The sequence below is a fragment of the Tetrao urogallus genome (assembly GCF_951394365.1).
Source record: "Tetrao urogallus genome assembly, chromosome: 16".
Taxonomy (NCBI): Eukaryota; Metazoa; Chordata; class Aves; order Galliformes; family Phasianidae; genus Tetrao; species Tetrao urogallus.
Window position 1 is genome coordinate 14,297,200 of NC_136829.1, and position 70,711 is coordinate 14,367,910.

Sequence of the window (70,711 nt, forward strand, 5' to 3'; positions counted from 1 at the left end):
AACACAGCCCTTGCAGAGGACTTCATCGTGAGGAAAAACCTTCTGTACTCACTGGGTCAGAAAAATGACTTTCTAATGGCACCTGCCTGTTTTACATACACAATAAGCTAAACTCTGTGTGGCCGTGCTTCTGCCTGGAAAGTGTTCAGAGTGAGGGACAGCTGTGCTTCTAGTCATTGCCACCAGAAGACTGATCTAAAGAGAATGCGCTACAAAATAACAGAGCTTTCCCTGCTGAATTTGTTTTTATTTTTAGCATTTGATACAGACTTTAAGTAGTTAATGTATGGTTTTGTGAATGTCTCATCTCGTATTTCACACTTTTTAAACAACTGATACCTGAGACACCCTCCTCTGGTCTCCCATGCCCTGGAAATACCTTTCTGCAGACAGCAGAACTGAAGCATTCAAAGGTGAAGCATCTTGTCCGAGAAACAAGTTTTCATCAATGCCAGAGACGAGACTTTAATTTCCCTTCTCCAGACTCACTTGGTTATCATTCCTACCTACTTATATGGTGCAGAGTCTTTGTAGCAGTGGCTGAAATGCAGCTATCTGGAATACCAAGCACAGAATCAGTGCAGTTTGCTGTACCACACCGAAGCCCATCAGCTTGTTAGGCTGTGTAGTCTGATCAGAGCCTTCCTGTGGTTCTTGGCTAATGTTTAATCCCTGCAGGGAGGCTGCAGGAGAGCACAAATTAGCTCAGAGAGTGAGTGCTGTGAAATGCCTATTAGGTGGTCACATTTACCTCCCTCCTCCCCTCTACAGTGGTGTTGCATTGCCTCCTACTACACAGTGGCAGCTACAGGAGGGAAGAACGTAGAACCACATTTATAAAGAAGGTTATATTAAGTGGGCTTTTCTGTCCTAAATTTGTGCCGAAGTCATTTGGTAATACACTGTGGAGGTTTATAAGCTGTGGATGCAGGAGGTTGAGTCAGAGTTCCCAGGACATCAAAGAGTAAAAGGCAGCATTCCTCACGGGCCAGCTTTATGCAATATTAAATGTTTCTGACATGGATAATTTTCCCATTTGTGCTCTTCACTTCCTACCCAAGTGCCAATGAGAAACCATTCTCAGCATAAAGCCTGTTCTGGAGCAAGTGAGGGATGCAAAGGTCTGAAACATTTGGTGTAGACCAGCAAAGCCCGTATGCCAAAGTGGTGAGAAAGGTCCTTAAGAAAGGAGTATGGGACTGCTGGGAGATGGCACCCACCTTCTTCTTTAATGCAGATAGTGATGAAACCAGGTTCTGCCTGCTGTATTTTCATAGGCAGAAGTACTTGCTCCAAAGATCACTGAGGATGAAAACCAATCCTATAATTTCTGGACTTTGTAGTAACGATAACCCTAAAAATGGGAGCAGCATGCAAGGAACAGAGCAATGTCTGCCTTAGGTCTCCAGAAGCCAGGAAGCAATAGAGGCAACAGGCCCTCTTCATTATAGGCATCTGCTGATCAGGAGATACACAAGATACTGCCTTGAGAGCACAGGTACTTCTTAGATTAGCAGTTTTGCAGTCTTGTAACAGGCATTGTGTTTTTCTCTCCCAGGTAGATGGAACTTTGTTGACAGGTAGAGCATATGCTATTTCTTTTGCACATCTAATCTTGAACTAAATGCTGAAGTAGAATTATTGCAGAGAAGGGGGTGCTGTGGAGGAGTGCAGACTACATCCTCCAGCCCTGCTCTGTGAGCTCCTTAACAGTCACAACTGGCAGAGGGTACACAAATGTGCCAGGAGAGATTTTGCCTGAGCTACACAGAGCTGAAGAGTGCTGCCCTGCTCTTTCTTGCAGAATTTTACAGCAGAATTTTACCTCTTTTTTGTTTTTTTAAGAGAAACATAGTTTCACTTGTATAGTAAACTGACTCCAATGCCAGTAAAGAAAGCCTAATTGGCAGGATTAAAATCTGATCATTTCAATTTATGCCCAGAACAGGTAGGGCAGCAAAGAAAGCCTCTTCCACCCAACCCCACCTCTTCTCACCCATGTGCCTCAACCCTGCCCTGAAGGGACCACCTGGAGGGCTGAGAAGGGAGTTCCCTCCCTGCGTGCAATAAAAAGGCACAGTCCTACAGTAAATACCGGATTAAGCTTATGGCTGTTTAATAGTTAGTGTACTCTGGTAATAAAGCTCTTGCAGGGATCATGCAGAAGAGCACCTGCTAGTGAATTAATGCAAAAGCAGGAGCCATTTGCCAAGGTTTTACCTTAAACAACTTGGCAAAAAAAACTAGAGTAGGATTTTCACTTTATCTGGCCATGAGGTCAGTAGGAAAACAGCTCAGTGCCCCTATCCTGTCTGTCGGAAACAGTTCCCATCACTGCCATGACTTGCAATAGCCTTCCTAGAACCATGTACTGTTGGTATCACTTCCTTCTTTTAAAACATCTTTGCTCCATGGAAATCTGCCCTGTACTCTTTTTTTTTTTCTTCCAATTTGCCAACCTTGTGAATTGTATCCCCACCAACCAGACATAGGATTGTATTACAACAGATCTGACTGCATCACTGCCACTCTGAGTGCCTTTTCTTTTACAGCCAAGTGCACAGGAGATAATTCTGGAGTTGACCCATATTTGTTACTGACAGAGGAAGAAAAGTACCAAGAAGTACTGGCTTTCTCCTGTGAAGTGAGAGTGTCTGCTCATCTAAATAAATGCTGTTAAAAAAAACAACAATACCAACGACAAAACACCCTGTGCAAACACTGTGTGAGTCTTCAGTGAATCTGCCTTATGCAACTGCAGAACTAAAATAAAAGTAACATTTTCCAGTAGCCATTAGTGGAGCTCAGCTTGCCCAATGCTTGCACCACTGCTTTTTGCAGCATGTGCTTTATCAGTTGCCTTCCCAGCCCAGAGATGTCCATGGTTCTTGGCAGCAGCTCCTACTGATGTGGAGTGGGATGTTGCTCAAGAACCCTTTGATCACCAGCCAGGTGCTAACACCATTTGCTGTAGCAGTGGCTTGCCAGTCCTGTCCAGGACACATAGCAAATGGGCCCCTTCTGTACACTGGAAGGAGATTAGGATTTCTTTTGGCCTGTTTGAGTGCATCACATCACCGTCTTTTGAACATCCAGGTTTTCTGCCATGTTTTCTTTCCCAGGACTTAACACCTGTGACACAGCTGCATCACAGCCATAATCCAGAGGCTAGGTGGCTATGTCTGGAACTCTGGAAGTTGTATTTCAGGAGAGTACTTGGCATATCCAAAATTTGAAAGCTTGTGCTCTGCATTGCTTCGTTTCTACTCAGGCAGAAATTGCACAGCACTCTAGTGCTTTGTTGTGTTGGGGCCCAATGGCTGAAAGAGCCGGTACCTCCCTACTAGGATTTGCTTTTTTTATTCCTGGGAAGTGAGAAATGCGGAAGCCTCTATCACTGCCTTTTGTTTGGGAATGGACAGCTGAGTCAGCCCACGTGACAGGAGAGCTCTGGAGAAATTGAATATACATCATGAAAATACTCAAAATTTGCTAGGCTTGTGCTGTAAAATGCATTAAAAACATCCCAGAAACACTGATCTCAGATCGATGTATATACAGATCCATGCAAACAGATTCATGTGAATATGGATCTGTGAATTTATCATTATTCATGAGAGTGATAATAGTTCCACTGAAAACTACAGCTACCTGTATACAACAAAGCACACATGTAAGGTCTAAAAAATATAATAGGCAAATAGAGCTATGGCAACTGCACTTATAACTAGAGATGCACATATGTGTGTACAGCTTCTATTGCGTCTGGGAGCTAACTAGCAATCTAAAGAAATATGATAAACTGGTGAAAGAGTCAGGACCAGAAATTTCTATTTCTATTCTTCCTTTTCTTGAGCTTTTCTATTTTGCCTTCCTATTCTTGAGCTTTTGCTAAAGCTCATTTGTTCCTTGATGCTTAATTTCTGACAGTGTTCTGCATTCATTAACTCTGCAGCTATAAAAGTTCCTTTCGAAGTGTGTGAGGATACTGTGAACCCAATGGCTGAAGTCATATCTGAAGGCCTTCTGCGTCCTCCCCCAGTCTCTCAGGTCTGGGGATCCATCCCAGTGGTCAGCACTAATTCTTAACTCAAAGGACAGGAATATTTTCTGCCACCAGGAATTGTCATCAGGAGCACATCACTACAGAGCAATGTGAGGAGCTGGGCTTTGTGTGGAAGTGAAGCGCAGTGGCTGCAGTCCAGCTTGTATTCCTTTAGAAACCGAACTCCTTGATAATTACAGCTTTTTTTGTTAATTTATTCATCTCATTGTGCCAAGTTAATCCCACTTTTTTGTTGTGCTTCCTGTACATTTAAACGTCAGACACACGTATCTTGGAGAACGGCATTCTGCGTTTGCTTTCTGTACTCTCATCTTCAGAGAACAGCAGAGACAGACTCAGTAAGACACCTATGTTCATGGAAGGTGGCACATCACAGCCAGAAGCACCACCCCCGAGTCGCTGTCGGATGCAGAGGCTGAGGAATGAGCAGAACAATGTTCCTGCTGCTGGCCACCACTGCTCTCCTCCTGCTTCTCCAACAGGCTCCAGGCACTTTCTCTTGTCCTTCTGATTCCCTTCCTGAATTACTCCAGCCAAGTAATTGTTTCATCATGTTGCACAGAGACATTGTGCTGTAGTGTCACTGTGACATTCATTTCTAAATCCAACGCTTCTCATCTACACAAAAACAACTCGGGCTCGCGCAGCTCTGCGGGCCCAGATTGCAGGTGGGCTGTGGGAGGAAAGCAGCCCAGGGCTGAGGTCTGAGAGGGATTTTTGCATTCTTTGAAGGAGACTGTGATTCCTGTTACTGTAATTTTTAGACATCAATGAGCTACCTACCACAGGCTTAATGAAATGCTGTTGCAATACGCTAGCAAACACGAGGTATTTATAGAAAACAAAACAACTGCTGCGCTTGTTTTATGTGGCGATGGGGACCATAAACTTTCATTGCTTCTCTGTCAAAAATGCAGTTCTTTGTCTGGGATGATGTTCAAGACAATTAAAACAAGGTCTGATGACAAAGCCAGCACCCCTATAGGTGCTATAGAGGGAATGTGTGAGTTTGTGGAGGATTTGTTATTCTGCAAAATGGATGAAATTCTGAGACCCAAATTAAACCTCTGTTTAAGTACCCTGAACTCTGAGGAAATACTGTAATAGCTACGTAATGTGTGAGTTCCAGAGGCATGAGCAGATGGGACAAGGCAAAAAAGTGATGCTGACTGTAATTGGCTAGAAAATATCATTAGAACAGAATACTCCAGATTTGTGAAGGTTTTAAAGCAAATGAGGGTTAAATTTGGCTCTGCTCTGTAGAACTGTGACAATCAGTCAGAAGGTGTGTCCTATTGTAAGTGCAAATCAATTAGCTTCAGCAACTATTAACCCATTTATCCAGCGTTGAATTTCTACCCTTATTGTTGTTTTTCACATAAATCCAGTTCCAGCCACCTACATTTTCAGGAGTGGAAGGGAGAGCTTTATTACATTCAAACAGGAGGGAAAATGGTCACGGAGGGGTTTTAGTTCCCAGTAGATAAAACCATCCAAATCAGAGTTAGAGCTGTGCTGACCCTGAGAGCTCTTTACTGAGGCTCAGCAATGAAATGCTGCAGTGGTTGTTTCAGAGTCACAGGGTCCATCCAGTATCACTGCAAAGAGAAGCTCCCTCGGAATTTCATGTAGTTCTGGATCAGAAATCTCACATGGTCCTGACGTCAGTCAAAAGCCATACCTGATCTTTCTAGGCTCTTACACACTGCCCATGGAGTGGGCTGGGCCAACACTGCCCTCAGTCCCTATGGAAGAATCAGAACCTCAGAGAATCTCAGGGTGTTATCCGAGTTCAGAATTTGTACCACCGTTTAGCTATGTGTTGAAAAGATTAAGCTCTCAGAGTATGTTTTCAGTCCCAGCAAACAGTTACACAGAAATCCATTCTTTTAATCACTCATCAGCTCAGGAAGTCTCTCTCAAAAGAAGAACCAATTCCCTCCCACAGTTAACGTATATTTTTGGCCTCATGCTTCTATTCTGACTTTCATGAGCAATTTAAAAATGTATTCAGAAATGGAACAGAATTGTATCTTTGGGAGGAGTTAACTAAATTCCTACTTTTGTTTCGATTCTTTGATTGTGCTAGGACCTTTTCAATGTTCATGCATAGGTTTAATTTTTTCTCCATACTTCACATTAGTACATAAGTTTTGCCCTAAAGTTCTGACTGCTAGGCATATGCATGGTTAAACACAAAAGATGTTAATCATGACCCCGTCCCCAGATAAGCACCTGTGACCCAAACAGACTGAGTGCAGCTGGTGGTTTAGACTCCCTTGTGTTGCTGCGAATGCCAGAAAATGCAAGCTAATACTTATTATTGCTTCAGTGGTATTATAAATAGCCAGAGAAGATGTGTAATTTGGCCTCATATACATTTTTTCTTTATTAAAGCAGATACTAAGTTGCACTGACTTTTATTCTTGTCACAGCTAATGAAACAGTGCTTGAAAACTACGTAGCATGAGAATAACTTTATGTTTTCATGCATCCACATCAATAACAGCTGTTCTAGCAATGAAATTGTAAAGGTAAACACTTCACACAGCTATTTTTCAGATTGTAATTTTGATATATGAAGGCTGTTGCAGGAGTAAATTAAAAAACATAATGTAACCAATTGCAATTGAGTCCCCCATTCCAATCACCTTTGGACTGCGTGTGCAATTTGAACCCTTTTATTTGATAGAAAAGAAAAAAATTGTATAGAAACTGAGGCAGTTGTCCTGCACCTTCTGAGAGCCAGCAGTAGTACGAGGGTCAGAGCACTGCCACGCAGCATCTCCTGTATGTGCTTGGGCAGATAGGCAGTGACCAGCAGTCTGTTAACAGATTGAAGAACTGCTGCCAAAATTGTAATGGTGTTTCTTGTTCTTTCAGTTTCAAGTGGTACATACGATTTCTTCAGCGGATATAAGCAAAGCAAAGCATCAGATGCTTTGCAAATGGGAAGTCAGTGCTGCAGGTTTGATCTGGCAGCACAGTTTCTGCATAGAAAAGAACGCTGATTTCAGCAGTAATGAGGAAGACCTGCAGTAATCAGTTGGTGTCATAAATAATTTGAAAGGCAATAAAAAGCCCAAACCAAATGATTTTTGTAAGCCTCCATAAATTAAAAACAAACTCCCGGAGTAAGTGCCTTAACTTCCCTGCAGGGTTTCCCTGCGTCTAAGCTGTGAAGTCTTACCACACATTGTGCAGAGTCACCTTAGGAAAATAAGCAAAAGAGACCTGGTGAGGAGACAACTGGGTGCACCTGGTACTGCTTTCAGTTAACAGGATCTTATTTGCAATGGGAGGCTTCCTCGTTTGGAGCAGAGCCACTGTTCGGACAGGGATTTTCCAATTCCACCACTGTGATTAGAAAAGGTATTTGAAATCTTTTGTCTGCTTTAGTACTAGAATTAGTGCTCAGATTCATTTCCAAATTATTTTCTTCTTCTTTTTTTTTCTTTTTTTTCTTTTTTCCCTAGGAAGTGTTTTAACTCTGGGGGATTTTTCATATCTTTGTTCATTAAGTAGGGTATCTCATGGCCTCCATGCATTGAGCTAGAAAGCTCTGAAAATGTAAGCTCCGTAGGCAATATAAGATTAAGAACGAAGTATTCAGAAATTCTCTGACTCTTTCCAATTCCTTCTGAGATTGGTGTAACACCAGTGCTCATCAGTTATCCTGTCTAACTGCATCTGTCTGACAAAAACTTGCTGCTGCATGAGTTTCCCCCTCAATGAAGAATCTTTCATCCAAATAAAGAGATACACTGGTATACAGCAGTAATTTTAATGTTCTTTAAATCACAGCAGCAACACTGCCCCAACTCCTCAAGCAGTTTAAGGACAGGAATTAGCTCATTCGTGCCTGACAGAGCTCTAGCTCCGAAACTGGATTATTACTCAAACAAATATAAATACCTCTAGTACATCTTATCTTTCAATCTACTCTGCCTCCCAGCCCTCATAAACCGAACTTTTGTTGGAAGCTCTGTCATTTAAAGAAAGAAAGAAATACAGAAATATGTCTGAGGACATCTCCAGTCCTCCAGCAATTCTACCCTCGGCAGCACTCAGCTCTGACTGGGAATGCTGCTCATAAGTGTGGGTAACATTACATGGCCTACAGCACAACACGAAAATGGGATCTAACGATGTGGATAAGTTTCGTAACTAGAAGAATAGTAGAATAAACAGCCACAGGAGGCTGGAGAAATCAGCGTCACAAGGGACAGCCAAGACAAGATCTAACGTCTATCTTGCCTGCGAGAATTTGAGTCATGCAGGAGCTTGCTCACCCAAGAAATCTATTCATAGGGTCTCATAAAACCAACTTAACTGCAGTGCACAAATTAAAAAGCAAACAGTGGAAATCTGTATCGCATCTAACGCTTCCCTGCTCACTGCTGCACGGCTCCATTGGAGAACTATGGGAGCAGAGCACGGCAGATCTCCCTGAGAGCTCTCGGAGTTGTACCTGCCAGGGAAAGATAGGATCTCAAGTGTCAAAAATGCACAGCAGCTCTTTCAGTAAGAAACATGCTTTGCTGAAAGGAACGCTGGGAATAAGTGACAGACTCAGGGTTTGTCCTGGAACCCTGCCCTGCCTGCAGCAAATTCAAGTACTCTCTTGGTACAGAAAAGCTCCTCTGGATTCAGTTCAGCACAGACGATTAAGGAGTTCCTATTCGGGGCACTGGGAATCTGGATTTTAAAACATGGTGCTTAAAGTTGGCCTAAGAGGAAAATGGAACACGCTGAGTAAGACCCAGTCCTTCTCTCAGCCCTCCGCACATAACCAGCCTGGGACTGTGAGCCGCTCGCAGAGCTCTGGCAGCAGCACGCGGGACATGGGAGCAGCACAGCTTTCCATCAGCGGGCAGAACAAAGCTCCAGCCCGATCTATAGCCCAACAGGGCCTGCTCCCATCCCCACTCATCTGCTGCTTTCCCCCAGCTAACAGACACACGGAAACAAATGCCTCTCAACAGAGAAACTCTAGCTACAGGTTTGAGAAGAACATCTCAAGAGCAAAGGCAAGGGGTTGTTGGGGTGCCTCTCACCTGGTGGCTTTCGCGAGAGCTTCCGAGCAGGGACCACATTACCGACATCCAACAGAAGCACTACTTTCCCATGTTTATTCCTGTAAACTACAAACATAAGACATGCTGAATCATAATTCAGAGAGCAGAATCTCCTTGAAGAAAAAAAAAAAATTAAGTGAAAGCTTCCTCCCTCACTTTTTCTTCCCACTTCAGCCTTGCAGTTACTTCACCAGATCAGTCATGGTTTGGACAGCACACCTCGCTCTGCACACTGGGAACAGCAAGAAATGCAAAAAACACCACCCCAAACAAACACCTCTTCCCAGACAATACCCAAGAGGCAGCTCAAGCAAGTGATTAGAGGAACCAAAATGAGACAATGAAGACTGGCTGAAGCCTCCAGCTCTGCTCTTTGCTAGGTTTCTCCTGGGGTTTTTGTTTCTGTTTTTCTCAGTCACAGAGAAAGCCAAAAGACCAACGCGAGTCCTATCCCTGCTGGCAGCACCGAGCCAGATCCAGCTGGAATGTCAGCCCTGCATTTCATCTGACTTGAAACGTACCCTCAAAATAAAACAAGCTACTTTTTTTAACCTGGTCATAAAGTTTATTAAAATCGTTCATTAATGCTTCAAATGTAGCAAGAATGCATAGATCCCAAAATATACATATGTATTTTCTTATAGAAATAGATTATTCTTTATAATAAAAAAAAACTGTAGGAACATCTTTAACAGATTACTCAATCCATGACTGACAGTTACACGAGATTGCATCATGTACACAGCATTCCCAGCCATGCTTAAAGGATTGCATCACTTCACCCTCGCTCTCCTCTCGCCGTTTTAAATAACCCCAGCGCCCAGCAGAGCCCCGGGGCCGCGGCCTTCCCCCTCCCCCTCCCCGCGCCGCCCGCCGCCCCCTGACCCCGGGGATAGAGGGGGGAAGCAAATAGAGACCGAAACAACAACAAACAACAACAACGAAACCCCCAGCGAAACCGAAAACGCAGCCCGGTCCCGGGAGGAGGGCGTAGGGGGGCAGCGCTCAGCTCGCCCCGCGGCCCGGCGCGGGGGTCAGCAGCGGGGCGAGGAGGCGAGCAGGGGCTCGGGAAGCTGTTTGAACAAGTTCCTGAGGGTGCTCAGCTCCCGGGAGAGCTGCTCCACCTTCTTCTGCAGCCTCTCGTTCTCGGCCGTCAGTTCTAAGACTTTGTGCTGCGTCTCCAGGTTGCGCATTTTGGCTTTGTCGCGGCTCTTGCGCACCGCGATGTTGTTCCGCTCCCGGCGCAGCTTGTACTCGTCGCTGTGTTTGTCCACGCACTTCTTGGGCTTGTTCTTTCCCGCCGGCGGCCCCGAGTAGCCCCCGGCACCGGCGGCCGACTTGGAGGACTCGGAGGGGTTCGGGGTGCCGGGGGGGCTGGAGGAGGACGAGGTGGACAGATTCCCGCTGCTGCCGCTCGGCACCGACTGGTAGCCCAGGTAGGAGCGCACGGTGCTGCCGTAGGGCGAGGACATGCCCCCCGGTCCCGGCCCCGCTCCCCCTTCTTCCTTACGGGGCCCTTTGCAAGAGTCCAGGGTCTCGAAGACAGGCTCCACTTTGGTCTCCACGATCTGGGGCGGAAAGCAGCCCGGCACCCCCCCCGGCTTGTGGCTCTGGCTGCCGCACGGGTGGCCGTGCCGGGCGAGGCTGATGTAGGTGTAGTCGGGCTTCTTGCCGCCGCCGCTGCCTTTATAGTCCTCGGCGAAGAGATCGGAAAGGAAATCTTGGCCGCCGCTACTGCAGGCAGGCTCAAAGTTGCCCCCTGCTGCTGCTGCGGGAGGCGGCGGTTGCGCCGGCTGCTGGGATGCTGCTAAGGGGTCCAGATAGGGGCTGAAGTCAATGGCTCTCTCGTGGTCCCCTACGGTAAGCTCGGTCATGGAGCGGCCCCCGGCCGCCCGCGGGTGCAGCTTGTTGAGAGCAGCCAGACAGTCCGCCTCGTAATAGAAATTAGCCACTTCCATGGATTTAAAGGCGGGCGGCTGAATGGGGAGGCATGCTGCGTCCCAGGCCACCAGGCGTTGCATGAAAGCAAAGGGGGATGCGGGGAGGAGAAGACGGCGCGGGGGGCCCCCCCGGCACGGGATCGAGCGGCCGCCGTCGGGTGGGGGTCTCCCGAGCCCGGCGCTGGGCACGGCCCCGCTGCGCTGCCCGCCCGGGCGGCTCAGTCCGTGCGGCGCGGCGGGGCTCTCCCGCTCCCGGAGCTGCGGCTGGAGCTGGCGGCTCTCCTGCGGACCATCTGGTTGCGGGGCCCGTGTCCTCAAGTCTCTGACTTAGGAAAGTTCCTTCGCTCAGTTATTTATAGGGGCGGTGGATCCCATAGCAACAGGCGCGTCATCGCCTGGCCGCATGCCACGCTGCACGCTTCGGAGCTACCGCTCCGGCCCCCGGGACGCCGCCGGCTGCGGCTGCGGGTGCGGTGCGGGCCCCGGGGCCGCTCTGCAGGACGCGGGAACGGGACCGCACGGAGCCGCCGCCGCCGGCAGCGAGGCCGCCGGGACTTCACGTCTATCCCGGTCCCTCGGCTGCGGGGAACGCGGGCACCGCTCGGCCCGGAGCGGCTGCGAGACCGGGACGCGGCTTTGCCAGCGCAAGGCCGGGCCTTTTGTGTCTAAAAGGAAGGGTTGGCGCTGTGAGGCTGCGTGTGCCCCGCAGAAGTGGGTGCAAAACCTGTCTGGGTCTCGTTTTAGCCCTGGGGAAATCGAGGCAGAAGGCGTTTTTCCAAGCTCTTTTGCCAAAGCAGGGAAAAAAGCTGCAAATAGGAGACCGATCCTCTTATTCTCCGTCCAGTGCCTGATTGAGTAAACCGCACTGGCAGGCAGAATGGTCCGATACAGACGTGTGCAGAACCATTTTACAAGAGCAAGCGGAGAGCCAAGTGAGCGCAGTTTGGAGCACAGCGTGCTCCCGGCTGCCTTCTGACGGCCGCGAGCAGTCTGAGCCGAGCAGCCGCCGAGCTCCGCTCCCCATCTCTGCATGCAGGGACGGTGACTGAAGTTTGCCTTGGTTTATTTACTTTGCACGATACGGCGCAACTGTCAGAGTACAAAGGCGACAGGGAATCTGCGCTCTGAAGCCAGAGGGGACAGTGTTTAAATTTCTGAAAGAGACATGCTCAGAACCCGGGAATCCAGCCATTTTCAGAATCGCGGGGTAAGTTTGGGAAGGAAGACTGAATCTCGATGTCCGTTTTAATTAAAGACACCCACCTTGGGAATCAAACTTATATTTTCACTCTCTTACTCCCACATTTACCTGTCTACAAGCTGGTGATTCATCCCCAGAATAAAGGACTTAATTTAAAACAAAACATATAATTAAAGGAAGTAGGAGTGTCCTTCGCCTCAGTAAAGAAGACCCAGCACTGCAGGGAAAATGACACTGCCTCTTAGAATAATGTGAAGCAATCCTGCGGTGTGGGAAATATGGTAACGTTAAGCCAGAGGAACAGGTATTGCATTATACGATTCAAACAGTCAACTGTTCATAATGTTCAAACCTCAGAACTTTGAAAAGAGGAAGAATTCAGAAATGTGTCGGTGGATCACTGGACTTTTTCTTTCTTGTATTTTTGCGTTTACATTTCCTTTGCACGTTTCAGGAGGGTTTTGCTTTCCATAACAAAAGTACCCCAACAGGTTTTTGGGCTTCAAATATTTCTAGTTCTATCTTTATCTCCAAGTTAATCTTTGGTAAATGTACCAGAGATTAAATTGGAGCTGGGCCTGGCCAGAGGTCTGGGTCTGGAGGTTGGAGCCCATACCTTCATAAATACAAACATCTGTATTGGGTGCAAATACTGGCAAGTCCCAGTGAGCCAGGGCTTGTTCTCCTGCCTGTTTTCTCTCTTGCGCTGTGTCCTTATCCTGAGTTCTGATCTGGCAGTTGCATCCAGCAGCTGCCCTAACTGGCCCTTGCAACTGAACTCTTGAAATTCACCCTCATGTGCTTCCTACCTCTGAACATCTCAGGAACCCACAAGCAGAAGGTCTCCTGCCACGGCCACCTGCTGAAATGGCTCTGGTGTTCCTTGGCATTACCCTGACAGGTCTCCAGCTTGCCACAGCCATTGGCTGAACGCGGGCCATACAACCCATCAGTTACATTTCTTGGGCATTTTTTTTTTAAGATATTCTCAGAGATCTGAATTTGCCCTCTCCAAATTTCCGCCCTATTCTCAGCTGCTCAGCATCCAAAAGCTGTGCTCCAACCCAGGCTGATCTTCCCTAACAAAATAAAACGTCTGTGCAACTGCCATGTGAAATAGATTATATCAGAGATGGTGTGGCCCACACCTCCTTTTCCAGGCCAGTGCTGAGTAATCCCATAGTCACTGGAATCACACGTCAGCTGTAGTGGTAATTGAGGTTGGATGCCCAGCTGGTCCCCTCCTTCTCTGCTCCCCACTCACCTTCCTGCTCTGCTGGGATCTCTTTAAACTTTCTCCAGCTCACCTCAAATCCCAGCATCCATTCTCATGGAGCTCTCAGCTTCTCATGGGAACCTTGTTGGCGGGACTAACCACTCATGCAAAGCCCTACATTCAGCAAGAAGGTTTTGAGCTAAGTCTGGTCTCTTTTAAATTGTTTCTGCACTTGTCATAACAAATGCATGGCCAGAAATGGGGCTTTTGAAATGGAAGCGGTGTAGAGCGAAGCTCCCATCACGGAGAGCTGGGTGGAGGTCTTGGCACACCGAGCTCCATCCCTGTCATTGCCACAGGCTGACCTGGTCTGGTCTGATGTGCAGAGGCTGCAAATCATCCTGAAAACTCTTTTCCACAGAGAGATAGGAAAAGAGATGCAGGTGATCCTGGTGAAGGGATCACACAGTGAAAAACTCAGGGGCAGCAGCAATTGGTTCCACAACAGTTCTCTTGGCAGCAAATTTCAGCAGAAAGGCAGCGTTTCTCTGAAAAATGCCTTCTTTCTGGTGATTTCATGATTTAATTTTTCAGCTGGGGAAAGAAGACAGCATTATTCACAAATTGCTTAGTGAGAACATCTACATTCCTGGAAAAAAAAAATAAATTATGCAATAAAATCCAGATTCCTCTTCATTCATATATGAAAGAATATAGATAGTGGAGGGGTAAGACAAGAATATGGGAAGGGGGAAAAAGTGGAGGGAAGAATCTCATCTTCACTGCTCTTTTCTGTCACAAATTAAATTCTGCTCTCCATTTTCCCTCTTATACAGTAGAAAGGCACAGCTTTCCAGCTGCAGGCTCAGACCTATGATAAGACATCGCAGAGACATATTATTCCTAAAAATTGTCTTCTTTTCCAGGATTTCTAGCAGGCTCTCTGATTCCCACTCTGCAGGCCTATAGTACCTGTCCTGGAAAGACACTAGCTTTGGGGAGATGATATTAATGTAATGGTCACGGAACAAACACTGAAGCTTTTGTAAGAAGATCTGTGGGCTGAGAGTCTGTACTCTAGAAAAAGGCTGTCTATAATTTTAGATGCTTCTTGCTGAAGACTTGTCTTGCGTGTTGTTTGTCTTGCAGTATCTCCTGGCAGATCAGTGAGATCAGAGGTGCATCATGCTAAGCACTGTGTGGACACAGCTCCTCACTGCAGCCTAATGCAAAGCATGGAGAGGTAGAAGAGGGGCAAAGATTAAAGAAGATAATGCCAGAAGTCAACAGTTGCATCACTGAACAAGGCACTGCTGGTAGTGTGCTGGAAGTGAGCTGGAGAGGAGAATGAGAGCAGTAGTGTCTGTGTGTGGGCAGGCTGGGGGAGCACAGAGCTGCTTTGGAGGACCTTGGGGCGAGATGTGACCTTGCCTGAAAGTTTGACATAAGTGAAGCAATGTTGCAGTGAAGGCTGTGAAATAGAGAAGTAAAATTGAAATTTATTTCTGAGCACGCTGTGTGCTCTGTTTTCTCCTTGTTCCCAGCCCCAGGTCCCTCTTCATACAGCCGTGCACCTTACACCAGCACCAACTTGTAAGTTGTACCTGGCAGAGGCTGGATTTCAATCTATTGCTTTCCATACATTGTTCTCCACTGTTAAAAATAAATAAACAATAAAATTTACGAAATGTCAGGCAGGAACAGAGTGAGGTTGGCAGGGACAGTGTGTAAACTGAAAGAGAGATTGGCTCTCCTTCCATCTCTCCCAGCTCTTAGACCAGATTCGAGATTTTGCCTCATTATAACATTAAAAAGTAATAATAATAAAAAACTCAAACTATCCACACTATTTCCTGTCTTAAACTGCAGCTGTGATACTCTGCATTGCAGTCCCCTGTGTCAGGGACCTCCCATGCAAGTTGCAGGCTTTCTCCAGGCCTCCTTGGGTTCTTTTGTTACAGACCAGAGCCCTCCCCCTCCTGGAGGGCTCCCTGACCCCTCGTTCCCTTGTGACATGGGGATGCTCAGGTGTTTGTTGGTTGTCTGCTGATTTTCTGCTCACCTCTGACCTAGCACGCTTGGCCTTTGCAGTGCCAGGTTGCTCAATCCCCCCTTTATCTCCGTGTTGCTCTTTGCCCTATCCAGTGCTGCAGAGGCGACACCTGGAGATGGCACCCCTGCCTCCAGCCAGTGGGGCCTGTGTGAGCAAAATACCCTCCCCTGCTGCACAGAAAATTTTCCAGAGTGAATTGGAGGTCAGAGCAAATTTAAGTGGAGCAATGTTGCAATGAAGGCTACAAAGAAAAGGAGAGAGTGTCTGAGTGCACACAAATGCTGGTGGAAAAGCAGAAGCTGGAGGCTCCAGCCCGGTGTTGCAAAGCACGCACTGAAGCCATCTAACCAGGAAGATGTGGGCTTTATTTCTGAGCAGTTTTATGAATATCCCGTTGAAAAACAGAGTGAAGTTGCTGCCCACTAGCGTTCCAGAAGTTCTCCATAGTCATCTGGCAATTCCTATGTAACTGTATCGCCTAGCTTGATGAATTTGGTACAGGACAAGTGTTATTACTTTTTTTCTGGAGTGTCTAGGCTTTCATAAAAATGGTTGGGAGAACAGGATTCTGACCCTTTTAAGGAACCCTAACAAGTGTCAGGACATCCTAGGAATAGATCGGTAGTTATTGATTTTGGAAACTTCTAAACAAGAAGAACTCTTCAGTGATCCTGAAGCTGGGGCCAGACAGCTGGAACTTAGTGCTGCATACTGCTAAGGACAAGAGAAACTGAAGGCAGTTTTAGAGAGGTTGGCAGGAGAATGGGCCATGATGAAGAATAACAAGATTCTTCTGTAAAAGCTTTAAAGGCTGCATGTTTGGCTTTACAATTACTTTTTATTCAGCTGCTCTCATCCTGTGTTGAGCACCATGGGAAGCAGTTAGGACATGTTGGTGGTGAGCACTGGCATGTGAGAACAGCTCCTGGGTCTGTGTCATCTGGCTGCACTGCTGGCTGCAATGCCCAGGAACTGGGTGCTATAGCCACGGTATGCCACCTCCCCACACGTCGCTTCTGGACCCCGTCATCTCCCTGTCTCTTCGTGTATGGCTTTGGAAGGAGCCCTAGGAGTGGCTGTTCCAGCTCTCTCACTCACTGATACTTTCCCATGCCAGAGAGAGTCCAGCAAAGGAACTGCAGCCAGCTTCTGCTTCTTGTCTCGCGGATCAGGAAGAATTGCATAAGAATGGGTAAGAGGCGAGAGGAGCGAGTCTGACTTCTGGATGTTTTGAACTGTGAGCCTTGTGCAGTACTGCACAAAGGAGCTGGCGTAGCACAGGTCTGTGTTCAAAAATGTCTCCAAATCGTTCTGTAGGCTGGCCTCAGGTACAGATGGGAAAGGGGAAGTGCTTAGAGTAGAGTCAAAATGCTTCTTGTGACGCCTCTGGGCAGTGTGGCAGCGGGACCTCTAGGTGCTACATGCATTGCAATCATTGCCATCCCTTAACCGCAGCAGAGGAGACAGTCAGCTCTGTCCCTGCTGCTCCCAGCACACTGTTGAGGAAAAAAAAAAAAAAAAAAAGAGCAGATAATGATGCTTATGAGAATGTCTATGCAAAGCCACGCTGTTGAGGTGATGTCTGCCGCAACTAGCCGGCAAACAGCCGCCGCGCCCCGCTGCCCTTCCACGCCAGCGCCGCCAGGCGGTGCTACGGGCGGCTCAGGCCGTGCCCGGGCTCGTGGCGTCACCTGCCGGCAGCGCCGGGATCTCGGCGGGCGCAGCCCCTTCGCGCGGCGCGACGCCAACTTTTCATAAAGCGGAGCTAATTTGAGCGTACGATTCCGCTTAGTTGTTAATTAACTTGTGATACTCCGAGCAGGAAGGCAGACTGTGGAAGGCACACTGCATGCCTTAGCTGGCATCAGAAGCGCGGTTGGGTTTGTAAGACTCGTGCAGTTCAGGTCGGTGCAGAGGGCACTTCCAGCTCTGTGGAGGGGGCTCAGACGACCCGAAGGGACAGAACAGCGTTTTCCACGGAGGTATGATTTGCTGTCAGCACAGCCTCAGGTCCGGGCTGTGCATTCCCGTTGCTTCGTTCCATCCCGTGTTGTGTCGTTGGCAAACACATCACCTTCGAAGTCAACAAACCTCTCTTCAGCATTTCACCCTCTGTAAGTGAATTGTTTAAACCGAATCTACTCAGTCATTTGTACCGCTTCTAATTTCAATGCTGTTCTGTTTGACCTTGAAAAAAAATTACAACAAAACTAATAGACGTTAATAGTATTGGTCGGGGCTTTTTCCCTTGGTATTTTCTGTGCTGAAGAGAGCGTTTGCTGGGGATCAGCGAGCGGCTCGGCGCGCAGCTTTTAACGGACGCCACTAAGGAGCGCGGGCTGAGTCACCGCATGAAGGGCTGCGGGTAACTGACGGCCCTGGCACGGCCGCGGCCGCCGCGGGGAGCGGACAGACTTCCACAAACGCAGCGCGCAGAGGCGCCGCCAGGGGGCAGGCGATCCCCTGTCGGGAACGGGCGGAGCGCGGACTGCGGGGCGGTGCCGCTGCGCGCGGGCGCAGTCACCGCGTGGCGGTCTTCCCGTCGCAGCTCTGCTGCCCCGTCCCGGCTCTGCGGCGCGGAAGGAGGCCACGTGGGGGCGCGGCGAGGGTCTGCGCGGCCGGCGGGCCCGGCTGAGCCTTGGGGCGGCAGAAAGTAGCGCGGCCGGACACAGGGACGGCGGCACCGCCGCGCCGCGCGCTCCCGTCGCCAGATGTGCCCGCGGCGCGCCTCCGGACGTGTTCCCGCCCCTCCCCCCACGCCATTGGCCCCGCCGCACCGAGCGCCTCTTCCCATTGGCCTGCAGGTCGCGTGGCGGTGCCGACGAGGGGCGCGCGGCGGTGGGGGCGTGTCCAGCCGCGCCCGCCGTCCCCGCTCCTCCTCTCCCTCAATCCCCCCCCCCCCCCCCCCCCCCCCCGCGGCCCGGCCCCATTTCCCGATGCTGCCGCGGGCCGCAGTGCTGTCGCTGGACGCCTCGGCGGGCCCTGGGCGCCCCTCGCAGCTGCCCATCGGCACGGAGGAGGAGCAGCCGCCCCGGGGCCCGGAGCCGCGCGGCCGGGCCATGGAGAGCCTGCCGCCGCGGGAGGAGGCGGTGGGGCCGGCCGGCGAGGCCTCGGAAGAACCCGAGAGCGGCAGCCGGCGCTGGGGAGCGCAGCACGCCGGGGCCCGCGAGTTGGCCGAGCTCTATTCGCCAGGTGGGGGCGGCGGGGCCCGCGGTGGCTCCTCGGGACGGGGGCGGCGGGGGCGCCGCTCCGCTCGGAATCCCTCCGGGACGGACCGGGCCCGCTGCGGCGCTGCGGCGCTGAGCGGCGCGGCCCCGCCCGGCGTCGGCTCGGGCAGCCCTGCTATCAGCGCGCCGGGCCACACTGCGCCGGTTGGAGGCGGCCGGGCGCGGGGCTCGATGCGGCGCGGCGCCTCTGCCCGGGCGGGGCTGCGGGACGGCGCTGCGCTGCTGACGCCTTCGGGCGGTCTTTGCGCGGTCCCGTTGGGGTGTTGCACTGAGCGATGTCCGCTCCTCGCTGCGCGCGATGCTGCTCCGTAAGGCTCTGGTAGTGCCGAGTTCGGCCCCGCTCTGCGTTTGGTGCCGCGATCCGTACGTGGAGACTCGCAGGGCGCTTTGAGCCCGATCTCGGCACGTCGGGGAGCTGTCGGTGTGAAGCGAAACTACTTTCCGCACTGCTGAGCTCGGTTCTGCTCCTGGAGAGGCTTTAAACTGGGATCTGCCCAGATGAGCTCTCCGGAGAAAACCTTTCCGTCCAGAAGCAGATATATGAGCTTGCTCGCTAAGCGGGCTGCCGACCTGAGCTTCCATACAGCAGTGTTTCGTGAACTGCCTTGAGGTGCCCATCCCCTCAGGAAGGTGAACAGGGAGGGCAGGCTGAGCTTTTGCTCCGCTCATCTCCCCGAATCTTGCTGTGTGTCAGAGGTCTGAAGCATCAGCAGGCAGTGTGAGCAGCACGAGGTGTTTCTGTGGTTCATAGTACAGGCTTCACATACACATGAAGGCTCTCAAAGGAGCAGATGTGTCACAGCACTCCAAGCTGTGTGCTCGCAGTTTCCAGCAGCTCAGCATGACATTCAGGTCCTAAATGGAGATGCAGGTGTTCCTGCTTGCACAGAACCAAGTAATGGTTTAAAAAAAAAAAAAAAAAAAAAAAAGGCACTCATAGGTCTGTCATTTTTCTGTATTGTTTGAGGCACATCTGTGCTTATTGCAGCATATGTCGGTCATCTCAACGTGTCAGGGGAGAAGAAGCTGTTGGAGATGATTGATTCCTGTGCTTCACAGAAGAGCAGTCACCAACTTAATGCGTTCCCTATACTCTCACTTATGTGGAAAAGATTTTCCTCCAAATTCAGCTTGCTGTCGTTATCTGCAGAATGGTTCTCCTGGGAGGTCTGTGCAGCACTGTGTCTGTCTGGCAGCAGTGAATTGCAGTAATGTTTTAGATGTGCAGATTTCTCCGGTCATTACATAAATAACACATAAGCAGCATCAGAATGTGTTTTGGCATAAGTGTGCGATGCTGGACTACTGAATTCTTAATGACATGAGTTACAGCTGTTCAGAGTGAATGTGGCTCTGCAGTGCTTCCTCAGTTTCCTTAAGTGAATCCCTATCTTTCCACGTGCATTGAAATGTGAGTGCTTTTCAAATACAAGCTCTTGGTACTGGCTTCCTGCCCTTCAGCTGTTTGCTCTTCTGATGTGCCAGTGCTGGGCCTGGGGGTCTTTAGGGCAGCCCTGGGATCCCACACTCAGTGGCAGCAGCATTTGCACAGTCTGAGCCCATGGAGCTCCCTGGTGAGGAGCCTGGTGCTTCCCTGCAGACTGCTAATTGATCCACTAGGACGTACCCATTTAGGCACCCTAATGAGGGTGTGGCTTTCTTAAACAGAAAGTGAGCGTTAATTAACTCTTACTTTTGTTACTCCAGAGATCTCTTTATAGAATCTCCCACATTGTGTTCTGGTGCTATATTGAAATACACTTGTTCTTGTGTCTTAATTTAGTATTAGGGCTGAGGCAGTTGTGCTGGGCCTGGAGGAGGTGGGTGCTGACCTGGCTGGGTTGGGGTTGCAGCCCAGATCTGCCTCTGGCAATTACGTATTAAAGTTTCTGATGCCTTAATCCATGTGGTCTCGCTTTGAGTGTTGCCTTCCTCTCAGCATCAGTGCCCTGTGAGAATCTAGCAGTGATTAGCAGCAGAAAGCCTCTCAGCCTGAATGTGAAAATGGTTACCATAACCTGATGTCTGTGTGTGGGGTTTTTTTGTTTGTTTGTTTTTGAGGTAACTATAGAGGCATTAAGTAGTACAGATAGGTACAAGAGAGAATTTATGCCCCTATTTCTCTTTCCTTATTCAGCCTCTTGCTGTACCAGCCTGGCTAGGAAGTCATGGTTTTCTGCTCGAGAGCAGGAAGGTAAAGATAAGGCTGCAGCAGTTGTGGATTAAATAAATAAGCCCCAGAAACGTACTTACAATGTTCAGAAAGCAATTCTGGGGCCACCAACAAGCAGGATGATGCTTTTTCCTGTTCACGAGGTCTGAGACTGTGACTTAACTGTGGGGCGTCTGAGGCCAGATGTTTGTTCCCAGATTCAGTTGTACTTGCAGCTCTGAATGTTCAGTGCTGTGCAGATTTGAAAAAGAAAAAAAAAAAAAAAACCCAAAACAATATAAAACAAAATAAAAAGGCATTCCTATGGGGACGAGGAAAGCAGGACAATACGAGCTGATGTCTGGTTTGTGTCTGTTACTTTAGGCATGGGCGAGAGAACAGGTCAGCAGTGGCTCAGGGAAGAGGAATGTTGCTTCACGAAATGTTATTCACGGAGGCATGCATAAGTTTGTTTCATTTTCCTATTGGACAAACAGAGCAGTTGTCTGGGTGGGAGAATAGTCTGTATTATCTCAGATTTCTTTTTGTCCTCTTGGATAAAAGTAAAACTTTTTCTTTCATTCTTTTCCAACAGGAAAAAGACTACAGGAGTGGATCTCTGTCATCTTATGCTTCTCTCTGATCTGTTTCAACTTTTACAATCTTCTCTTCTACTTGCGACTTGAACACACGCCCTCCATTATTGTTGGGATATGTAAGTAAGAGGTGACAAGAACAAGGCAAGAATGTCTCTTGTAATGCTGGAAACAAATGTGCAGTCTTTTACTCTTTCATTGTTAGTAGGAAGGGAAAAAAATGGCATGCATGTGATTGACTTAGTGACTCTGAAACTGAAACCATCTGCAAAAGCTGCAGATGACTGCTCTTGTTTGCCTCCACTTTCCTATCTTTGCCTCGGATGTGCAGAAGTATTTAACTTGGTTGTGTCTTGGCAGTATGGAGTGGTCTTTCTAGAGTGACCCTTCAAATATGGTGTGAGTTGCAAATGCTTGGCTTTCTTGCAATGAACAGAGGGTTTTTGGTGTTATGAAGTGTTACTGTCATTGGTTCTTGGCTGGTGGGTAGATCTGTGATTGCTTTGCTTTTGACTTGGGTTGAAAAGATTGGAAGTCAGCTCTGCAATGCTTCTCTTTGGTTATTTTCTGGTAAGCTTCTGATTTTTTTAATGAGGGAAGAATAGTAGTTCGACATTGTGCAGCTCTTCTTGTATGTTGCTGGTGCGTAACCAGTGCTCTATGAACTTCTGTTTTGGGGTGTACGGTGTTTACATGATTTTTTGAGTTGTGCCATTGAAAAGATGGCTCAATCTGTATAAGCTAGTGTATGGGAACTGTTAAGTCCCAGCCTGAACCACTGATTAAGCACGTGGGGAAAAGACCCAGTCAGCCCTGGGAGTAGAGGTTGAAGGCAATTCAGCTGTGTGAGCAGAAGGGGTGGAGCCTGGCTGCACCTCTCTTAGACCTCACTTAAGGGAAGTGGGGAAGGATCTCCTTTCTGCGAGCCAAGATCTTTGCCTTTACTTTTCATGTGAAATGCCATCCTATCTGTGCTGGTTCCTTTGCTGTTTTGTTCCTGTACCATCCTTCCACTGCGTTAATCTTTCTGATTGTAACAGCTGGTTACTGGTGTTTGGCTTCTGTGCTTTATAATGAAAGCAGTTTTTTTTTTAATAAACTGTGAGGTGCGTTGTGTTTTAGAAGAACAGCGCCTGTTCATCACAGTTGTGTATTACCATCAATTTAAAAAAAAAAAAAAAAAAAACACAGAAAATTCAATAATATGTGATATTATTATTACCACCCAGTAAACCATTGACAGTGCTGTGAATTTTTGCAGTAGTGCCTTCTGTCTGTTGGGAGGTTGCTGTCTTTTCCTTGGATAGCAGTGTGCTCCCTCTAGGAATCATGCCAGCTCCCTTCCTGCTCTTGGCCAACAGGGCAGCAGCACCGAAAGGAGCCAGGAGGAACTGCTCCACTGCAATGAGAGCAGATATGGGAGGGAATCAGTAACGATTGCTAACCTGTAGAGCAATCTGTTTGCAACTGGCTTTCATCTCAAAATTAATATTGATAAAAGCTTAAGTTCTCTGATATCCTGGTTACCGTTTTAACTGATAAAGCAGCCAATTTACTGATAATGTTGTTTAAGTAGCAGTGAATGATTAAAGTGGCAGAATCTGGATTCTGTGCAAATAAAGTAGTGTGGAAATTATTGACAGCATGCACAAAAACAAGTGCAATAAAATAATAAGTACCACATGTTATCTTGTTTTTGCTGTCAATGCATTATTTGTTCAAGTAAAGTGTGGGTAGTGTCTGAATGACAGCAGTAATTAGTTTTTGTTAAGTTTGGTAAAACCCATCTGCCTGAATGTGCTCTTTTCTAAATACCATATGTAGTACAACAGGGAAGGGAAGGTGGTCACAAACTTTGATGTGTCGCCGTCCAAAGCTTTGCTGACACTTAGATTAGAATACTGACCTTTGAGTTGAGCTCACAGAACAAATGTTCTGCTAATAAAGACGTTTGAACTTACTCTGTGCTGAGTTGACATCAGGTCTTTGTATTTGAAAGTTACAGCTGTGGGAGAAACCCCAAAGCAGTCAGTGATCCCATAGGCTGGATCTGATACGCTGCCTAGGCCATTGGGAGGGTTGCCGGATGCCCTGTGTGCTGTTATGTAAATACTTCCTTTCTTTAAATAGAACAAACAAAAAAGCAGGGAGTGGTTTGAACCTTCTGTATCATTTTACCTAGCTCAGGCTCTGTGTCTACAATTAAAGGCTGTGCCATAGCCTTTTTTTTTTTTTTTTTTTTTTTTTTTTCTTAATGCCTTTAAAAGCACACAACTGCAATGTGGGCTACGCTGTGAATAACTTAATCTAGAAATTAGTGGGACAGAAGGTCTGGTCCTGTTCTTGCTGGCTGGGAGCACCGACTCCTGTGCTGGGAGCAGGCTGGCTGCTCAGGGCGCTCACAGCCTGCTGTGCATCGTCGTGCTGCTGAGTGTGAGAAAGCAGGCAGGGACGTTATGGTGCTATTCCAGAACAGCTTTTGGAGCAGGCCATTCAGTGCTGACTAAAGCTTGTCTTGACGAACAGGAGGAGGAACCCATGTGAGTGCCTTGTGTTATGTGCTGCTTTAGCTGTTGTGGGGCAGCTCCCTTCTCCACAAGGTCGGAAGAGTGTAAGCAGAGGATGGATGTCTCTTTTTGTATGTCAAATCCAGTTGTGCTGTGTTCTGAATGTCTTCACCTGCTGATGAGCTATGAAAGTTACCCTCTTCGTGCAAGGTGACAGTTGTGTAGGTTCGGATTCAGTATTATTTGCACACGTGTGTGCAAGTAACGTCTTGTAGGTGGTTAGGAAGGCTGGCTGCAAAGGAGGGTTTAATATTCCCAATTTTCCAGATGCAGCTGAACTGTTCCCTGCAGTGAGACATCACTTAGTGGAACAGCCTTGGACACTTCACTGAAGCTGAATAATTCCAGGGGACAAGGCTGGCTTATGTGTTATTTGTGTGGTAAGTAGAAGAGCCTTCCAAAACAAATGACGTTAAGCTAGAAAGCTCTTTTGCCTTCAGAGAAGTTTGTGTTGTCTACCATTATTCAATATTCATGAGATATATCTACAGGCATTATGTTAATACCAACCAGGTACAGGGCCTCTTTGCAGCGTGGATTGCAAAAGCTGCAGTATGGATTCTGGTTCTTTTTTTCCCCCTCCTCATTCATTTCTATAGGATTTTAAAGCCTTTTTGCCAAATAGGTTTGCTTGAATTCTATCTGCAGTCATGTTATGTTTTTAATGGGTAGACTTAGAAATTAGTTACAGTTGTGTCACCTTTTTGTATGCATAAAAGTGCCTCATATGCTGATATCTTTAGGAACATATTGTGACACGGCACAAGATAAAATTAGGTTTTGTTGACTTGAGGGATTGATGGGGAATTAATTATTTGAGACCTGTTAACATGTACTGTTATTTAGACAAGCACTGGCCGGGGGGGGGGGGGGGGGGGGTGCAGAAAGAAATTACCCAGTTCATTTTCAAACTTGAAACCTTTTTGTTTCAAGCTTTAGTAGCTGTGCTGCAAGGCCATGCCTCAGTCAGCAGCACCGCAGAGCCCAGTGAGGAGGGTGCGATGTATGGAAGCTCTGGCATGCGTTGCAGCAAAGCCACTCTGATGCCACAAGCACACCATGAAGTGGGCTGCTTTGCTTGTATGTCAGCTGCTTCAGTTCCTGCTGCCTTACAGCAAGAGGCAGAATCTTCTGCTGTAATTCTGTGTTTTTTATTTACTTTGTATTTTAAAATGAGTTACTGCTTGAAATTTGATTAAAAATGTCTTTGAAATTAGAGTGTGGAAATCTTTATTAGCAAAGGAAAGTTCTCCTTTGAATGCTGGCCCTAATAAGCCACACCTGCATGTCACTGCCTCTGCAGTAACTGCATGCAGCTGTTCTGCGTCCTAAACTGTAGTCTCTTTTGAAGACACACCACAGTTGTTGCCATGGAAGTGGCAAAACTTCCACTAGACATCTTGTTGCACTTCCCCTGCACTGCTACAACTTACCTCTGTCTTACTTGCATTAAAAGCGGATCAGTGCAGGAGGTCCAGTTCCTTCCTGCTGCAGAGGACCCGGGAGCTGTGGAGGTGCAGTGACAAATGTAGCTGCTGGCTGTGCTTGGGTAGCGGCTTGTGGCACCAGCTGTGTGCGCTTGGATTAAGAGATGAGCTCCCCCTGTGTGGAGCTGCTCTCTGGCAGAACAGCTGTGGGCGATTCCCTCAAGGGAAGGCTGAGCCTGTCTCCCTGCCTGATGCTCCTGGCAGCAGGGGGATGCTGGTGGCACAGCTCCAGCTGAGCTTCCCTGGTCGCTTGTGTGCTCAGTAGATGTGCTATTGCTCTTCATGTCAGCTGCGGTGGCTGAGAGACAAGGAAGGCTCTGTTTGCTTCCTGTGTTGTTGGGGCTTTCTTAAAGTTGCAGTAGGCTTTGTCTGGAGAATTTTACAGTGAATTTTATCATTCACCGAGAATGATGCCTCTTTCACTTCAGAACACCCAGCAGTGCTGGAGGGCTGCCCTAATAAAGAAACACATTTTCAGAAAGAAAGCAATTAAGATATTACTGAAGAAGTACCCACAGTGGTGCTTGTTTAAGAACCTGAGGCTTAGGTAAGATTATCAGAATTTTGCTATTTAAACATGCCAGGTGTTTCACAAACTCTCTATCAACTGGGGAAATAGTAGGAATAGAGGAATAATCCTCTTACTTAGCACTAACAGACTGAGATTGAAGATATGAAAATAAAATTATGCAATTCCAGTCAAGTTCATTGGGTAGTGATCCTCAGCCAAGGCATGCTTTTATGAGATGAACATTTGCCTTGGGTTCTGCAGATGCTTGCCTCCAGGACAGATAGCGTCCTTATTCCTTGGGGATCTCTTTCACCTGGTATCTTCTGGCAGTGTCACAAGCTGCACGGTTTGTGCCCTAGAGACACATAAAATCCAGACCCTTCTTTTATTTCAAATCTCAGCTGTTCTCTGCTTGCTCACTCTGTCAGCTCTTCTGACTTTCTCAGTTGGACCTCGCCAGAATGATTAGCTGTTTTCTTCTTGCTCTTAAGCTGTTGTGCTTTATACCTGCTCAGGGGGTTATGTTCTTGGTGTCGCAGCTTGCCTGCACCAAGCTGTAACTGACTGCACCAAAGTAAAGCTGCTGAGTGTGGGATGCAGGTGACTGAGTTGTTTTATTTTTATAAGCATGTAAGCAACAAACAGCTGATACTTCAGTATTTTGATTTCTGAACAGTGCAACATTTCTCTGTTGTGACATTGGCCAAACTTCCCTGCCCCTCAGTGCTATAACACAGTCCTTACATACACTGATTAAAAATGCTGTTATATAATGTTATTAGTTAAGTAAAACTTTTTTTTTTTTTATTTTTTTTTTTTTTGCAAACACGCAGACTCGCTCTGTCTGTCTGTTGCACACCATACCTGAAGCACTCAGCTCTGGCTTCCTTCTGCTGGTGCCTGGAGCTGTTGGGCTGCAGGAAGTTGTACATGGCTCTCTTAGAAGAGAAGGCCCAGACTGTGGCGTCTTCCCTTTGGTACTTGAGGAGCAGTGAGCTTTCTGTGGCTTGGCTCCTGCGTGTTGCTTGGTGTCCCAACAGGCCACAGCAGGAGCAGAGCAGCCGTGACTCAAGCACTATCTGTGTCAGCATGCTGCCATCCTGCGCCCTGTGCCTGTGAGTAATGTCATGCCCTGCGTGTTCCCTGGCACGTCCCTGGCGCCAGCGAGCACTTCCCTCCTCAGCAGTGCCCCACGGGTGTCTGCCAAGGGTCACAGCTGGGAGAGAACAGCCACTCTCGCAGTCTGATGTGTCTGTCGTGCTCCCTTAGTCTGAAATGCCTGTAGCTGGCTGAAGTGCACCTTCATTCTCTCCTGATTCAGCAGTTTGCTTGCACAGCAAAAAATCCTGCTGCTTTGAGAAGCTTCTGCAGCTTGCTCTGACTGCAGCACCATATCTCCCTGTGTTCTCAGCATACTTACTCTCTTCTCAGATGCAGACCTGAGATGGGCTCGACTGTAGGAGGTAGAGAAATTAATGTGTACAGAGCAGTATTTTCCTGGTGCTTTACAGGTCTGTCTTCTAACAGTGTGTAAACCTGCTGGGTACAGTCCATACACATATGCTGCTGTTGTACCCTGCGTTTCTGACCTTACAGTTAAATCTTAACTAATGCTCAGGGCTGTTGGGCTGTCCTACCTTGCCATCCAGCCTTGATGACAGAGACAACAAGATCAGTTCCACAAGAGGAAGGTAACTGAAACACCATGCTTTGGTTTTCAAAGGCACACCTTAGTTTTTTATAACTGGGGACAATGCCAAGTGTATGAGAACACTGAGATTAACTCTTTGGTGTCTGATATGCCTTCTGAGTCTGCAGGAGGATGCAAGTGTGACCTGCGGTACAGTGTTTTTCTTCTTTTCATACAACTCTTCATACTCCTTTGTTCTTTCCTTTCAGCTTTCTACCATTTGGCATCCACACAACATATGAGCTGTTAGTTGAGCGGTCAGTTTTTTGCCTTTTAGCTATTCTTCCTGCTGTTGTGGTGTGCTCTGAAAATGCAGTGTGCTGAAGGCACTGGGGGGTTAATAGGATGACTATCTCAGCGAGAACGGTGTTCACTTGTAGTAGAGCAAAGTTTTTGGATATCTTTCCCTCAAATCAAGGCTATTTGCTCTTTCGGTTGCTGGATGCAGATTCCCAAAGCCACTGTGCTGCTCATGTAGCTTTCATTTTTTCTCTGAAACAAGCATACAGAACTTACTGCTTATAAAGTGTGGGCTGTATTCACTGCAATAAGATGATACACAAACATAGTGGTGGGCGCTTCTTCTTAAGAATTTGGGCTGCTTGGGTTGAATCCAGGTGGATTCAGCAGGGGAATCTATAATGTGGAAAGAAAGCATTTTGGTGAAGTAGGTGCCATGTTAGCCTGTTTCTCCCTTTTTGTAATGAGAGCGACGGAGACAGAAGGAATGTAGAGGTGAAGGATAAGCTCAGCAAAATGTAACCAGGAGAAGGCTGTACGTGAAGTATACTGTGCCATGTGTACCGGAGGAAAGTGCTGTGCCCTGAAGCTTAAGAGCACTTGATCAATAGTGACAGAACAATCTGGTCCTTCTTCATGTTCTAAAAAAGCAAAAACCTGTTCTTCAGCAATCCCGCTTGTGTTAGAAGAACTTCATAAAATGGACTCTTGAGGCAGCTGACCAAAACGCCCTGGTTGGTGGTTAGAAGATCAGGTGAGGTCCAAGTCAGGGCTGGTGTAAATGCATGACTTACAAAGAGATGCACATTGGTTGTTTTTAATTCCTGGCATATTTCCTGCCGGCCTGTGTCACTGATGCCTTCAGTTCTTGAGAGGGAGAGGAGTAACAGAATGGTTTGGAACTAAAGCAAGAGGAACTGGTATACCCAATGCTTATAACTTTTGATTTGGACTACAGATGTGTTGCAATTGCCTTGCCTAAGTTCTTAGCAGGCAGAGGTGTACCTGCCTGCCACAGAAAGCTTTGCTCTATGATGGAGAAGCTGCACTTGAGGGAGGTTTTCAGACAGAGAAGCAAATTCTGGCCAGTGGAGGAGAAAGCCAGGAGTTCTGCTGTCTTCCCAGACCTCTGAAGAGGAGTTAATAATGCAGTCAGAGCACAAATAAGTCTCCTGCATTATGAAACTCTGCTGTTTCTTCTGCAGAAGCTGTTACAATGGGCAATTTTCATAGGATCATAGAATGGCCTGGGTTTGAAAAAGGCCATCTAGTTTCTACCCCCTCATACTGTGTGCATGGTTGTCAACCACTAGACCAGGCTGCCCAGACAAACTGATTTCTCTAAACATCAGCAGGGAAAACTGAAGAACTAAGTTCCAGGCTGCTCTGCCCCAGCCCTGTGGCTGCGTTGGTGAGGGCAGGCAGGCAGTTACGGGCTCCTTCCGAGCTCCTAGACGTGCCAGGAGTAACTGACTGTGCCTTATGCTCTGACCATCAAATGAGAGGAAGGGATTGCTAACTAAGATGCTTTGAAACGCACGCTATGAGCACTCTTTGTATTTCTATTGCTGTGACCGTTTTACAGCAGACTGCAAGTTCAGTGCGTAGCACCTCAGGTGGCATGAACTTTCTGTATGATTCTTGAGGGATTTGCACTGAGATCAGACTGTGTTCCCATGTGCATATGTAATGCAGTAGCTGTTTAGAAATCTGGGTAGCACTTCTGCTTAACCAGAGCTGCAGCTAAGAGGTGTGTTCTGCCTTTCCCTGTCAGAGTTTTAATGCTCCAGAGAGCCGCCAGGTGTGTGTACATGCACTGAGCAGTTGGTCAGTCTCAGAATAATTGAGCAGGCACAGCTCTCTGTGATATGTACTAACCTGAAAGGACAGCACTGCAGTGGAAAAGGACTCTGATTCTTAATCTGATTTATTCTTCAAATCTGGATTTGATTCAAACAGTTCATCTGTTAACCTCTATAATAAACTGCTCAGAGCAAGGCATGCAGGCTACGACTGGTACCTCTGAATGTCTGTGTTCTTTGATGAGCAGCATCTGACCGTCTTAAATCCTTTGAGTGCACAGATCCCGAGGCAGTGTTCCTCCTCTGTGCTGTGCTGCTACAGCTATATTGCTGTACTGTCTGTTATATTCCCCCAGCCTCCAAGTTACAAACAAGGGCAATTTTTGAATTTTCTTCCTCAAAAGTGTCAAGATCCTGGCAGTAGCACTTATGCAGGAGGGCATCTCGGACTGTGTTGGAAACTATTTCTCAAGGGCTTAGGAACCTGGGAGTAGGATTTCTTCTACAGATGCAGAACAATTGTGTATTTGTGAACAACATCTGACAGATCTGTGACTGACTGGAAAATGTACTGCTGTTCTGATCAAATTACATCTCTTATGTTCTTACTCTTAAGTGTCAGGATTGCCCCGAAACTTGAATAGTTGGTACAGGATTATCCAGAGAAGGAAGGCAGAAATGTGCAAGAATGCAAGAACTGAAAATTATCTTTAATTGGTGCCAATGGCAAGAATTTAGAACCTGTCATCTGGAAAAATTCTATTGCAGCAAACTGTGTTTAATGGTGTCCCTGAAGTGGTGTCGAAGTGTGACAGGTGTGGGCTGTCCCGTAGAGTGAGTCATGAACCTGGGCCGCTGCCTGAAGCACGGCAGGTGATAAAGGCACCAAGTTGTTTGCCATTCCGATCTTATTTAGTCAGCAGTCTTCCTGTGCCATGGAGTGATTTCTTCGTTGTTGCTTATGTGGAATGTCGTAGTTCTGTGTTCCTTGCCTGCAGATACAAGGGACCAAGGGAGAAGAAGAAGGGTCTGCTGGTAGTAGCATTTTTGGAGTAGTTTTAGCAGCTATAATTGTAGCAAATAATCTGTTAAACACTGTGAATGAAGAAAGGTGGGTAGATCCAGGGAGAAGGCGCATTTGAAAATGATCTAAATGACATGGTTTAAATGTATTAACTTTTTGTGTGCCAGCAATTGCAAAGATTAACAAGCTCTTCTCTAGGAGATGGACAGAGACAAAGCTCATTGTTTATAGTGAAAAACTGTCCACTCGATACCTTGTTAACCATTGTTCCTAGTTACTTGGCCTTAGATGTATTCAGGTTGGGTAGATCTCACCTGGCTGTAAACATCTGATATAAAAGTAGATAAGCAAATAAATCTGTGAAAACAAGTAGACAGTGTGGATGTATCAGTAAAAAAATGATTTTGCATATCTAACTGTATGTCTCTCTTCATTCAAGTTGCAGGTGTAATTACAGCAGACTTTCTATCAGGATTATTTCACTGGGGGGCAGACACCTGGGGATCTGTGGAGCTACCCATTGTTGGAAAGGTTTGAGATTCTTATCCTTAAACATTAAAAAATAATGAAATCCTGTTCTGAAACACTTCCAGTATTCTCAGCTGTGTTGGACAGGTACCCTTCTTGCAGCTTGCAGGCGTAACCAACTCCTCTGCTTTGTACTCTCCTCTTCTTAATGGCACAATATATTGCTGGTGCGGTGCTCCAAGCACCATGCTTACGTGTTGTCCTGGTGACATGTGCGAGGTGATGCTGTTACATTTTATCACCCTGATTAGCTTTGCACACAGATCTGCAATACCAGTGTTCGCAAGCCTTCCCAAGTGGCAGTGAAATAGCTTGTGGCACACAAGTGTAGAAACCTGACTAGACTTATATAGAGCTTCCAAGAGGTGGAAGTACAGAATTTCCCTGTCCTGCTTCACCAAGAGTTCTGTTCCTGCAGCTGAACTCTTTAGCAGTTCTATAGAAAATATGAAGAAGCTCTAGTGAAAGGTTTTTCTACTTCTTGGTGCCCCCGGCTGCTATTGTAAATGATGTATTACACACAAAGCTACAAATGCCAGATACTTAGAGGAAAATGTACTGACATAATAAACAGTAACCTGTTTTTTAAGATAGCCTTTCTCATAACTACCGTTAGTTGTTCCTCACAGTCTAATATTAGTACATTCTCTTAAAAAAAAAAAAGTGTATATGGGATATTCCTTGCAGTTATTCAGAAATAAGAGAACCAGCTCAGTGAAATTCAGCCTGTTGATTTTGAACTTAATTTTGTTTGCCTTCAACAGATTTAGTAGTCCATTACTGTCTGTATCTGTGGAACATGTGTCAAGGGGGAAAAAAAGCGCCGCAGGAAACTGTATTACACTAACAGCAGGGCTCACAATGATCAGAATGCCTCTGCATGAACTACACGTGTGTTGGAGGCAAATAACGATCCTTGTTTTACTATCCCTCTCCTACTTACTACTTTTGCACTCTCTCTTTTTTGAGACTGTATATTCAGATGCCATTTCAGGTTTTTCTTTTTTTCTTTCCATGATAAATCTTGGGACACATTTTCTCAACTTGTTTTCTCAGGCTTTCATCAGACCCTTTAGAGAACATCATATTGACCCTACGGCAATTACCAGGCATGATTTCATAGAGACCAACGGAGACAACTGCTTCATGACGTTGGTCCCACTGGCAAACATGGCATACAAATTTGTTTCCTTTTCCCCAGGTAAGCTGTTAGCCACGACTTACGTGGATTTGGCATTTTTGTTGATGAGGATAGAAGAAATCAATGAATGTGAGATGACAAATAATTGCTGCTGGAAACACAGTCCTCCCTAGAGGAGCAGGGGAGGGAAACTGTTTTACTTGAAGGGGAAGCAAACATTTTCTTTAGCCCAACAACAAATCTCTGAAGAGTCTTCTAAGGAAGTATTAGAAGTAAACTTCTCCTACAGCAAGAAATCAAACTAAGCAAGAAAACTCTTTGCTGTAAACCACATTAAATGCTTCATCTGTGTGTAGAAGTACTTTAATTGAATGCTAGACGAGCAAGAATTAAAGATGATTAATTTAATTTCATAGATAAAAATTCAGGGTTTAACTTCCTGTTTACTGCAACTTGGCAATGCTGACACATCCCAGTCTTTCTTGTGATATATGGAAGCTATTTATGGTTCATTGGCTCTTACGACATTTGCTGAAGCAACTTTTTTGAGGCCCTTGATATTTCCTGCAGTTCCAGTCAGGTCTGGCTGAGCAATACCGCACTTTCCTAGTAGAAATTTACTTTTTTATGAAAAACTATTTAAAGATACAAATCTTGTTTTGCAGAAGCACTGTATGAAACATGTCCTTGGGAGTGCTATGTCTTTGCCCTTATCATCTTCATAACCATGACGAACCAGATTCACAAGTGGTCTCACACGTATTTTGGTCTTCCACGCTGGGTCATCTTTCTACAGGACTGGCATGTTATCCTGCCTCGGAAACATCACAGGATTCACCATGTGTCTCCACATGAGACATACTTCTGCATTACAACTGGTACTGTCATCTGGTTCATACTGCAAAGTGTTGGATTTTGGTTTTTTGGTAGTCTCGTATAATTCCCATGGCAAGATGTAATTTAGTGAGAGTCTATTAAATACAGAAAAAGGCATGTTGTAAGTTTTAGTAAGAGCTCCTGCAGCCATAATTATTATTGTTACATTAAAAAAAATGAGTAAGATTTATGACTGGATAGAAGATAACTTTCAGTGAGGTAGGCAGTCTTATTGAGATCTAATTGCCCAGTATCTTGGGAACCTCATCCTAGCAACGCATTTTGCTCACTGAAGTGCTAAAGCTACTGATACTTCTTGCTCAAAGAGCATCATTTCATCTGCCAGTGCAGCTCACCTTGAATTTTCATTTCTAAAGCAAAACTTCTAGATTTTCATCATTTATTCTATCTCATTTGAGGTAGAGGAGAGGACAGACTTAGAGGAAACTGACTGTAGGTTCCTGTGTCTGTGTTCAGTGCTGTGCCTCCTGTGGAGACCGGTATACTCACCAGTGTTGCACAGTTCTGAACAAGCTATCAAGTCAATCAGATGACTGGAAATAAGCTATTGTTCTTACTTCTGTTGTTGGCTTTTACAAGCAGTTTCTGTCAGTTTTGAAATCTCTATCAGGAAACAAATCTAGTTCTTATGACCAGAATTACAATTTCTAAGAAACTTGACTTCACAGATGATCACAAAAATCTTGGCACCTCATGAGTTTTTTCAGTCCCACTATGTCCTGAAGTGATACAGTAGAACACTGAAAGTTGGAGCTGGACTGTTCAGTGTTCTTGAGCTAGTTACTTCTTTGTTCTTGTTTAAAATTTTAAAAAAATCTTCATACCATTTTACTGTGATGTGAAGCAGTGTGATAGATTGTATATTTGATTTCTTTTTTTTTTTTTTTTTCAGTGGAGTAGTGTTTCTGTAGTCATAATTGCTTTTCTAGAACAGGAACGATGGAAAGGACAGAAATAAGCTATCCATGTGCTATTTAAAGTGAACCTTCACTGTGTGAAATACGAGTAGTTACTGTAATACACTTGTTAGTTAATAAGTGCAGAGCACATTTAAGAGAAGACAGCCACATCCAAGGAGTATGCTTTAAGAGCTGACCTGTGCACTTCTGCTGTCTCTTTCCTCTAGCAGAACTGCTGCTAGCTCACTGTTCCCATTGTGGTTACGTCTTCATTCTGCCTTTCCTTTGCTGTTGTTTCCTTTTGCTTTTTTTCCTTGTTCCAGAAATACACGTCAGAGCCCTTCTGAATTTATCGTGAGGCCTATTAAACCTGTATGACTTCAGCCTCACAATCCTACTAAGCACTTAAACCACCCTAAATTTGCAAGCTAGGAAAGATGCATTAAACTTTTGTTACATTATGCCATTTAGTGCCATTTTTACGTAAGTACAAGGAGCCTGTCCCATACCAACCCATTGAAGCCTTCCTGGTGACTTGGAAGCAGAAGTGAGGTTAGCTGAGCTGCGTGCTTTTGGGCGCATGCTGCTAGCAGTGCTGTCCTTTTAATCCAGGAACTGTTCACCTTCTGCTTCTGTTAAGTGCAGCATGGTGCTACAGCAAGGCTTCCCCACCACAGCTTTAATAGCAATCAGTTAAGCAAACTTAAATGTGTTATGCCTTCCCTGGGTGAAAATAAAAGTACTTTAAAAGGGAATGTTGATATTGGCACTATCAATGCTTGAGGCTTTTTGTAAGGAAAAGTTTTTACTTTATTCTTAGCGTTGTTTAGGTTCCTGAGATCTCAGTTTTTCTAGAAAGTGTAAGTAGCACTCATAATGCATTTCAGTATCATGTTATGTGTGTGTATTGTCCTGCTGTACAAACTAGTGAGAAAAACGGGGAAAAAGCCATGCTGGCTCTTGGTCATGGGGAAACTAACCTAGAGGGGAAATAATTGAAATTGCTGGGTCTTGTTTGTTTGAATGTCAGTGCTGAATCTGAAGTGCTGCTAATACAAACATCTTGCTTTTAACACATCAGTTAAACTTGATGACCTCTTTGTGACAGCTTTGCAGTGGCTGTAGTCCACCTCTTAGCTATTTCCTTTGTGTTTAAATTAAAGATGTCACTGAATACTGCAATACTTTGGATGCTGTGATGAACTTTTTTTTTCTTCCACTTAGGTTGGCTGAACTATCCATTAGAGAAGATTGGATTCTGGAGGTGTTTGGAGAACATGATCCAAGGACTTACTGGGGAGAAGCCAAGAGCAGATGACATGAAATGGGCTCAGAAAATTAAATAACTTTTGCCAGCCGTCTGCAGTCCTTACCTTTGTTGCCAATTTTTTTTTTTTTTTAAAGAAGCCATCAGCCAAATTCAAGACCTGCAAAGAAATAACAGACTCTGAAGCACAAACTAAGAAGTGCTAACAGACTGTAATTTAAAGAACTAATTCTTAAAACAATACTTGAAGATGATTACTTTTACTGAGCACCTTTTGTTTAGCCAAGTCGCTTACATCCTAGAAAGTACTTCATCACTGTATTTTGTAAAGCTGTCAGGCAAGCCAGAAGGCAGGACAGTTACTTCATTGGTACGTGGTGGCTTTGTAAACGTGTTGTATCAACATTATTTAACACTTCAAAAATAGCTTGTTGCCTAAGACCTCTGGGGGGAATGGTGACCACAGTTTGTCACTTCATGTTCGAGTCCAAATAACACTGCATGAAAACAGTGTGGCAGTACTGGAAGCCTATAAAATTGTCACTGTTCAATGCACTCTTTGTTTGGTAAACTTGCAGCTCCATCTTTGCTATCATGTTGAATCTAACTGATGTAATGTGGAACAGAACTTTGAGAATCCCACTCCACCAGTGGGTCATGAATCCTTAAGTGTCCTCAGTTTCCCTTAACATAAAATTGTTCTACTCTCGACATGAAATCGGGCAAACCATTTCTGTATAAGCCTTCAGTTGTACCTTAACAACTGCCTGAGGAGAGGGAGGGCACAGCACATGCTTGCATTTGTTTGTGTGGAGTGCTCACTGCTGAGCCTTCTATTAAGTGTTTCCTACCCTGACAATAAATGTTTGAAATAGTTATAGCATTGGGCACATTGCAAATAGCTGTATTCGAGAGCTCAAGGTATCAAACTTGTAATGTTAGAAGGGAAACGTCAATGACTGATGTTTTGTTCATATTTTTTTTAAGGTGCTTGCTTGTTTCTGTAAATAATATAAGGCCTTAATCTCTTCTGGTGTAACGGAATAATATTTTAATGTGATGTTTGAATGTATATAATATATTTATAACAGAGCAACTGGATAATACTAATCACATTTGTTATGACTTGTTGCTGTTCTTCATTCATACATTCTCAGCATTTAGTCCAGACTTGATCACTTGATTGTAAAATGCAGTTCCAAGCACCTGAGTATTTTGCAGCCTGTTAAGCCTTGTTTAGGTTGAAGTGGTGACTTGTTCTTCAGCTTTGTTAGGAGCTCAGTATTGCATTACACCAGATGTCAGCACCTTTCCAGAAGTGCAATTAGCTGCAGTGGCATTGGATGCTAAGGATAAGATTGGGAAAAAAAATTCCCTTAGCACAATATTAAGTGTTTACATCCAACAGGCACTGAATTGAGTGAATGTGGTTTGCTTCTTGTTTAATTCTCTTCTAAATGAAATCTTACTGAAGGTCAAACCGAAGATTCTCTTCACTAGTTGTAAACTGTATTGAGTTTATACTGTACTTTCCTGAAGTGTGTGGTAAGGGTTTTTTAAGTCATAGGTTCAGACTGACCTTGACCTTGCTGTGTGTGTAAGCTTTCAAGTACCAATTTTCAGTGATGGATGACACGTTGAAGGGTTGGGACTTGGCAACTCTCCTTCAGTGAGAACTGATGAATGCTGAAGTCTGAGCTGGCTTCTACAAATAAAGTCACAGTTGGTACTACAGGTACCAAATGTTTAATATGCTTAAATGATTCAGACCCTTAAGGACAGCATTTTTACTATTATGTGAAATCGTCTTCTCCAATTGTTACAGTCAGTGCTGGGGTCTCCATGTAGCTTTGATGGTAAAGAACAGTTTGGTAAGCATTTAGTTGAAACTGAGGAAAAGAGAGGAGTATTCCTTTTATAATGCTACTGAGGAAAATAACTGTGTGATTTTGTGTTGCCCTTGTTGAAAAGGGCAGCTCTCACCCAAGGTCTCCCAAGACCAGCCTCGGTGAAGAAGGCCATGCATAGGAACACGCAGTGCTGGGGGCAGCGGCCAGAATCTGCCAGCCTGGTTAGGGGAGGTTGTTACAGGATGTCAAGCTCTTTAATTAATGTTGCTTCTCTTCAATCCAGGTATTTATGAAGCTTGATTCTGTGCCGTATCTGTTGGGTCAAAGTAGTTCCTAGAACACGTAATGATAAAGCTAGTTCTAATTTCCAGGTACTGACTTTTGTATATCACAGACTGATACATGACTATAAATTTTTGTGGGAAGAATGGTAGGTTCCCCTATTGGGCAAGCTGATGTGATGTTCATTACTTTGAATCAGTTAAGTTAGATCCAGTAATATTCACAACTTGTGGCTAAAACTTATTTTAAATTTCTTTGGTGTAACAGGTGTGACAGAAGTTGAACTAAAACGTGATGAATACTGCTGTGGTGGGGATGCAAACAATCGTGTGCCCAGAACAAAGAACACTTCTCCCTCTTCTCCCATTCCAGTGTGCAAGTTCCTACAGTTCTAGGAGTATAGAGTACAAAGCTGTGAGTACAAAGAGCAGTAATAGTTACCTCTCATATCTTGACAGAAATCTAAATTCATGTCTCGTTCTGTCCTGAGGCTCCCATAATTCATATTCTAACAGCTTTCTAGTCCTTGGTTTTCTCTCTCTCCTGTCCTACTCCCTTCCTTTCTGCTCAATTCACTGGAGTTGAGTAAAGCAGTGTCCTTAGCAGAGTGTTAATGAATGCTGGCTTGGTTCTGGTCTTTCTGCTGGATTCCAGGAGCTCCTTCACCTTTTTAAAGCAGTAGGTGCCTCTGTCAAGTCCACATGGCGATTCTGGAGCAAAAAACAACGTGAATCCTTCTCAACAGATGTAAATCTGGCTTAAGATGAATTTGCCTTAAGTTGATTAGGAACAGATTAGAGCTAAAACAAAACCAGCCCCTCTGAGGGCCTGTGCTTCAGTGTGACTGACACTTGTAGAGGTTGCTTGGTTTCACTCTGTCACTTCTCAGAAAGATGCAGATGGCCTTCTGCTCCCTGGGGCTCCAGGGCAGCATGTTGCCAGGCTGGTGGCTTCCCTGGCTTTGTGGTTGTCATTTTTGCATCTCTAGTGCTGCAGAGCAACCCTAGCACAGTTGTTTGGGGCCTTGTCTACAAGGGGAAGCATTAGCTCTGTGAAAGCAAGGAACGACTGCACGGTGTCCTGTAGTTCCCAGAACAGCAGCAGGAGGGGTGCAGAACAGCCTCCAGCAGCAGCAGCCTGGCAAAATGCTGCCTCAATCCCTGCATGGAGCGGGTCCAAAGTAGGAGGTTTGGGCTGTCGCGAAGTGCCCGTACCTGTTATCCCCTCCCGCACCTGGCACAGAGGGGAGGGGACTGCTGCAGTGGGGCTGCACTGAGCACCCACCTTGCCCCAGAACTGCAGCAGTTCCAACGGGAGCACCTGGCATCTGCACCCCCAGCTCCTGGTCAGGTTTGCTGAGCAATCGTGCCACCTAGCTTCTGCCCTGTTCGCTTCCTCTGCTGCTCTCAGCCTGTCTGAAATAAAGCCTTAGGATTAAATTGTAGTCTAACCAGCAAGACTGGTGTTGCTATTTTTAAAGCTGCATCAATGAATAACTGGTAGAAACGGTACCGTGACTGTTTGCAGCTAAAAGCTGTGTCTTTGGAGGTGATGTAACAGAATAAGGGTTTGAATGACAGTAATGAGCCTTTAAATCTTTTACTTAGTAATAATTTCTGTGAAATTTCTATGTGATGTCTCAGGACAAAATTTTGGGAATATATAGTGTAAGACAAAGCAGAATTCATTAATTCATTTCCTTTCAGGTTTTTGTTGTTATTGTTTGTTTCCTTCTTCTTACTGTACTGATTATAGAGAGCTAAGGAAAAATTGTGCTGATGAAGCACAGCGCTGTAGGTCCTCCTGCTGTTGTGTCTCATCTGGCCTTGGCTTTTCCAGATTCCATATCTGGATAGTGCCAGCCTTCAGGAGCACAGTGGGGACAGCCATCTGCGCCGTGTCTTCCCTGCTGCAGAAGGGAGGGCCTGGATCACGGGCTCGAGCACCGAGGGCTGCTGCCTGCTCACCTGGGCTGTGGTCACAGGAGCTGCACGGAGCGCGCGCAGCAGCACGGTGCTGTCCGCTCGTGCAGCACAGGTTGCTGTCAGTGTTTGACTGCAACAAGAGAATGTCAGCGAATGAAATGACCGTGTTACACCACTGATATTTTCCTTAGCTGAAAATGTAATGGGAAGACGTTTGGCAAGAAAATACATAAGCAACATGAGATTGTTACCAAGTGACTGTGGGTAATTTAAGATCATTAGAAGCTAAATGCTGCCTGTGTTCTGGCCATAACGAACGTGGTTTAGCAATTGTTAATTCCATTGGAGTCTTATAGGATGTTAAATACTTAAAAGCCCGTGCTTCAAGCGCCTCTGCAGGAGTTAGGGCTCTGCTTTCCCCGAGACAAGCCGGCTGCCGACCTGGGGGGTGCACGAACAGCTCGGGCACCCCCCGCCAAACAGAAAGCGCGGCTAAGCTCGTGTGCGCCCGCCCGCGCGACAAGGCTTCCCGCGCGCACCACAGAGCTCGCCGCCGCCGCCGCCTCGCCTTTAGCGCGCGCCCGCCCGCACCGCGAGGCCTCGCTTCCCGCGTTGGGTTGACGCGGCGGCAGAGGCGGGGCTCCGGCGGCAGCGGCGCAAGATGGCGGCCACCACGGGTGCGGGTGAGCGGGCGGCGGGGCCGGGCCGGGCCGGGGGGCGCCGGGCGGGGCCGCCCCTCGCTGCGGGGCAGCAGGCGGCGGGGCCGAGCCGGAAGGCGGCCGCCGGGGAGGCGAGGGCTGCGGTGGAGAGGAAGGGGGTGGCGGGGGCCGGGCCGAGGGGCGCAGTGGCCGGCCGCGGGGCGGCAGGGCCGGGCTCGTCTCCTTCCTCTTCGCCGCAGCCTCGCCGGGGCTGCGAGGCCTCGCAGCGGAGGCCTGGCTGGGGGGACCGGGGCCGAGGGTTGCGGCCGGGCGTGACTCGGTGGAGGGAGCCGCGGAACGCCCCGCGCGGAGGCTTCGGAGCCGCTCCCGGCCGCCCCCGGCCCGCAGTGAGTCCCGGCTCCGGGGTGCGGGCGGAACGCGGCGCTCTCGGAGTGAGCGGCGGCTGTCGGGGGGTCGGGGCCCGAGGGTGCCGCTTCCGAAGGGCTCAGGAAGTTGAATGCTGATTTCCTGCCTCGTTCTGCTTCTGCTGTGAATGGTTAAACGGCCCATGGTCATCTTTTGCGCATTAAACTAAATGGCAGTAACCGGACCTCGATGTTTCTTTTCTTGCTGATCCCTTCTGGTCAACCTCTGCTGACCAAATAACGCAGTTTCATTCCTGTTTGCCAATCTCACCCATCTGCTCTTGTAAACAGTGCCCAGCGTGCCCTAGCAGCACCACGCTGAGATTGCATTCTCTGATGATAAATGTGGGATCGTCCAGGGGCTGCACCATGAGGTACAGCAGAAATGTCTAGAGGTACTTTCCTTACAGATAGGTTTCTGCTGGTGGCTTTCCAGCCTTCGAGAATAAGTGTCACAGTGCAGTTAATTCCTAGTGACCAAGTTCATAAAAAGGTTCTGTGCTTGGAAGCAGGTGGCTGTGAGGTGTGGAGCACTTGTTAAAGCCCATGGACGGTGCGGATTTCCATTACCGCATTATCTCACTTCTCCACTCCTATAACTGTATCAGTCTGCTGACTTTCCATTTCGTACACGTCTGGAAAAGCAAGGCCAGTGATTGTTGCTTTTAAACCAGTGCAGTTTCATGAGTTATTGCCTGGGTGGTCATGGGGGAGGGGAGATGGAGATCCAAACTCCAGCGACTGAGTCTGGAGCCAGCCCTGTACAGTTCCTCCGTGCTTTTGGGATGAGCTGTATGCTGGTAGCCACTGTCCATCAGCTGCACTGTGCCTTCGGATTGCTGTGTTACCTCGCATCCTCCTGAATTTTCCCTGGCCTTCAGTGTTGGAAGCACTACAGAGCCAGAGAGATGGCAAGCAGGTGCTCAGCTCCTTGCCCCTAGAACATGAGCATCAGACAAGCACTGCACATAGCTGTTCTTGAGGTCCTGTTTGTTGAAGTGCTGCTGGCAAGAGGAAATAGTGCAAAACAGTATGTGTCAAAAAAAATGTGTTGCTGAAACAGTGAACTTGGACAGTAAGCCCCGTGGTTGGGACTGAGGAATTTTGCATACAGATCCACGGCTTGCACTGGTGTGGGTCTGGGAGCTTTGTCCAGTTGTGAATCCAGACTGCTGTACTTACCACCACCAACCTGCTTTGTCTGGGTGTACCAGTAAAGTATGGCTGGAGATTGTCCTTTCTGAAAAAGAGAGCAACATAGTGTCTAGTTCCTGACAGCAGTAGTGGCTCTACAATGCAGGTCATGGTTCCTCCTCACCAATATGCTGAGGGCATTGGTAACACAGAGCCAGGAAGTGACACCTTGTTGTTCTGCACTGTGCCTGATTCACTGTGGGGCTGCACGCAGGCATCACTATGTCTTCACTCATTTGCAGAACAGGTTTTGCTAACACTTGTTTCGTGGCATCTAAATGCATTCATATTTACTTACAAAGTACTTGAGGTGTTTGATATTGTAAGTTTATAGTTCAGTGAAAGAGCTTAAGAAGAGGTTGTGGATGAAAAGTATTCAGTCATTCTTTGAAAGCAGCTACTGGCCCAGAGGAAGGAATGACAGATTACAGCGCTGCAGATTTAAAGAAAAAAAGTCTGGGCTGATCCTGGGAATTAGACAAGTAAAGGCCTTGTCTTTTTATTTAATAAGCCAGTAAGAATAATTAAAAAGGGGAAAAAATGTGAAGAAGTTAGGCTCACCAGTATCGTTTATACAGAGTTCTGTGTTGCAGATGATAATTTTTCTCCTTTCTCTTTTCCTCACAGTTAATATATGAATAAAGAGTTGGCTTTAGTCGTCCTAATAAGGTTTCACAGTAGACCACAGCACCCGAGCAGTAAGTGCTTGCCCAGCTCTCAGGCTGCGTGCTGCACAGGTTGGCTCCGCTGGCTCAGGGAGTGGGCACGGTGCAGCCAAGCCCCTAGAGCTGCTGCAGGTGGGTACCTCTGAGTGTTCTGCCACAGCTTGCTCCTGCTCCAGTGTAGCCATGCTCTAGTGGAAGGACATTATTATAAGAGGTCAGAACCTGGCCATGTTGGCCTATGAAATCCTGTTTTTCCAACTTCTGTCATGAGAAAAAGTGTAGTGACCTCATTTAACTCACTGTTCTCATATAGGTCTGTTGCAGGGCTGTGGTAGACACTGTGTTTACCAACAGCTCACAGGAACAGAGTGGTAACACAATTTGCCCAGATATAAGTTACTCAAGCTCAGAGGAATGTGGAAAACCTCAACAGGATAGGACAAATAATTCGGTGAATGGGCGTGATGGTGGCAATCTGTGTGGTTAATATTGCTGAGAAAGAAAAAGGCAGACTGATTTTAGTATGGTGTATGAAAAACTTCTCTTTGTAATTGTTGGGGGACCCATAAAATCCCTGCAAACTCAGACTTGTTGGTGAAAAGAAGAACAGCCATTAGAATGCAGAAGAAGCTGTTTACTGAAGGGTATTGGAGCCATTGCCTGTGTACTGCACATAGTGCTCAGTGTTATCCCAATAAATATTGCCAGCCTCCAAGTGCCTTGTAAGTCTGTCAATAAAATACCTGTGTGAAGGAGAAAGAAATGAAGAAGAAACCGGAAAGGCAAATTGTGCATTCTTAAATAACATGGAATATAAGAGTACTTGAAGTAGCAGTTGCTGAAGAAGTTGGCGGCAGAGCTTCTTGGTGTCACACAAGAATGGAATGGGAAACAAAGGTAAATAGTTCAGGAATCTTACAATAAGACAGCTGAATCTTTTTGTATGGTATGGTTATGTAATGTATTGGAAGAATGACATTCTGGCTGAAAACTTAAAATAATTCATTAGGATATTAAAATAAAATAATTTTTAACCATGTAGCTGATGAGTCCAATGAGGTGTGCTGAGGTGTCAGCGTGCCTTCAGCAGGGCAGGGTGCTCAGACGGTTTTCCCAGCTGTGGGATGACTTCGGGATGACTTCTCTAGAGCACTAACTGAGCTGGTAACCTTTTGCTTTTCAGCTCTGATACAAATGATGGAATGTGTCCCACCCTCCTGCTGCGGGCAGGATGTTGGGTTTCAGCTCTGTGCCAACGCCTGCCTATCTCAGGCATTCTGAAGCCCTCTTTAAGTAACGTGCTTCCAGCAATGAAGGACAGAAGCTCTAGCTTCTGCACAACTGAATACACTGAATTATTTCAGGTGCTCAAGAAGTTATTCTGAATTCACAAGCTATTTCAGTACCCGTCTGCAGTGCGAAGCAGAAAGTGTCTGTAAAGAAGATTCAGGAAATCAAAGGTTCCTGCATCCTGAAAGCTTCTGTGACTACTGCTGAAAGCCTTTTGCTGTTTTAAATATTACATCACTTCAAAAGCTATATATGTTTTTGACAAGGAACGATTTATTTATTTTTTACACTGGTAGTACTGTTAAGGATAAGCTGTCAGATTTCCAGTTTGCAGAGAGGTGAGGATTACATTGGAAGAAGTGTATTAAAGGCCGAGTAACAAATGCTCAAAAGTAAACAGCAGAAAGAATTTTAATGTATGCGAGCAACAAAGGCAGTTAAAGTTAATGGATTTCAGTTCCCTTGAAATAATGTAGGTGAGGAACTGGTACAGAAAGTTAAAATTGCCTTGAAAGGGTAGAATTTGGGGTTTCCTATTATCCACAAGTGTGTAAAGAAACCTGCAGCAATTCTTGTCAGAGCCCCTGGCAAGTTGTCGGAACGTCAGGTATGATGCCATGTTTTGGTTCTAGGAGAAGAAGAATGTTGATAGCATAACGATGCTGATCGTTGCTACTAAGCAGTGCTGTGCAGAGCCAAGACGTCAGGGAGCTGGGGGGGAACAGAATTAGGACAGCTGACTTCTACCTGCCAAAGGGATATTCCATACCATACAACATCAAGCAGAAGGAGTTTAGAAGGGGGTGGGAGTTCATCACCCTCTCTTCTGCTGCCTGAGGGGCTAGCTGCGCATCGGTGGAGGAGTGGTGAGCGATTGCCTGTGCATCACCTGTTATGTACAAATGTATATATTTGTCATAAATACTATCTTTTTCTCAGTAAATAGTTTTAGCTCAACCCACAAGTTCTACTGCATCTTCTCCTAATTTTATCCCCCATCCCACTGGGTTGGGAGGAGGTGAGTGTAAAACTGTCTGGTGCTTAGCTGTCTGCTGGGTTAAACCACAACAGTAGTGAAGAGCATTTTCAGTGTGCTTTGTTAAGCTGTTTTCTATGAAATATTTGTGCTATAATCCTGAAGATTTCATTGAAGAAAGGAAAGAGAGATTTACTGACATTTTTGTGAGGCCTTTATTTCGTTCTGCTCGTGCCGAGGAGGAGCATTCAGGAGGAGCATCTACTCTCAGAAGCATTGCCCACTTCATTTCAGTGCTATTTGCACTGTGATACAGTCTCTGAATTCAAGATTGCTTCCCGTCTATAGGTGGGAAAATTAAAATATTAAAAAGCAGAGTCTGTCAGCAGATGTTATTTTTAACTTGTTAAAGACATACTGTGTACTTCACAAGAATGTGAATTTGAGAAAACCTCAGACTGGTAAGAATATTTTAAAAATAATTGTAAGATGCATGAATTTCTGTATCTCTGCATCCGAAGTGGTGCAGGGAGAAGTGGTGCTGAAGGCGAATCTCAGAGTGCTTTAAAGGCATTAGAAACCCAAGCTGCATTTAACTGTCTTTCAGAAATAATTCTGTTTCTTTGGTGCAGAACTGCAGTGGGTTCTGGTGGCCATGGGCTCCTGGTCCCAGTGTGACTGACCTGGCCCAGCCTGTGGCTCGTGGTCCAGCAGACAGCCTTTGTGCCAAATGCTCATTGGTCCCATCCGTGCAGCAGCACTGGAAGTTTTGGAAGCAAAAGCTCCTAATTCTATTTGAAGGCTGGAGAGATGTCATCTAAAACCTAGCAGCTCCTTAACTGCAACTTTAAGTTCAGTAAAATTCATGTCTTGACTTTCTGCAAAACTGCACCTGTGATTCAGTGTTATTCTCAAATTTCCTTTAAAAATATTTCACGAACTACTTAAAGAATTAATGTCCGTGTTTGAGGCTTCCTGTATGCAAATTTACTAAAAATGAACTTGTTACAGACTGTACAAAGCTGTGTGGTTTGAGAGTTTACCTTACTGGTGCAGTTATGCGGCTCAGCTTTCATAGGTTTGCTCTTGTGAATGGAAGTAAATACCTGCCTTTGCTCTGTAATGCTTCTTCAGTTATGTTTCTGGGAGCATTTCTGCAAGATCAGGCAAGCTGTGAGGAGCCATTATCTGGGTGGAATTGTCTGTTTATGCCATAAATGCTCCCACTGTATGGGAGTTTACTTGAGCCACAGTGAAGGCTCTATAAAAATGCATAGCTGGAAGTATTTTTTATTAATTTATAATTACCCGTGACTTTACCAAGTTTTTTTTGTGTTACACAAAGGGCTTTCAGAAAAACAGGTTGGTTTGGGAACTGCCTGGGAGAGCTCCACTGCTGCACTGTGAGCACTGTGGGAGGTGATGGAGTGCACCAGGGCATCCCCTGGCACAGCCTGCGCTGCCTGACAAACAGTGTGGGTGCCTGGAACAATTCAGACCGCTTTCCAGGAATTCTGCCGGACAAAAGCACGACGGTTTGTTTGCGTACAGCCAGCAATTACAGTCCTGCCCAGGTGTTGTAATCAGGATGCGGCAGCCGTCTCTGCGTGGCCCAGGCCATTGCCTTCAGCTTTGTGTGTCCTGCTGGGCTGACCAGCAGCCTGCATCTGATCCGTTCCTCTGCCTTATATAAGGACAGGTCATTTGGAAATAAGCTAATGTTCCTACAGTGCTTACTGGAAAGCAGTTGCTGTGGAACTAATAACCATTTCTGTTCGCTTTTTCCATCTAATAGGAACCAGCATGAGATGCGAGCAGTGAGTGCTCTGCAAACCTTGGATCTGTCAGGGACCTCAGAAATGCTGTTTGCATTGTGTGTCTGTGGTTCAGGCAGAATCAGACATGTGCTGAGCAGCCATGCCCTCGGGGAGCCCTGAGGTCAAGCTGCTCTTTCTCCCTGTAACATTGCAAAGCCAGACCTAACTGTGCTTAGCAGTAAAGCTGCCCATTGGTCTGATTATGGCCTCGCCAGATGATGGAATTTTTAATTACACAAGCACCTAAATTTTTTCATGCAGGATTCCTGTCTCTTTCATTGAGTAGAGTGCTTGGTGCTTAGAGAAAGGGCAGGTAGGCAATATTGGTTATTTTCTTTGATGAATGGCCTGCGTCTGCTTTCCTTAAAGCATGCAGTGCTGTCACCATGGTACTGATTCCTCCTCGGTTGTGATTTTGGTCTCTCTCAGCTTCAGCAAGTTTCCTTCACACCACTGGTGAATATGAGGCGGTATTAGCAAACACTGACAGAGAGGCTCAGATGACATTTGGTGGGCATCGCAGTGGTGCTGCCCAGGGAAATGTGGTTTGGTGGCATGATGTGCTCAGCGAAGGTCCTGCAGAGCAGCAGCATTGCAGGTGGTGATGGCATCTGGTCCCATGGATTTCAGTTGGGATGGAATGCCTGATCTGCCTAGCCCAGTTGTGAGGAGCACACTTGGAACTTTCCGTGCTGAAGGCTCACAGGCTGCATCACAATTTGGAGGTTTTGTGCAAGGGAGATGGCGGCTATCTCAAAGAGGTCCTATTCCTGCTTAGGGTTTGGGATCAGCCTCATGGTGATGGCTTCACAGCCGCACTGACTCATTTCCTTTCACAGCCAAAGGTTTGTATTGCTCAGCAGTCACGGTATCAGCTTGATTAGCATGAAGCTGCACTGGACTGTGCCTTGCAGCCCCTCCTGCATTGGTGCTGCACTGGTGGAACTGGGCTCCTGTCTGTGTCCTCACTACAGCTCTGTCGGTAAATCTCATTTACCCAGAATATTCTGGAACTTGATTATTGGAGATGTGGTACCAAACGGGCCAACAAACTGATCTCTCCAGTAATTTGCTTTTTTTTGTAGTGAATGAAATTGTGGCAACTATAATTCTGGAGCAAGAGTGACTTTGACATTTAATTTGTGTAGGTCACTAATATACTTCAAGGGATTTTAAGAATACCAGAGCCACCAGACTTTAAAAGCCACTACATTTTAGAAAGCCTTAGGCCTTCTGCCAGTGGTTGCCCATGTTTTCAGGGAGCTCTGGAGATTTACAGAGAGCTCTGTCTTGATTTCTTTCTAACGGCCTCTGTGTGCAACAGAGCATGTGTGCATGCTGTGAATGCTGGATGAGATGACGTCTTAGGAGAGGTCCACTGGGTCCACTTTGGATGTTTCAAGGCGAGTTGCTCACTCTTTTGCTGCTGTGCTGCATCAGTGATGATGAAGAGCATTCATTAGGATTTTCCACTATTACGCCTTGGTGCATAGTTCATTTTGGGTTATTGAGGTGAAAAAATAATCCAAATCCCAAACTTTTTGTATGTCAGGTGAAAATAAGTCCATCAAATGTATCCTGGCAATAATTTTGTTTCCACTGGAAAGACATGTGCTCCACCTGGGTATCTGAGGTAGAAGCAGTGGCCTGGAGTGTGCATCTGCTTTGGTGGCTGAGGTATGAGCGTCCTGGGGAAGAACAAATAATGAAGGGATCGAAGACCTTCACCACAAATGCAGCATTGTGACCGCGAGCGTCTCAATGAGCCCTTGTGCCATTGTTTTTCATTAATGTAGTGGGGATAAGAATTTACTGTGTATGTTTTAAGGAATAGTGCGCTAGCAGTTCAGAAGTGCTGAAGTTCTGTGGTGGCAAGGGGTCAGAGGTACTAAAGACGGCATAGCTACTGACAGAGCGCACCTTCAGATTAACCTTTTAACGTTATGAAAGTGTGCTAGTTGATTGTGGTGATATTTTTAAAAGCTGTGAGAGACTTGATACCATGAGGGATTTGACTCTGCTCATTTTTACTATCTCATGCATTTTCATGCTTTAGATCATTAAAACAACTGCTAATAGAGCTCCGTAATGCTGTTTGTGTCTCTGAGTGGATGGAGAGGTTTCCTTGTTTTGCTGCCTGCCCTAACATCTGGCCTTTCAGACTTTCAGCATGTTTGGTATCACTTGAAAACTCCATGTTAAATACAGGGCTGTCTGTACACTGTTGAGAAACTGTGGTATTTTTAAGGTTTTATTTAAAATATTGTTCTGATTGTTTTTTAGGTGTAAAAGTTCCTCGTAATTTTCGCCTGTTGGAAGAACTTGAAGAAGGTCAAAAAGGAGTAGGCGATGGAACAGTTAGTTGGGGCCTTGAAGATGATGAAGATATGACACTCACAAGATGGACAGGAATGATTATTGGGCCTCCAAGAGTAAGCATCCACTTAAATATTAAAATACAAGTGTTACTTCTTTTTTTCTTCCTCTTTTCCTTCTCTTAATCTAAGTACTGAAATAAAAACAAAACACAAATGAGTGGCAAAACTCTTCAGTAAGTGACTTATGTTGAAAGATCAGCTGATGTATACAAACGGGTTTCATCTATCTCTATGTCTTTTTGCTTATGATCTGGAATACTTGTAGTACCCACTTCTGGTTAGTTCTGTCACATCTGCTTTGTATTTACAGATTCATTAAGACCTAACTTTTGAGATTCCAGGATTCTAATATCCTCTGCTCTTGAATGCAGTAAGGTTCAAAATCCTTCAGCTAGTGAGATTACATTTGGAGCTAACCTAGGTAAAATGTGGATGTCCTGTCAGCACTGCTGGTGGTCTTTCTGCTGCATCCTCTTGAGTTTGTGAGTTTGTTTTGATTGCAGAAATATTGACATGCTCCTTTACAGTTTCAACTAACTCAGAAAACTTGAATTTTAGTGAATTCAGTTACTTTTTTGAGTGTTCTCTCCCAAAGTAGCTTCTTGTAATGCAGTCATAATCTTTTTGATAGCACTGATGTGTATTCTCTGTCTCCTTTCCCTCCCAGAACCCTACTCAACTGAGGGTCTGTGGCAGTAAATATTAGGGCTTGATTGTGCATTATATGTATGCATGTATTCTAAAAACAGAAGGTGTCTGTGGCCCCCATTTCTGCTGTGTATTTGTTTGGTTTCCTTGTTATCCCTGCCATGAAGTGCAGGTAGGTAGCTCTCCTTCCTGCAGTAGTCTGTGTTGGCCTCTGTGTCTGGCTTCAGTATCACTTGTCAAAAATTCCAGTTCAATCAATATGGAAACCTTTAGAATCCTTCAATCATGCTACAGCCTGATGTGTTTCCATTTTGTCAGTTGCCTTTTCTGACTCAAGATGATGACGTGCAGGAATTAATAACACTTTACACGTGCAGTATTTTCTATCTCATCTAGAAGGGTTCTTCTCTTTTTGCCATTTCTAACATCTGCCCATACATGACCATTTCATTTGTTTATGATATGCCCGAATTGTTTCTCAGAATGACATTTGATTTTAGAACATTAGGAGAGCTTTAATGAGCCTACATTAGGATGGTGAGGTAGGCTCACTGTGCACCTACATGCTATGCAAAATTTGAACAACCTTGAAATCTAATTTAGAAATTCAGATAGAAACTGAAACATGCAAATAGGCATATGTTGACTTGTCAGCAGTGATAGAAATCTGTAGCTCACGTCACACTGCTAACCAAGGCTAGAGGACTACCACAAAAGAATTATTCAGCTGTGCCTCTTTTGTCTTTCTGACACACTTATGAATACAGATTTTTTTTTTTTTTTACCATTCTTGAGTTGAGGTAATTGTTTGAAGACCACAGGCTGCAGTGAGGGAGATTCTGGGAACTTTCAGACATTCTTATTTGTGAGGAGGTTCCTCTGCTTTTAGGTCTGTTCATACTCAGTGCTGTAATTACCATTTTTTTAATAGGATGTGAGAAATACTGGCTTTGGAAAAAAATCAAAAAGTCCTGTTTTCTTCTGAGTAGAAAACAGTCGTGCTTGTGGCAGATGGAGGAATCTGATGCTGCGCATCCCGTAGGGAAAAAAGAACTGTTGTGCTGAGCGGGGTCCGCGTTGCTGCTCTGGGTGTCCCTGCTACCATACATGGAGGCGTGCTGCTCCTTCCCAGGCTCGGTGCAGACGGTTTTGCAACCAATCATTCCTCTTGCTTATACAAACTATTCAATAACAGTGGTGCTGTCAGAACTTTGACTTTGTCTGCACCTGTTTTATACGGGCTGTAGACCTGTGCATGATGAAGACTTCCTGTTCACTAGTCTTAATGTGATGTGGTTACCTGCAAGGACCATAAAAACCTGCAGACTTTGGTGTGTTAATTGCTCTGTGCACAGAGCTTTCGTGGTTCTGTCAGGAGACTGGAACAGTCCAGGCTGAGCCAGGAGACTGTCTCCCAGTCTCTGGGACAGTGTTGATGCTGATTGGGTTCAGGATGTACAGGGCTGCTCCAAAAGTAATGCCTCCTATTTTGTGATGTTGGCCCGTGATGTCAGAGGCAGGCGTTGGTGGTGTGGCAGTAGGGCTGAACCTTCCCACCAATGTCCCGTTACATCTTGTTGCCGTGTGACAGCTGGCAGCAGAGGGGCAGTCTGACAGAGTGGTGTCTGACATGGAAGTGCTTATGGAGCAAAGGGAGGAAAGTGGATTCCCCTATGTGGAAAAAAAAAGGCACCCATTGACATCCATCGATGATTGCTGAACATACATGGAGACCAAGCAGTGGATGCTGGCACAGTCATGGTGGTGCCTTTCAGCACTGTCAACAGCAACATGAAGGATAAGCCGTGTTCCAGAATGGCCTTGCACAGCTGTCATACAACAAAGTGAAGAGTGCCTTGATCAGCTCATCTCCACAATTCAACTAATGGTGGGGACTATGTTGAAAACAAGTGTTTTATAGCTGAGAATTTGCTCTATCAAATAATGTTACTGTGCTTTATGTATCTGTTGTAGATTCCATGAAAATAAATAGGAGGCATTACTTTCAGTACAACCTGTGTACTTTGAAATATACTAAATTTTGGAGCGTTCATCTTTCAGAGAGCTCATGCATTGGGTTGACCATTGACTAAAGAAAGTATTTAAGTGCAGCTTTAGGACTGGCCAACTTCAGATAGCTCTCTGCACTAAAGCCTTAGTTTTGATTTCAAGTTCATGTTTGTGATTAATGAATTGATAAAAACAGAACTGATTTATAAAGATGGGTTGAAAAGTAGATATCTAAACTATATGATGATAACAAAAATCATTTCAGGTAGTGAACAGGAAGCAATGCCAGCTTCACTTTTAAGTGAAAATTCAATGTGTGCTTAAAAAAATAGTGGAACTTAATATGCAGAAGAACAGCATTTAGTGCTTCAAATATTGTAAAATGAACCCAAAACAGAGGGAGCCAGCATAGTTTGCAAGTGACTGCCTTTCTGTTTAGTGGTTTGGGTCCCTGAAATAACCACTGTTTTAACCTAGTGATTGTTGAACTGCCTGATATAATTGTTCCCCCTCCCTGCTTTTATTCCCCCAGACAATTTATGAAAACAGAATATACAGCCTTAAAATAGAATGTGGGCCTAAGTATCCAGAAGCACCTCCATTTGTAAGATTTGTAACAAAAATTAATATGAATGGAGTAAATAGTTCTAATGGAGTGGTAAGTTTTTGTTTTTATTATTTTACATGACTTTCCTGTGCAGCTTCAAATGAATGCTTTATATTTGCAATTTGCTTTAATACTTTCTGTTTGCTCGTACCATTTCTTAGAGTAGAAGGAAAGGGGAATAGAAGGGAACTGTACAAACTGAGAGAATACTGGAATCAAAATGTACTTTTCCTATACATTTGCAGCTTGCAAATAGATATGCATGTATTAGTTATGCTTTCAGAAAAGCCACTTGCTTGCTTTTGCATTCTTTGTTCTCTTGCACTCAGACTTCTTAAAAGATCTTTGGCTGGAGGGTGTGTGTGGGAGTTATCTGTATTGATAGTACTGACTGTGACAGAAATGGTGTTTTTGTCTGTTCTAGGTGGACCCCAGAGCCATATCAGTCCTAGCAAAATGGCAGAATTCTTTTAGTATCAAAGTTGTTCTGCAAGAGCTTCGGCGTCTAATGATGTCTAAAGAAAATATGAAACTTCCTCAGCCACCTGAAGGACAATGTTACAGCAATTAATTAAAAAAAAAAATCATGCCCCTTTATTCAATTTAAGCTGTCTTCATTTTCCACAGTAGTAAATTTTCTAGATGCATCTTGTAGACCTCAAAATACTGGAAAGGAAGTTCCCATTCAAAGAACATTTTTCTTGAGATACTGTAAATGATACTAATTTTTTTCATTTGAAATATAAGTTGTGCTATAACAAATAATCCTGTCGTGTAACCACTGTCCACATAGCTGAACTTCTGGTATCAGGAAAAGTCGATTCAAATTGATTACTGTCAAGACCAGTGTGGCACATCTAACTTAACTGTGAAGCATACATCCCACAATCACCTTGCTGCGTGTCTGGCCTGGGTTGTTTTGTTTATTTCCTTTTTCTGTCTTCTGCAATAGCGTTGAAGCTCAGGGCTGTTTATTAGAATAGACACAAAGGTTTTTGCTTCCAGTACGACACTGGGCTTAATGGACTACTAATGGGGATGTGTGCTAACCTCTGTCATCCCTCCCTTTGTGCTATCTCTAGTAAAGGCTGAATGTGACTGTGGTCATTTTTGGTTTTATATTTTTTTAATGCCCTGGTAATCTGGGGCAAGCTTTCCTCTGGCCAAGGCATAGATTGTATTTCTCTTCCTGATCTTCCTCGCCAGAAACATGAGCATTGGATGAGGGATTCAGGGTTCTTTTAATCTCTTCCCTCTTCCCCTCTTTTTAGTGGGGATGCTGCTTTCTTTTTGCCCCTCTCTGTCTCTTCTCACCCCTGGATGGCAGGGGTAAGCACTGGGGCAATAACTTGACATATTCCCTTCTGCTTATTGTTTTGATTTTGCAACAAATTTAGTCTTCACCAGCCTGGGAACCAAGAGTATCTGTTCTGCTCGCAAATGTGGATTTTCTCTGTTCCTCTGGCATTGCTGCCACACCACCAAGCTGGCTGCAGCTGATGTTGTTAGATAGGCTTTTGACATGGTGAAAAGAGCAGTAATTTACCAGGATGGCCAAAATCTGCTGCCAGATCTGCGCATAGATTCAAAACACACACTCCAGTTCCAGTCGCTGTGTTGTTGGTGCTTTGGAATGACCCAGGAACGTTGACTAACTGAGTGCAGCATCCAGGTTGGCCCTTCTAAAAGTCTGACAGACAAATCGAGTCAGCGTAGATTCCGTTAGGATTCTCTGAGTGTTGGAAGAGAAAACCCCTCAGCGAAGATCTGGGGAAGTGGTGCGTACAGCAGAGTAAGGACCGGTACTGGCTTTGCATCCTGGCAAATCGCTGCCTTTTCTGTTTTACTCTTTTGGACCACTGACTGCAGTGTGGATGCAAGCTTACATGCAACCAGCCTAGTGTGTCTGAAATTTTATGAAAAGATCAAGTGTTTGCGTAAAAAAAAAAAAAAAGAAAAAGGAAAAAAAGAATAAAAATACGTTTTAAAGCAGCAGCTATCAAGTCAATGAACAACAATGTTTCCATTAACTCTTTTGAGAAAAATATTAGTTGTAAGGATTTATCATCATCTGTAATTAAGATTTAACATAACAGTATTCCATAAGCAGCCTTTTTATTGTATCAGACCATTGCCTGATTTTAATATAATAAAAAGTGTGCATTAATATTAGAAGGCTTTAATTGTATTTATGTTTAAATTTTGATCCCCTATGGAATTTTTGATTTGTCGGAAGTATCTTCCTACAGATCGCACTTAGTTAACAGCATGAAAACTGGTGGTGAAAGGCAATTGTCTTTATCCAGCTGCTGCTGCTGCTGTGCCAAGGAGAAGCTTTAGATTAGTGTAGCCCTCAGACAGACCTGCGTAGAGTTGCCCGTGGCAGTGCCGGTGGTGCTGAGGAGCCCGAGGTGCCGGCACTGCAGTGACCTTCTGTGCCGTAACCCCGAGGAAGTCGACTCCACGTGTGGTTGCATGCAGCACTGTCAGGTTAATGAAGAACTTTGCAGCCTGAAATCTCACCTGATTCTCAAGTGGTGAACTGTGAAAAACAGACCTTTGTAAATCTGGATGAAGATGGAGCTGCACAGTTTGGGCTTTTTTGGGTGCAGAGTGTCTCTGCTAACGAAGATTGCTGGAAGGTCTCAGTTGTGCATTCACTTCGGTATTGCGATGAAATGCGGAGTTCTGGGTGTGGGGACAGAAAAGGGAACGAGCTGTACGTGTGAAACTTGTGCTGTCCTGTGGTCTTTGCCAGTCATAGCTCAGAGGGCACTGTGAAGACAGACGAATACTGTGTCAGCGTTGTGTGTTTTTGAAGTTGCTCTGTATCTGAAGGTGTTAAATGGGAACCGGGAAAATGCTTGGTCATTGCGGAGTGGTTCTTGAATGGCTCTGTTTTACTGAGCTGCTGTGAGAATGCCCATGTGCTGCTCAGGAGGGTGTGGTTGGTGCGTGGTTGGTGCTTCCCCCGCCTTCAGAATGCAGGTGCTGGTTTGAAAACTCCGGAACCGTCAGATTTGCTTTGCACAGGTTGGTGTGTTCTGCTTTGACCTGAGGCACGCTTCATTGGGATCTGTGCTAGCCGTTGTCCTTGTGGTACAGTGTTGGGGGATGCTTTGGAAAAAAAAAGTGGTTGACTGTTCATTGTCTTATGTAGGAGGTGCGCTCAGGAACACTTGGTGCTCTGTGCACTGGTATTCCATGCTACGTATGAGCAGCATAGAAAAAATAGCACACTAAGACTCAGATGCTATTGATTCCATGTGCTGTGGTTCTGTCAAATGTGTGCGACCTCAGAGCTCTGTGGTGGTAGAGACTGGCCATCCCTGCCTGCCATCTCGTGCCCCGGGCCTGTTCACGCTGCGGACGTGGAGGTGGGCAGTGACCCTGCATCCTGCTGCGTCCTCCTGTGTGCGTTCCTCCTCTGGCAATGCACGACAGGGTGCTCTGCCGTCCCCGCTGACCTTGGCTTGCGCTCCGATCTGGTGTCTCGTGAAGTAAAGGCGTGAGCGATAATAAACACTCCTGTGGCCACGAAATAGATGCTGCTCCTGGGGGCTCGTTCTGGAGGTGGCTGCTCAGCGGGCAGGCAGTGCAGAGCGGCCCCCGCTGCCGCCCTCCCCCGTCGGAGCTCGCCCGGGGCAGCGCCGCGACGCTCCGGCTGTGCGCAGTGCCGGCCCGGCCGCTAGGGGGAGCCATAGCGCTGCGCAGCTCCTGCGTCGGGGCCTCTTTCCACGTGGATCCTGAATCAATTTTTGATTTAAGAACCTGTGGAAAGCGGCTTTTTTTTTACTGTGCCGACATTAGGGGAATGCCACCAGGGTGGTGAGATTTGAATTGCTAATAAAGACAACTTATTTGCTTCTTGCTCAGATGTAATTAAGCTTTGTGTATTTATATGGGGAGCACATGCTTAAATATGCTTTTTCTGTCCTTTTAACCTTTTAACCTAGTGCTTAGGATTTAGAAGTTAAGTTTCTTCCATCATCGTTAGTGGAATAACTTTTAAGCCAAAAGATGCCATCAGCAGCTCTGTGTGAAGCAAGTGGCTGAGCTTTAGCCTGGGTTTGGACCGGAATGAGGGGCAGCAAGCGAGAGCAGAGCTGGATGTGGCTGTGCCCCTAATTCTGGAGCACACAGCTGGGCCAGGAATGGACCCCAACATTTTATCTCAGTGGCAAATGGGATGTGGAGGAGCAAAGTTGTTATGCCAATTTTAATAAGGGAAGCAAAGCCAGAGACTTTTTCACATTTTTCTGATAATGTAAGGAGTGTTCAGATGTGCTCTACTCCTCCAAATATCAGACTTTGCAGTGTCTTGCCCAGAGCTGTGGTGCTGTTTGTGGCTCACCTTGTATTTGTAGTACTTGGCCACTGGCAGTTGGGGTTGTACCTTATCCTCAGGACAGTGTTTCCTACATCAAGGAACAGCACACTGAATTCACTACTTTATTTTAAGCTGGCATTGGCTTACACTGAGACGAGGTAGTTCCAGTTCTTCATGTATCTGTAAACCTGTCTGCTTCAAGCTCTTGAGCTGAAAGGAGTTGAAGAAAGCTCAATGATGATATTCTTGGTATATAATCTTTTTTACGTGTTAATTTGAATGTAAGGAACTTCTCTGGTGGCTTAGAGTTTCCCTAAGTGAGTGGAAACTGACACATGGCACAAATCTTTGGCTAAGATGCTCTTCAAAGGCAAGCTAACGTTGCTGTTGACCAAGAGTCAGTTTCTCAGTTTCTCTGGTCTTCTTGTAGCAAATTGCCAAAACTGCTTAACTTTCAAGCTTGTGAAGAGCTCCATGAAGTCAAATGTGTATTAGGTGCATGCTTAAGTGCTTTGCTGGACCAGAGCAAGCGTGCTGGGAGAGAGACTTCTGTGGCCTCTCCTGAGGATCTTCTTCCCAGCCCTCCCCTCACAGTGCCATTTCCTTGGTGTTTATGCCTTTATGTTTTCCCAATGTCTCCCATGTTCGTTGCAAAAAAAAAACAAACAAAAAAACAACAACAAACACCACGAAAGAAGAAGCAGAAGACAAGGTGGAAGATAAGGTGATAAGGTGGTTTCTCGCGATTTTATATCTGTCAAACATTTTGTCCCCATTTTCATCCTTATCTCTTTTTCAATAAAGCCTACAAAGGGTTTTCAGAAATGTGGGTTCTGTCCTAATTTGCTGCCTCTCAAGCTGTGTTGTTGGTGGCTTTGCTCTGGGATGTCTAGAAGGCCTTGTATATGGGTAGTAAAAAGGGAGAATAAATGTCACATGGTCTGCCTAAAAGTCCCTTCCTGACTTGGCTGCTGAACATTTATTCATTTGTGTTGTCTTGTCGCGCTTGCTCTCTGCTCTTCAAAGGCAGTCTTGGAATAGCCAAAGCTGAAATTGCCTTTGAGGGAAATGAAAACCAAGAATTCTAGAAAGGGAAAGGAAGCAAAATTCTAAGCCATAGCGATCAGAATGAGTCCATTTTCCCTTGTCCCAGCTCTTTTTATAGGTGTGTTCATAGTTTTCCTGATCCTGGTCTCCAGATCTACAGAGGAGGGAGGTTTGTGGCCTCAAGGTGGAGGACCCCACGGAAGGTTCCTGCATGTCTGCGTCCGTGCGGTGTGAATGCTGGGGCTGGACGGGCCGAGGGCAGGCAGGGCTGGCAGCACCGGTGTGAGCACGCTGGAAGAGCAGTGTGGCTGTGAATGGACAAACAGCTGCTTTCTGTCCATGGAGCAGGGGGGAGCACATGTCAGGGAAACACACACACAGTCCCACACCTTCAGAAGTGTTCCAGGAAATTGCGAGTAATGCTTAATTACAGCTTTTTGTAATCATTGAGGCTTGGATGCTGTGTAAATAGGGCCTTGATGAAGAACGACTGTGTCTGACACTGCAGCAGCGACTGAGACTTGAGAAACAACTGTGGAAGAACAGGGATCTCAGTAAGATATTTGCCAAACTTCTTTCCTTCTGAAGAGACTTCTTAAATCCCTGGGCTACCAGATTATGCCTTGTCTGGGGTTAGCAACCAGATGTTTCTCAGCTGCTTGGACTGCTTTCCAGCTGAGACCCAATGAGTGGCTGTCCAACATGTAAATATTAATATAAACATTTTAGAGGCCTTGCCTGGAGCGAGCCATTAAAAACTTCCCACAGTACTGAGAGTGATGCTGGCTTCCTTGGAGAGTATCAGGGGCAGGGCTGGGAGCAGGGCAGGCAGGCAGGCTGCCACCTGCTGCAGCGCGGGGCCGCCCCTTGCTCCAGTGGCGCCAGAGCAGTGTGGTCCCTGGAATTTGATTATTTACGTTAGCAGATAATTTAGGCCAGGAGGCTTAGAGTGTTCCTTCTGTGGATGTCGTCATGCTTCCCAGCAGAACACAATCCTGGGTCCTGTGTCTCTTCCCCTCACCCCACAAGTACAACAAAAACGCTTTCAACTTTCCTTCTTCTGAAGGGCCCCTGTCCACTAGGTTTAAGCTTGTTTGCAGCTTGCCTGGGCCTGCCACGAGGGGAGGAGCGTTTAGAGCCATGTTTTTAATTATTATATATATTTTTTTAAAAGTTTTTAATGGAGAATTCTTCTGAAATATTTTCTATTCCACCCATGAATCCAAACATGAGCTCTGGAAGATGCTGCTCTCCTGTCAAGGTGCAAGGAATAGCTCCCAGTGTCCTCGTTACTTCCATCGAGTTTCAGGGCGTCACTTCTCCAAGACCTGAACTGCACTACTCCCAAACCCATTGGCGTTTTGCACCAGGCCTAGGTCCCATCAGCCCCAAGGGACACATCCTTGGAGCAGGGCAATACCATGGGCTGGAGCTGGGGCACAAGTTGGACCACATTCTTTCTGCAGCGAGTGCCACAGTTGCCCTTGTTTCCCTTCCTTTCAGAATGCTGTCACCAAACGCAAGGTGCCACGTCCCTGCCAAACTAACTGTCCTCGAGTGCTGGGTGATGACCGCTGGCTTCAGCCATCTGCTGAGTGCTCGCTGCCCACCTTGTTCTACCTATGCAAAAGGCACATCTCTCTGTGGCCCTGCAAGGTTTTCTGTTGTTTACATGGGCTCTGCCAGCCCTGCACTCTGGATCCATCTGTCTGGTGGCCTCATGATAGTCTTTCACGGGGTGTACTTCCTGTTGTATAACTACTTGTAATAATAATAATAACAATAACAATAATAATAAAGATTTGGAAATGAGAATTTGAAAGCAGCTTCTCAGGGCGAAGTTGCACCCAATCAGTTTACATGCTGTGATTTAGATCAGTTCTCTCTGTTTACAAGCAGTGAATTTTTGTAGGGCAGAATTGTGCTCTTTCAGCCTTCCCAAAGATGGCAGGTTTTGGAGCAGAATGACTGAGACGAGCCCCCTGTGTGCTGTTAGTGTCTGCCCACAGCTCCTCCGCTTCTCCTTTGCAGTCCAGGAGGTGTTTGTGCTCTGCCCTTGGCTCCCTGGCCACACGTCCCCAGCTCTCACTGCTGTGCTGTATGCTGCCATTATAGCATGGAGCAAGGACAGTGCAGCAGACAGCACACTGACATGGGATACAGCCAGAGGGAGCGATCAGCATGAGGGTTCTTGTACACCTGTGTCTCATTGGAGCAGAGCAGTGCCTGTTTTCCTGAACTTGTAGTCTGTCTGTCCACAGCACAGCGAAGCTGGGGACATCTTTCTTCTTGCACGGCAGTAAGAATTCAGCCGTGGCCCCATGGTAGGGCAGCAGTACTGGTGCAGTGTGCCAGAACCCATGCAGTTCCTTGTATGCTCTGGTAGTGGGCTGAGATCTGGCTCATCAGCAGCCCCAGCCCTTCCCAATGGGGGAAGGCATCCCTGTAACTCACATGCACGTCTTTGCATGGGGTGGTCAGAGTCATGCTTTTGGGAACAGTTCTAACTTTTAACTTCACTAGGGCATGTTTTTTAGCACCTGTGTAGAATAGCACCTGTAGTTTTGATGTGAGCTGGTATGAATGAGGCTAGAAGCCTCTGTGTTTTTTCGTTTCTGTTTTTAAAAAAACACTTTTAGTAATGTTAGTTAGTGGAGATGTGATGAAGTCCCCAGAGGGATGTGAGAAGCAGCCCATCCCAAGCCAGGTTACTTTGTCTCCTGCTGGGAGGAAAAGCAAATCCTGAGCCCTAGGGCTGCTTCTAATCCCTGCAACACTGCATCCATTCAGTCTGTCGAAGGTGGGATGGCTGTGGGGTTAGTAGGCTGCCTGTCATTGCTCAGCCGAATTCTGGCCACGGGGCTTTGGGACAGGAGGTACTCGCTGGTGGCTTCTGACATATGTCAGATCAACTTGAGACCAGCCATTTCTGCAAGGAAAATCCTGACAAATCCCATTCCTGTATGCCTGCGTGCATCAGTGAGTGCACGCAGGCACAGAGCTGTCCGGCCCAGACTAGGACCTGGCTCTCTGTTTCCATGCCCTGCATCCCTGTGCAGGAGGAGGATGTGGCATGGTTGAAAAGAAAGCAGAGTAGTTTTTCCCCTCTGTCTCACAAGCTAAGGCATTGTTCCAAGAAGGAGCTTTCTGCCCTGGATACTAAGATAAGTATTTTCAGTCATTCAGTTTCCTTGTACTTTTTACTATTTTTTTACTTGTTCCAATTTATTTTTAATGACCCTCAACACACTTGTTTATAATAATAAGCAGCAAATGCATGGACACAATGAAACCATTTCAGGTGTGAGTGTTTTTAATAATCTTGCTGTGAGAAACAGACCCAAGTCTAAATGTGAAGAAACACGATGAAGACTCTCTCCCGCTGCAGTGAAATATGATTTCAGAGCCACTGCTGTGCACGCCGCCCAAGGCAGCTATCGGAGCACCATGCTGACTCCCCAGCAGCCCTTCAGACGAGACTCCCCTCGGTGCCACTGCAAGCCATTTTCATGCAGTGCTTTTATCTTTCAAACATAACCTGATTTAAGCAAATAAAAGACAGGGTGTCAGGTAAATATATTTTATTAATATGACAGGTTTAAGTTAGAGAAAAGCATAAAAAGCTGGAGATGACAGAGAGCAGGCAGGGTGGAGACTTGGGGGGGGGGCTGAAGATAGGGGTAAAGCTCTGGCCCCAGGCTCTGCTTACCCTTTCAATGGGAAATGCCTGTGCTGCAAGCTGTGCTTCACGGGCTCTGCAAGTGGGGAGACCCAGAACCTCGCATCCCTCACAAGCACACCTGGCCCCAGCTGAGGGATGGATGCAAAATTCCCATCTGGGTTGCTGTAGCAATACAGTGCAAGAGAAAAAGTGACAATCTACATTGTTAAGCCTTGCACTGTTTAATTAAGTAAAATGTTATCAGCTATTTTCAGTGGTGTAACAACTTGGATGGAGTCATAGTTTGCCAAGAAAAATAATCTTTTGGGTCACCCAGAATCCTAAGCAGGTCCATGGCTGCAGTTCAAGGCAGAAATCCAGGGCCAGATGAGAAGAATGTTACCCTGTGCCTGACACTGTGGGTCTGACTTTCAGGAAAAAAAGCATTGGCTGCCTACTGCCACCTCCGCTTGGTCTTGCCGCCTCACGTGGCTCGATCCCTTCTGCTGGCTGCCCCTCTGCACTCCTGTGGCTTCTGGCCATGTGCAGAGCATGAGTGCCCAGCTTTATGCACCCAGAGCTGCAGATTTATGGCCACATGTCTTTGCCCTTCTGCCAGGTTTATCTTCCCATAGTAATGTTCCCCCTCCCTGCTCCTTGCAACACCCCTGAAAAATAATAAATGACAGCAGGCTCTGTAAACAGAGCCTATCTCTATAGCTGCCTGAGATGTAGACAGGCTCAAGTGAATGGGTGGAGTGTGGACTTAATTGCCATCCTGTCTGTCAACGTGTGGCACCGAGTGTTAGCAGGGGAGCACCAGGACACGGGAGATGGATGAGGGCTGGCCTGGGGTCAGCATTACAGAAACCGCATCCCCGCTTGATCCCCACCAAGATAAGTACTTCCTGATGGCAGCAGAGCCCAGGTTACTTCCAACCTGTGAAGGAACGATCTAATCTACTCCGTCCTGTGCTGACAAGCCCTATGCCTGGGTCTGGAGGGCTCAGGGCCCAGTGGGGCTCAGAGCTGTGGGCTGCAGCCTGGCACAGCCCTGTGCTGCACAAGCCTGGTTCAGCGCAAGCCTGCAGGAGAGTTCTGGTGCATTCTGCATCAAGCAGGGAGAAAGAGGAGCAAAATAGGAGTCCACCCTTCCCTTCCCCAATGCACAGAGTACTATGTCATTTGTGCATTACAGAATGATCCTGCAAATCCCAAGTAATCCCTGAGATGAAGGCCCTGTGAGGACCAGATGCATCGCTTTGGGACGCGGGGAGGTCAGTGCAGCTGGGAACAGCCAACCCACAGAGCCCTGATTAGGGCTGTCGCAGTGCAGGGATGGCTTTGGGGTGGAAACAAGGGGATGAGAGTCCCCCACGGCTTCACCTCAGTGATGTGGTACGGGCCGGGGCAGCCCCATCAGTGTGACCTGGGCTGTGCCCGCCCCCCCTTGTGTGTGGAGCCCAGTGTGTGGGTGAAAAGAAGAGGAGAAAAAAACAAAGATCAGTGAGCCCCAGTCTTCAGATCACTGTTTACCCCTCAAGGAGCACAGAAGTATATTGTCCATTTAATAGAAGCCTGTAAATCATTTAAAAACATTTATAAATTAATTGAAGGTAATGGGAACCATTTGTTTAAATAACATCACATTCGTGCCCCAGAGGTGCAATAAAAGTTAGATTAATTGATAGGATTTTATATCTCACTGTGAAAAACCAAGTTTCCCAGTTTGTGAGAGCTGCAAATCCGTCAGGCACCCAGCTTCTATCAAAATAGTCTCTTCCATGCAAAGAGGCACATTTATGTGACCCTGAAGGGTTTTGGGATGAGAATTATTTACTTAAACTGTGAAGTGAACTAGCCAGTGTGAGATTCTGACCTAGATTGGATTTTTTTTTTTCTTCCTCTCCTATCTGCTGTTTCATTTTTTCCCATTATGATAAAAGGCAAATAAATATCTTTAAGCCAAAGGCTCATTTCTAATCCAGGGCTAAGGTTTCCTGCGTCTGTCTGTGCCCATAAGAATGGCCCCACAAAGCAGTGGGACCGAGGGCCGACAGCACCCTGTGGGGCTGTGCATGGAAACCTGCCAGGTGCCTCCCAGCCACTGCCCCTGTAACTGCGCTGTGTGGTTTAAAGGGCATAAAAGTGGAACAAAGTGTGGTTTTAGTAACAGGGCAGCTCACAGGGTGATGACACCTCACTGCTCTCCCAGGACCCACATTCAGCCACAGCCGTGCCCTTTTTTTCCACAAGCACACTCTGATTTTGATTCTCTCCCTTCCATTTATAGACTTGCGAGCTGGAGTGAGGCCAGCAGCGTGTGAGCTCTGTAAGGTATGATGGTGGAATTTGGGACTGTCACCCCCAGGCTACCCCATCATCTGGGGCACCTGAGTGACACCCGTCTGTGTTACCAGATTTGTTCTTTCAGAGCACCTTCCTTGTGGTCCAGCCATGGATGCTGATGCCTGGAGCTTGCAGAACAGAGGGGCCCAAAGTACAGTGCCCCTCAGAGCCCACACTGATCTATCTGCAGAGCCTGACTGAGCTGCAGCCAGAGCACGCCACGCAGCCTGGATTCACATGAGCTTTTGATAAAGGCACCCTGTCAAACAAGGACTGAATAAATCATGATGTGTTACCAAGAATGCATTACAGCTTTTAAAACAACCACCATGGCATTCTACCCCACGGACTGATGAGTCTGGGGATGCCAGATCCCTGGCGCTCCGCAGCCTTGCTGGAGCCAGCTCACATCTGGAGTGCAGTAAACGTACCCAGAAGCAAGAAAGCAGCTCTGTAAGGGTCAGGAGTACAGAGAGCGGCTGCTGACTCCAGGCGCCACCCCAAAACCCACATGCATTTCCTTGTGTAAACACATGTGGCCAAAAGGCAGCCACGGTCACCTTTCTCCAACGTGAGCCCTATAAAACCGCCAGCAAAGTGAGGAACAATGTCACTATTATTGTTTTAGAGGAATTCCTCCAAAGCAGAAAAGCATAGCCGGGCTGCCTACAAGAGTGTCTTTAAAAGCAGGGCTGACAATTGACTCCAGAGCTGAGGGGAGGAAAAAATCCCCCTGGGGTTGATCATTTGCAGTTGTTGGGGCTTACCAAGCCTGTCAACCTGTGGGGCCCGAGATGGGTACAGGGTCCCCACAGTGCTGGGGCTGGGGGGGTCGGTATACCCAGGGGTCCCTTTGCTGTTTTTGCTTGGGGTGAGATCTTTGTGTTCCTGGACAAGAGAAATGGCGATGCCTTCAAGGGGGGCAAACAGAGCCTGGAGTGGATTTTGAGCAGCTGGATCATGCCCTGCAGCTGCTCCTTGGTGAAGCATTGCTCAAGGCATGGCCAAGCACATGCAGGCAGAAGCAGCTGAGCTGTAAGCGGGGCTGGATCCTGCCCATGCACAGGTGTACATTGGGGCATGCTGGCAGCTGTATCTGGGGACAGCAGCAGTGCAGCAGGTAGTTGGGGGCTGCTGGAGATGTTGCCCAGCTGCTGGGCTTAACACTGCACCCGTCGAAGCTGAGCAGGACAGCACTGCTGGCATCAGGCAGGGCCTCTAACTGGAATCATATGGGAGAGAAGAAGCACAGTTAATTAAATATGAGGCTTTGCTGATTGCATCTTCCACGGGCAAGGCACAGAGGATCTCCTGCAGCAGAGAAATAAAATCCAACCCAATCTGCCAAGCATGAGGGTTTCCTGTAATGGGGGGCACAGTGACAGCCCCTGAACAGGGGCAGTGGGGCTGCCTTCTTCAAAGGGGCACTAAGGGTGCTTTGTTTGGGGCATCAGGCACAAAGGAGCTTTCATGGAGTGAGGTTAGGCTGACTTTACAGGCAGTGAGAGATGGGTTTGTGCAACCACCAGGAAGGGTTTTGTGGTGGCCAGGTGGGTTTGCTTCCCCAGCATCGCCTTCATCGCTGCCCAGAAGTTCTTGGGGCAGGAGCAGGAGTGATCACGAATATGCAGCTGGGCTGAAGGCGTGGAGATGATAGGGAGATTCTCCATACTTAACGCCTGATTGAGATGACCTTGCTCCTAGATAAGGGACTGTCCTCCTATGGGACAAGAAGGATGGACATTTGAATTTCAGCGATAAGCTCATCAAATAGTTAAGTGTGTTATAGGCCATATGACTGCCCCACAGAAAAAAATTCTCCAGTGAGTCAGGGTCCCAAAAATCCTCCTTTAAGGAGCTTATCTTATCAGACAGAGAATACAGCACTTGGCAAGGAAACAGGGCTAGCTCAGCCTGAATAATGGCCTGAGCAAAAGCATTGCAAAATGGAAGGTACATTTGGAGGAGTCTTGGCATTGAGGACAAAGGGGTGAGGTGAGGGGAAGAGGATTAGTCATGCGGGCCACAACCCAAAGATGTGGTGATTCTCCAGGGCAAGCTCTGTAATGCCCTTCCTTTACATTTGACTTCCCCTATTTCCCTGTGAGAACAACCTGGGGGCTGTTCCCAGCCAAGTCTGCTCTCTAATTCCCTCCATCAGGGCTGGGGCCAGTGAGAGGGGAGATAGTGGAGTGGGGAAGCCCCATTCTCTCTGGCCACTGAGCAGTGGGACTGTGGCGTTGGGCCTCCAGGGGGACCTCAGCAACAACGATGGTGGCTGCCCATGGCTGATTTCCCCTCCACAGCATCAGAAGGCTTCTCTGTTCCTCTGGTCCCTTTGTCTACATGAGCTGGGCAGTATGGGAATGCAGAAGTCACTGTGAATAATATGCAAATGGTGACCAAACTGTTTAAAACAGTCAAATTCCTGGGAAAGGAGAATACCAGCATCTGGGGAATAGCACCTGAAACCATTCCCAAAAAGAGGAATATAAACTCTGAAATCTATGCATTCCCTGCTTCTCATTTGTCCCCATGCTGATTGGGATAATGAATTTCCCCCTACTTGGAAAATTCTTCCCAATTGGCTTCCCATTGGCAGTTGCCAATGTTAAATTAAAACCTCCTTGGAGCCTTCTTAAAAGCTAGTGCACATCAGCAAACATCTGAAAGTGCCCCTGTGTGGTGGAATGCGTGGGATGCATTGTGTATGGTCCCTGTGAGCAAGTGCTCGATAAATTCCTCCAGGCTGATGGGACGGGAAGCATCTAATCTGCAAGAAGCCTTCGGTTTCTGTGTTTGCGTAAAGCCTGAGACACTCACCCACTGGGAGTTTCTCGTGCTGGGCTCTTCTCAGGAGGAGGAAGTGAGGAGGGAAACAGCGATTTGATGCATTGAGATGGTGTGAAATGGAGGGTCGTGCCCCACCCAGAGCCATGTCACTACGCTGTCATCCCAGGGTAGGTGGCCAAGTCCCACTGAGTGGGATGTATCCCTGGTGCTGGTGTTGCTGGAGGGCTCCACGGTAGGCATCTGCAGTGATGGGGGCTTCGCAGGCAGCAGCCAAGGGATGAATGTTGTGGTTCTCTCCCTTTCATTTTTTTCATTTCACAATTTGGCTGCCCTTAGGAAGGGGTTTAGAAGAAGTCATGCAGGAGCCTGTGGGCTTTGCTGCTGGGTCTCTGTAAGGATGGAATAAAAGTGAGGTTTTCATGTGGGCTTCTTGGTACTGAAACAAAAAGGCAGCACTCCTCAGTTATAGGGGAAGAAAGTGTCATAGGTGATTGATGGTGTTCTGCGCTGCCAGAACTATGGTTCAAGCAGTCGAGTAGAAAATGCTCGCGGCCCATTCTGCTGGCTGGGGCTGCCCCAGGGACATGGAAGGGCTGCATCCCTGTTCTCAGGTGTCCCACAGATTCCCCTGGTGCCTCATCCAGTGTCAGTCTGGGTGCCAGGTTACCCTCACGGGCATAGAAAAGAGGCACATGGGACATAGAGAGCAGCTTCTGGGGATTTGCAGGAACTGGGCTTCCAGTATCCACCAGCATCACCAACATCCACTAGCACCACCAGAATCACTGGCAGAACCAGCAGGACCACTGGCATCCACCAGCACCAACACCAGCAGCATCACCAGCATCCACCACCATCACCAGCACCAGCATCCACCACCAGCAGCACCAGCAGCACCAGTATCCACCAGCATCCAGCAGCTACCCTTTGTAATACTATTTTTAAACCACCAAAGGAGAGCTCCCCTGCGTTTGTGAGAAAGTTGTCTGCATCCCCTCCTGGTTCCTGGGGCAGACAAGAGCCCTGCTCAGTGTCAAACCAGAGCCAGAGTTAGTTTTAGATATTAAACTAAACAAACAAATAGAGAGGAGCTTGTTGTATAAAAAAGTTTCTCCGAATTAGTTGTATCTGGATCGTGATCCCTTTTATTCTGAATGCTTAATAACAGCCAGGTGCAGTCAATAAGGGATGCTTGCCTGCGTTCTGGAAGCAGCATGGGAATGTGCAGGCAACGGCATGAGCATCGCTCAGTGTGTGGGCCGCTCGTGCCCTTCCTCTGCTCCCTTTCATCTGCAGCCCTCAGCCTTTGTTTCCTCCCTGCCTCACTCAGAGAGGGAAGTGCACGCATGGCTCTCAAGATTTGCATGTGCATCAACACAGGGCTGTTTGTGCATGGAGGACCATGCATGTGTTGTTGCACGTGCATAATGCAGCATGCACGTGACGCACACACAGGTCCGTCCATGCAGGTACGTGCCATGGACGTGCTGTCAGGGCCAGAAGGACTTCTCCAGGCTCTCGTGGCGCCGCTCATATGCTGCTCCGAGACATTTTTCCATCCTGGCACTTCCAAACACATCTGCCAGTGATTAAGCCCATTTCCATCCTCCAGTATATACGTGTGGGGTTTCACTGCATTAATTTTAGAAGTACACTGTCTTCTGAGACGATGATAAAAAATTGGTGCTGGGGAGAGAGACTGTCCAGAAAGAAGGCATCGCTCTCCTGGAGCATGCTTCATGTCTGCAGCGTCAACAATGCTGAGCCCTCAAAAGAAACTCAAGAGAAAACATGTGTTTCCACATGACCAATGTCTTTATGCCTGAAAGCATAGCATTTGCTAGATAATGTTCTGAGGGGAGAATTCATTATGGGCTCCTGAAATCAGGGGCAGGTGCTGTGTGCAGATGAGGTGCATCCAGGTGCATCAGCAGGTGGGTGCTGGGCTGACACTGAGCTCAGCAGGATGCATGCCACAGTGTCAGCCCTCGATATCACATGGTGACAGCACTTGGGAAGCACTAAAACCACATTTCCTCCAGTCTGGCAGCATAGCTCCATGATTCCTCGTGTAGGCTGGGGATAGTCACGCTTCCAAACTCTAAAAGGGTGATAACATTACAGGTGCAGCAGCACTTTGTCAGAGCCAAAGCCATCTTCATTATTTCAAAGCTTCAGGTGCACACAGTGCTGCACAGAAAACCTAGTGAAAGGCTCGGTCCTTTTTCGGGACAAATGTTTGTAGAATTAGGGCCTATTTAGACATGGCATAAATGGGATCCCTCAACAAAGGGCCAGAGGAAGGAGGGGCTTGGTGCAGCCTGTGCTGTTTCTCAGACCTGAGAGCATTTCCAGCTTTGCTCTGCTACCTGCCTGTATGGGTAAAGCTGTCCAGACCCCGGCACCCAGCATAATTTCCATTTTAGGAGGTTGTGCAAACAGAGGCAGTGTTGCAGCTCCTGCCCCTCCTTCCACAGTGGCAAGGTGGGCTTGGGACTGAGTGTCTACTGCGGGATCCAGCTGGGGCTGGCACACTGTGCCTGGTGCTGTGCATGATGCTATGGATGGTGCTGTGCACAGTGCTGGATGTGATGCAGCTGAACCAGCCTGTGCAGCTTGCCAGGATGGGGATTCCTTGCCTGCTAGCCCCTTTTATTAGTCACAGGAGGAAGTCTCTTTTTCATTAATCAACAGAAAATAAATTGAACTTAAATGCTAAATTGCAGCATTGTGAGCAATTTATACAAATTGCAGGCAGGGACAGAGATATATTTACCTTGGGACTGTGTAATTAATAGCAGGGGCCATGCAATTTTCTGAAAGTCGGAGTGCTCAGAGCAAAAGGGGCCAGAAACTATGAAAGAAATGAAGATGTCAATGTTGGGGCTGAGAACAGCCACATGCTAGGTCTGATTCAGCTTTGGCTCAGGTTTAGAAATAAAGGTGTGTGTTGGTAGCCTGCCTCTGCCCCTGACACACCATGGGGGCCACTCAGGCATGATGGGGGCAGTGGCGGCACCCGCTGGAGTGAATGATGTCCCATCCCTGGGATGCCCATACACATCCACCTTCCCTTGGCCCTTGGCAATGTCTCAGGGAGCAGAGGGTCTCTGGGAGCTTTCCTGACCTCAGCTTGTGCCAGCTGGAGCACAGGGCCATGTGCAGGGTCCTTTGGCAGCAGCAGTGCTAAATATGCCATACACCCACAATCAATTTGTAGTGTCTGGCCAAGACTTCATCTTCTGTACATGGAGATTTGGCCTGTGCTGGAATTTGAACTCAAAGGCAAATGGGAAATATGAAAAGGCCTCTGTGGGATGCACTGCAACCCACCTCCAACACAGTGCAGTTTTTTCCATCCTTTCGGTCTGTGCAGGGAGATGACTCCCAGCCACAAGCACTGCCTTCAGCTGGCAGCACTGAACTCTAACACTGAGTCAGGATGGCCCCAGCTCAATGTAATGCGCTCCTCTTTTAGAGCCAGGTGTCCGTGGCTTCCCATTTTCACTGGGTTTTGTGTTTGGGCGCTGCTGCAGTGTGGAGCCATGGCTGTGCCAAGCACAGTGGGTTCCTGCCCTTCATCCTGGAGTGCTGCAGTGTTCCAAGCCTGCAGCCAAAGAGCAGTGGGAAGGACCTCCCAGCCTGCATCGTGCATTGTTTCTCAGCAGTTACAAGCCTTGGGTGGGAGCATGGAGTAGGGACGGAATGCAGCAATTCTGCTTTCATGCAGCAGTGAAGGTGTGGGGCCTCAGCCCCTGCACCTTTCCCTGGCCCAGTGCAAGTTTTCTGCAAAGGAAAAAAAATCATTTGGAGAGTAGATAGAAAAAAGAGATAGCATCAGGCAGTCATGGCCTGTTCTCCACCTGTTGTTATTTCGGTCTGGCCCAATCAACCTGCTAGCCAGGCTGGAGCCAGAGACCATCTGGAAAAACTGCCGTGTTTATAAAACTGACATGGAGCAGCACCCCAGGGCCCTGACCTCCCACACAAATCTGGAAATGATTAAAATGGCCCTGGTTGTCTTCGCTGCTGAGCGCTGCCTGCAGAGAACAGCCCACCAAAGACATTTGGAGTTCTCATTAGCTGGGCTGGAAACATAGTGCTATCCTCCAGGGTGCCTCTACCCTGCATGGAAACTCAAAGCCAAGTGTGGGAATGGCAGTGGGCAGAGCTGGGAAGCTCTTCTGGGAGACTGATGATGCTGAGGGATGCAACGCGTGCAAATAGGATGTGGAGTGGGAGCT

At 46.7% G+C, this 70,711-nt stretch overlaps 3 protein-coding genes across 5 annotated transcripts; 2 read left to right on the forward strand and 1 right to left on the reverse strand.

Annotated features, from left to right (window-relative positions):
* Nucleotides 1–10,178: 10,178 nt before the first annotated feature.
* CEBPB (CCAAT enhancer binding protein beta) lies at nucleotides 10,179–11,165 on the reverse strand (the record flags this gene model as incomplete). The annotated part of the gene is made up of 1 exon (XM_079543620.1): nucleotides 10,179–11,165. The coding sequence occupies one exon, from the start codon at nucleotides 11,163–11,165 to the stop codon at nucleotides 10,179–10,181; it is 987 nt and encodes a 328-aa protein (XP_079399746.1).
* Nucleotides 11,166–18,490: 7,325 nt separating this feature from the next.
* Nucleotides 18,491–35,661, forward strand: LOC306952468 (plasmanylethanolamine desaturase 1-like; the record flags this gene model as incomplete). The annotated part of the gene is made up of 6 exons (XM_079543177.1): nucleotides 18,491–18,746; nucleotides 21,529–21,648; nucleotides 31,290–31,381; nucleotides 32,435–32,579; nucleotides 33,185–33,397; nucleotides 35,540–35,661. 6 exons carry the CDS (start codon nucleotides 18,491–18,493, stop codon nucleotides 35,659–35,661), a joined length of 948 nt encoding a protein of 315 aa, XP_079399303.1.
* Nucleotides 35,662–40,300: 4,639 nt separating this feature from the next.
* Nucleotides 40,301–52,858, forward strand: LOC306952469 (ubiquitin-conjugating enzyme E2 variant 1; the record flags this gene model as incomplete). Of its 3 annotated transcripts, none has more annotated exons than XM_079543179.1 (4): nucleotides 40,301–40,322; nucleotides 48,928–49,076; nucleotides 52,213–52,338; nucleotides 52,712–52,858. In XM_079543179.1, the coding sequence occupies 4 exons, from the start codon at nucleotides 40,301–40,303 to the stop codon at nucleotides 52,856–52,858; spliced, it is 444 nt and encodes a 147-aa protein (XP_079399305.1). The 3 variants fall into 3 exon arrangements, with proteins under 3 accessions (XP_079399305.1, XP_079399306.1, XP_079399304.1); XM_079543178.1 differs by lacking the exon at nucleotides 40,301–40,322 and adding an exon at nucleotides 42,531–42,594; XM_079543180.1 differs by lacking the exon at nucleotides 52,213–52,338.
* Nucleotides 52,859–70,711: the final 17,853 nt, after the last annotated feature.